Genomic DNA, 72089 nt, shown 5'->3' with positions numbered 1-72089 from the left:
TAGTAATATTTGAGAACCTCGAAGAGGTGCTTTTGGATTATTTTTTAATTCATCCAAACCAAGCATGGTTTCTCCGGCGATCAAAGGCATTGGATTTCTACCTGGTTCAATTTGCTTCATGACAGATGCTAAAATAGCTTGGGCCTCATGAATATTGCCACTACTGAGCAGATATTGGTTTAGCATGCAAAACAGGAAGGCTCTTCTCATATAAACATGAAAAGATTCAGAGCGTGGTATGTCAAAATAAAAACTTACAAATTCTTTCAAATTAACTATGTTTCCATGCACAATATTTTTCAAGTCCTTGTCCTTAAGGTTAAGGAAACGCTCAAAATCTTTGTAATAATACTTGCTTACTATTGGAAATACCGCAAGATTTAGGGAAGGGAAGCCTAGAATGGCACCAAATTCTTCCGGTAAAGGACAAATTTCATCATAACCAAGTCTAAAGCAATGAGTATCTGAATCCCAATATTCCAAGGCAGTATGAATAAAGTCTAAGTCAAGATCTACCCCCTTTATACCATATATTACCCCCAAGTGAAGAAAGCTAAGTCAAGCTCTTTTCTCTCTTTAGCAGTGAGAGACCGACACCCCTCACGAGTAAAATCGCTAAAACTATTAAACATGATTAAGAAATAAAAGCTCGGACTATTTTTAATTTGTTCGACTACATAGAAATTGTCATACTTGGGGGCTATTTATGCACAAAATTGGCGCAAACCGAATCCTGTTCGGTTTCCGAAAAATAAATCCAACGCCATGCGACAAAAATCACGCATCGCGTGATTCCTGTCGCATCGCGACAAGTTTGTCACACCGCGAAAGCTAGGTATATGTCACCCCAACCTTGCGCGCTGCGCTAATCAAGTTTTTCTTGACTTTGACTCGGTTTTATACTACTATATTACGGTTTTCAAACACTTTTGTATTATTTTGGTTATCTGAAGTTTAATTCAATTTAAGCTCGATTTTTATTTTTCATTTTTTTCTTTTTTTAGAGGAGAAAGTCGGATACCCTTCATCGATAATAAAAATGACGGAAATTTTGCGCAAAAATTAGTCATAATTTTTCACATTCCAGCACAATAAAATGCAAAAATAAAAAAAGCAAAGCTAATAATAAACATAATAATCATAGCTGTATATATATATATATATATATATATATATATATATATATATATATATATATATATATATATATATATATATATATATATATATATATATATATATATATATATATATATATATATATATATGTCTCAGTTAAATAAGAAAAGTCCTTGATGTGTCTATTTTATATAGTATTTTACCCCCGTCCCTTGGTCGTAATTAGTAGTGTTTTTGGCTCTTTAGAGCCACTTTTATTACTAATTGGTGTTTTCTAGTGTTTTCGTAGATTTGGTTGACTTTTGCAAGGATTTATGCTTTTGGAGTATTTTTCCGAGATATTTTAGAGCAATCACGAGCATTGGAGAAACACGACCAGATTTTATAGACCAGTGCTGGTTAGAGCCATCGAACCGGTGATTAAGAGCTCGGTATAGGTGATACCGGGGCATTTGGACCGAGTATTCAAGACCCAAAGAGGAAACCCAGATTGGCCCGAAGAATTGGAGCCCAATTGTAGTCCAAATAGTGGCCCAAGAGAACCGCCCGGCCAAAGAGGCTGGCGCCCGGAGGCGCGCCCGACCGGGCGGGAGAAGCTTAGGCTGGCGCCTGGTGACGCGCCCGGCCGGGCGCGAGATTAGTAGTAATGAGCCAAAAAGGCGCGCCCGATCGGGCGCGTGTTATTGTTAGGAGATGCTTAACGTCGTTTTACTTTGTTTTAGTTTAGGATTTTTGTACGGAGTATAAATACTCCTCCGTAATACGATTTTAGGATCTCTTCTTCTTCACTCTTTTTACTTTTTCTTTACTCTCTTAATTGTTCTCTTAGAATTCTCTCTCTAAACCTTTGTTCTTAATTCTACTCTTAATTCCAGATTTATTTTGGTAACAATTTCTCTTCTCTTAATCTTAGTTGTTTATTCTTTTCCTTTAATCATGTCTTATTTTATTGCTTTGATTTGTCTAGTTTTTAATGTGTGTGAGTAGTTTTATTTCTAGGGTTTATGGGGATCTAATAAATAATATGAAGAGGTAATTTATTGTTGTTAATTATCAATGCTAGATTAATTTCCTATTGATTGATTTAATACTCTGTGACTAGATTAGGCCTATCTTTTATGCATGAGTTTGACAATATTGATTCAAGATGCGAGAGATGAGAATTGATGTTTAGGTCTAGTTTCAATAGGCAGGTTAATTTATAAATGGTTAAGTCGAGATTCGAGAGATGATATTTAATACCGGTACCCGACCGGGCAAAGGCCGCCCGACCGGGCGCAAGAACCAGCTTGCAAAATAACCCAGATCGCCCGACCGAACGACCCACCGCTCGATCGGGCGCGAATGACGTCCGCTTGTTTTTCTTTCTTTCTTTTCTTCTTTCTTCCTCCATTTCTTCTTTCTCCATAAATTTCTCTCTCTAAAACTCAAATTTTCTCTAACTTCTCTCAAAGATTTCTCCTCCATTACCAACCCAAATTCAAAACTCTTTACATATTTGTGATCCTCTCTTCATCCTCTTCACTTTCATACAAAAATTTTTCAGTTTTAATTCAATAAATTTTCAAACCCATTTCTTGAACATGGAATCAAAGAGGGCTAGGTCCATTTTTGGTAGGAGCTCCAGTTCGAGGGAGGAATACGACCCGGACTTGCAACTCCCGTATTGGCCGACGATCCGGATTGTGAGCCGGGAACAAAAGGAACGGCTAGAGCATTTGGTCGGTCGTGAGGTAATTCCTTCTCAGTGGTTACACCGCCCTACCCTAGAATCATTTGGTTTGTATGATTTTGTTAAACGATTTTTGAATGACATTGGCATGAGAAAATTTGTTGACATGCACTATCCTACATACCGAGAACTTACTTGTGAATTCCTGTCCACTTTTCATGTTGTTAGTAGTAGAAATGGGCCAAATTTATTTTTTAGGTTAAATAATAGAAATATTAGTTTAACTTTTGTAGAATTTTGTAAAATTTTTGAATTAAATTCTGAATTATCTCACCAGTGGCATGCAGACTATAAAATGGGTGATTTATATTATTCTTTGACTAGTTTGCCTACCCCCGACCCCCAACATGCTAGTACCAAACCTATTCACCACCCTGTCCCAAAAATCAGGCAAAGATTTGCGGGTTTGTGTTTTTTAGGTAGGGCCGAGCCTCATAACGCTCAAACTAACAAACTAGCGGTCATAGGACATTATGTGTACGGGTACGGGAAATTGAACATTGGTAGGTTTATAGTTCACCATTTGAGTAGGCATGCCACAACCAGCACCACTTCCAAGTCCCCTATCCGTTTAGGTGGCCTTATCACTCGAATAAAGGTGAAAAAGGTCGATTTTGTAGTAGACGGACCCCACCAGCTGACCAACTGTGGACCAGATACCTACATGAATTCTAGGTATTTTGAGGATGTGGGGTGGGTTAGACCGGATAGCGAGCAGACACCCTTTTGGTGTATTCGGACTGGAAATGAGCAACCTTTGCCCATTTTTCCCCTAACCAGTCCAGACTTGACCGCCTTTCCCCTAGGGCAAATTTCTTACACTTATGATGCTTTAGTTGCCAGCGCTAAGGGGAAGGCACCACCACCACCAGTTCCACCACCCCAGCCTCAGCCCAAGGTGGCTTTCTCTCCACCTCGTATGTCCCACTCCGTCCCTCATGTTGACTCTGACCCAGTTTGGGATCTTCAGAGTATAGGTCAGGCCCTAGGACGTATCGAGCATTCACATACTGACCTTAGGAGGATGGTAGGCTCCTTAGACTAGAGGTTAGGGTATCTAGAGAGGAACCAGGGTAGAGCTCTCTACCCTATGTACGATGATTATGCTCGTCGGGGCAACATTCCCGACGACGCTATTCACCCTGACTAGTTTCAGCCACCACCCCAGGGATACGATAGGGATCCCACTGCCCGTGGTATTTACACTGACTATTCTTCTTTCTTCGGGTACGGGCAGGACATTCCTTTCGGGGGACCGACGGGGGGGAGTTTTCACGCTGATTATTTTGGTGGTAGCTCTTCTGGTGCAGGTGGTGCAGGTGGCAGTAGAGGTGCAGGTTTCGGCTCGATGGATGAGGATGATGAGGACTAGCTATGCTGGGCTAGTTTCTGAGCCAATGAGGACATTGTCTGATTCTGGCTTGGGGGAGATTTTGGTTTGGTATTTTTCTTTTTCTTTTTTCATTTATTTCTGGTGTGTTTTCTTAGGTTAGTTTTCTTGCTTTCTAGGTTAGTTTTATTGCTTTCTTATATATGAAAAATACAAAAAAAAAACATTGAAAAATAAAAAAAAAATCCAAAAATACGTTCCAATGAATTATAAATTATGCTTCCCTGTGCCCCTTACTTGAGAAAATTGTTTTGATTCTTGGTATTTGTTGATAGGCATTGTGGATTAGTTGATCATGATTTGATGTTTGATTGCCGTGAAACCTTTACATGCGTCAATTTTGTCTAACTACTTGTGAATATAGTGCTTGACTAGTTGATTTGGTTAGGAAATGTGTGATAGTTCCTGGTATGTCAATGAATTTGAGTATTGGTTTGCAACTATAAGTAATGTTTATACGATTCATTATTATGCACATTGTGGAGGAAGAAGGCATTTGTTCTTTTAGGTAGCCTCCAGATGATTGTAGATACATTTGTTCCTTTCTTGCTACCCATGTTGTTGCCTTGACCTTTTGTTGTTTATTAGCCGCATTACAAGCCTATTTTTCCCCATTGGTTACTAGTCCCAAGCTTGGCTTGGGGAAGCTATTAGTGAGTGAGGTGAGGGAGTTTGTAGTGTGCTTATTATTTGCACAATTTGGGTGGGATTTGAGAAGTTGTTTTGTTAATTATTCATGTTTATTTTTGATGAGTTTGAGAGTTATATTTTCTTGAAAAAAATAAAGCATGATGTTATGAAGAAAAAAAAAAGAGAAGTTCAAGAAAAAAAAAAACAAATGTGAAAAATAAGTGAACTTCAATAGAAAAAAAATGTTCAAATGTTCTATTTGGAGGTTGATCAAAGAAAATTTTTGAGCTTCAATGAAAAATTCAAGTTTGGAAAATAAAGTTTGCTTATTCACTCTATTTCTTCATTATTATATCTTATGAGTGAAATTGTAAGTGTTGGGTTTATTTATTATGATAGGAGTATATTTGGTTTTTGTTGGAGTTGGTCATGTAGGAGATGTATGATCACTATTTATTTTGATCATGGGTTTTATTAGGATATGGCTCCTTTAAGCATAGCTTTTCTCTCACATAATCCCAAATCTATCCTACCTTTACCCTAGCCTTACATTACAAGCTTTAAAGACCTTTTGACCTTTGTGCATAGAGTTGTATGAATGTGAAAGTGTTGTTTATCAATGCAAGTTATGATTTGGCATATTTCGAGTCGACTAGTAGGATTGAGCGTTCATTGTGTCATACACACGAGAGTGTGAGTTGGGAGGGCATTGTTCACATAAAGGGGTTGGATGGAGAGCGATCGAGTACATCTTTTACTCGCCACATAAATGAGAGTTGAGTGTGTGAGCACTAGTCTAGAATTCTATATGCTCTTGTGGTTTGCTCTGATTGGCAATTGTTAGGGAAGATTGGTAACTAGATGGATTTGATTGGTTGACTTTGAAGCATGTTTATTTGATTTACCCTGGATCGTTTGTGCTTGATTTTTACTTTAGGGGTGAAGCATATTTATTGATTCATTGATGAGATCTTAGCTTAGGGACAAGCAAAGGTTTGGCTTGGGGGAGTTTGATGTGTCTATTTTATATAGTATTTTACCCCCGTCCCTTGGTCATAATTGGTAGTGTTTTTGGCTCTTTACAACCACTTTTATTACTAATTGGTGTTTTCTAGTGTCTTCGTAGATTTGGTTGACTTTTGCAGGGATTTATGCTTTTGGAGTATTTTCCCGAGATATTTTGGAGCAATCACGAGCATTGGAGAAGCACGACCAGATTCAATAGCCCAGAGCCGGTTAGAGCCATCGAACCAGTGATTAAGGGCTCGGTATAGGTGATACCGGGGCATTTGGACCGAGTATTCAAGACCCAAAGAGGAAACCCAGATTGGCCCGAAGAATTGGAGCCCAATCGAAGTCCAAATAGTGGCCCAAATGAGCCGCCCGGCCAAAGAGGCTGGCGCCCGGAGGCGCACCCGGCCGGGCGGGAGAAGCTTAGTCTGGCGCCCGGTGACGCGCCCGGCCGGGCGCGAGATTTGTACTATGATCAAAAAGGCGCGCCCGATCGGGCGCGTGTATTTCTTAGTAGACGATTAGCGTCGTTTTAATTTGTTTTAGTTTAGGATTTTTGTACAGAGTATAAATACTCCTCCGTAATACGATTTTAGTACTTCTTCTTCTTCTCCTTTTTACTCTTTCTTTACTCTCTTTATTATTCTCTTAGAATTCTCTCTCTAAACTTTTGTTCTTAATTCTTCCATTAATTCCAGATTACTTTTTGGTAACAATTTCTTCCCCTTTAATTTCAGATATTTTATTTACTCCCTTGATTATGCTTTTATTTATTTATTTGATTAGTTTAGTCATGATGATTTGTGAGTAGTTTAATTTCTAGGGTTTATGGGGATCTAATAAATAATATGAAGGGGTAAATTATCGTTGTTGATTATCAATGCTAGATTAATTTCCTATTGATTGATTTAATGCTCTGTGACTAGATTAGGCCTACCTTTTATGCGTGAGTTTGACAATATTGATTCAAGATTCGAGAGATGAGAATTGATGTTTAGGTCTGGTTTCAATAGGCAGGTTAATTTATAAATGGTTAAGTCGAGATTCGAGAGATGAGATTTAATACCGGTAAATTAATTATGTGATTGTAATACGTAGAGAAAGCCCTTTACAATCTGGTTAATTGATGCATTGATGATTGACTATTATTGATTATTGGTATTGCATGATAATTTCTTATTGAATTGTTTTAATGTTTTACAATTGCGGCTTGTAAAAGTATAGCAATATTAAATTGATGAATCGAGCAGATGTTAATTTGATATTAAAGGCTATTTTCAATAAGAACTTAGATCTAGTAAATTGCGAGAGCCTGTTAAATCTATGTTGATTAATAAATTGCGAGAGCCTGTTAATCATGTTATTTTGCAATGTCAATGATTGATTACTATGTTTTACCCTGGAGTATTATTTATTGGTGAACCTATGCCCTAGATCCTTTTATATATTGTTTTCTCCCTATTCCTATTCTTTGTAGTTTAGTTTCATACTCAAATATAAATATTGGTTACTTAGATAATCTAGATTATAATAATTAATTAGGAGTAAAATGACTTGTTTCCCTGTGGAGATCGACCCTACTTCCCTATCTACTTTAGTTAGAGGATTTAGGTATTTACTTTTGATTAGGGGATACGACTTTACCCTGTCAAAATTTAGGCTGGCGCCCGGTGACGCGCCCGGCCGGGCGCGAAATTATTAGTAATGAGCAAAAAAGGCGCGCCCGATCGGGCGCGTGTTATTGTTAGGAGACGCTTAACGTCGTTTTAATTTGTTTTAGTTTAGGATTTTTGTACGGAGTATAAATACTCCTCCGTAATACGATTTTAGGATCTCTTCTTCTTCTCTCTTTTTACTTTTTCTTTACTCTCTTAATTGTTCTCTTAGAATTCTCTCTCTAAACCTTTGTTCTTAATTCTACTCTTAATTCCAGATTTATTATGGTAACAATTTCTCTTCTCTTAATCTTAGTTGTTTATTCTTTTCCTTTAATCATGTCTTATTTTATTGCTTTGATTTGTCTAGCTTTTAATATGTGTGAGTAGTTTTATTTCTAGGGTTTATGGGGATCTAATAAATAATATGAAGGGGTAATTTATTGTTGTTAATTATCAATGCTAGATTAATTTCCTATTGATTGATTTAATACTCTGTGACTAGATTAGGCCTATCTTTTATGCATGAGTTTGACAATATTGATTCAAGATGCGAGAGATGAGAATTGATGTTTAGGTCTAGTTTCAAAAGGTAGGTTAATTTATAAATGGTTAAGCCAAGATTCGAGAGATGAGATTTAATACCGGTAAATTAATTGTGTGATTGTAATACGTAGCGAAAGCCCTTTACAATCTGGTTAATTGATGCATTGATGATTGACTATTATTGATTATTGGTATTGCATGATAATTTCTTATTAGATTGTTTTAATGTTTTACAATTGCGGCTTGTAAAAGTATAGCAATATTAAATTGATGAATCGAGCAGATGTTAATTTGATATTAAAGGCTATTTTCAATAAGAACTTAGATCTAGTAAATTGCGAGAGCCTGTTAGATCTATGTTGATTAATAAATTGCGAGAGCCTGTTAATCGTGTTATTTATGCAATGTCAATGATTGATTACTATGTTTTACCCCGTTGTAGGGAATAATTTCAAGCCTTTAATCCCACTAGCTCGAACCCCACTGTGATCATACACTAATGTACGGTGGCGTCCAAAAGGGAAGAAGATAGAGAAAAAGAGTCGCCAACAAGTTTTTAAGGAACTTGTAAACCGTTCACGAGGTGAAGGTTACACCCCTTAACGATCCAAGAGATCGTCAACTCCATAAGGTCATGAACCAAATAAGGGTTCGGGGATGAAGGTACAAATCCAACCTAAAAGAGATTGAACCTGCCCTAATAATAGGCCTCTACTTTATTCTGATCGTATTCATGTGCGCTTTCTGATTAACATGCAATCAATAGGATTAACCCTAAACCTGTTTAATCTATGTTGGTTGAATATAAATGCACAAATAAACTATTATTGGCGATCACTTGAATTATAATCACAATTAACCCTAAACAAGATTATTAATTATCTTATTAAGCGTGATTACAAGTACCAAATTCCTTTTAAACATGCATAAAAGGTGTGATCAAGCAATAAATAATAAATATAATCAAGCAACAATGATAAATAATAAATCATGAATAATAAAATTATAATCATAATCATGTTCATGTTAATATTAAAGCATAATAATTGCAAGATCCTAGGCATGATACTAACAAGATTAATAACAAATCCTAGCATGTCACTAAGCAATAAAAATCAAATCTTTAGCCCTAACATGATACTAACATGAATAAATATTAGGAAGAACATAGGAAGCATCGTAACAACCATAATTAATATTAAATTACCCTAGACATGATACTAGGAATATCATAATAACTATGTAAGCATGATTTCTACATCATAATATCAATAAAAACCAATAAAGTACTTACTTTGATGCCTCGTACCTCTTTCTAATAACAAAATACATACGTTAGTAACTTCAAGGAAAATAATAATCAAAACAATTAAATTAAATAATTGAAATAGAGATTTGGGACCAAACCCTCAGAAATTAAAACCTTTCACGTCTAGGGCGAAGGCAACTTCGAATAAGGCTAGGTGTTTCTAGATCTTGTGAATGCGGAATTATTTATTTGAGAAAAGGAAAGAGAGAGAGAATAATCAAGAAAATCTTGATGAGAGTTGGTGAATTGAAATAAGAATTGATGAAATTAGGTTATCGAAAACGGAGTTTTAATACGATATTTATAGAGAAAATCAGCCAAAAAAGATAATTTAACAAAACAGAGTCTGATGCACGCAAAACAAGGTTGGCGCCAACCCTGGCTAGCCGGCGCCAGGCACCAGTGGCTAGCGCCTGGCGCCAAGCCTGGTTCCAGGCGCCAAGGCCTGGGGTTGGACGCCAAACTGGATTTCAACGCGTTTTCGAAAATCTGATAAATTTCCCGTACTGGAAGATAAAATAATATAATTTCTTCGAAAAATGCTATTTGATCTTGATTAAAACTCTGAAAAGTCAACAAAGTCAACTTATCAATGCTAATTGAAGTAGGAATGAAAAGAACCTTCTAGAAGATTCTAGAAGACTAAAACCATTCCTAATTGCATTAGGAATGATAAATCATATTAGGCCCTCCCCTAGATCATTGGGCCGTACATAAAGCTCAAACCGGGCCCAGTTTAGTAAATTGGCCATAACTTCCTCAATATTCATCAGAATTGGGCTTATAATATATCGTTGGAAAGGTCTTTGCAAGCCCCATCCAACTACACCACTATTGGACCCATATCATGGACCAACCAAACTGGATTGGCTGTTTTCTTAAAATAAAGTTTTCAAAATCAGGGAGAAAAGAAAAGAAATAAAACTTTCTGCAACACTAGACCTTTCCACACTTTGACTGAGTTTGGAGAAACGCAAGTTTCGAAAATGAAAGTCAAAGTAACGATAGGGACGGAGAATGATTCAGAACGTTCTGCGATCCTAAATCAATCTTATAACGCCGATACCTGCAAAACTAGCATTAGCTAAACATATAAAAGAGTTAAGAAACGCGTATCTTGCACCGTCGAGCACACGTCTCTGAAAGTAACCAATTTGCTGCCGCTTCCTTGTTTTGATGACCTCCTGCAAGCTAGAAAATGCCATCCCGCTTGAAAACCGCTACGCCCGTAACTGCTTCCAATATAAAAGACTGCTTCGCCTGAAACGATCCTCTTCCGCTTTGATAATATTCCACATCCAAGGGAATACTATCGAAGATTGCTTCTCTTGAAACAATCCTCAATTGTTTGTGACAACTCTCCACAATCTAGGGAACGCCACCTTGCTGTTTCGATGTTCACTCGTCTCTGAACAAAGAGCTTCTTTTGATATGACTCCAATTTCCGCTGTGATAGTCTTCGAAAAGATCACTGCTTTTTAATCCTTAATGCTGCTATGCCAGTATGTCGGCGCTTTGCTGCTTGTGAACCAGTATGTCGGTGCTTTTGCTGTGATGACAATCCTCTTTTCTTTGGGAATAGTTGCCAACACAACTCTTGTATGATGTATGACAATTCGATTTTGGGAAAGTTGTCAATGCCACGTAACAATCCATCCTTGGAAATGTTGTCACGATGAAGCGACAATCCGTATCTCGGAAAATTTGCCAAAAATCCAATCTTTGGAAAAGTTGCCAATGCTTCGTAACAATCTTTCATAAGAACTTTGCTACGATCGACAATCCATGTCTTGGAAATCCGCCTTGGAAATTTGCCAACGCTATGCGACAATCCCTTTAGGAAATTATTGCCACAATTGACAATCCGCGTCTTGGAACATTTGCAAAAAAGAGTCGACCGACAATCCACCTCGGGAAAATTTGCCACTTACTGAAATGAATGACAATCCACGTTGAGGAACTTTTGCCGATATTTATGATGAATAGAAACCTACAACAATCCTTTGGGAAATTTTGCTATAGGGCACTGGGTGTATGACAATCCAATTTCGGAAAACTTGCCAACGAGCCGATGAATGTATGACAATCCGAACTTGGAATAACTTGCCAAACAGAGAAGGAGCACGACAATCCACGCTTGGAAACTTTGCCAGAGATGACAATCCAATCTTGGAAAAATTGTCGTTGAAGAAGATGCACGACAATCCATTTTTGGAAATATTGTCAGTTGGGGATGACAATCCAATTTTTGGAAAACTTTGTCGTTTAATAAGAATGCACGACAATCCATATTTGGAAATATTGTCGTTTAAGTGCTTGCTTTTGAACCGATTGTAATGAGCCAGTGTTTTAGGCGCTTAAGCTAAGTGAGACGATTTTCTGTCAGGTCAATCACTTACTACGATTGTAATCGAGCCGATTACTAATCATGTCAAATTGCTTATAGGGGCTAACTGGCGTACCAAGGAACCCGAAATTGCTGCATGAGGTCGAAATCACCTTTCTGGGAGGCTTCGAGCTCTGTCGTTGCTGAGATATCTCTGGCCCCAAGAATTGGAGTAGGGTCTTCCCTATTCTGCTGCACCTGTATTTATTTTTTACTATAGAACTTTGCCAATTTCTTTAATTATCTTAGGGTTGACCTAAGGCTTAATGTTGCTTGACTCATCGACTTGACACGACTCAAGGCATAAACTTGACTCGATATGATTGACTGACTCGAGGTTGACTCGACTCAAAGAAAAATGACACGTGTGACTCGAAAAATGCAAAAAAGCAAAAATTTTCCGTCAATTTTGTGGAGGGTACTGACTTTCTCCCGAAAAAGAAAGACGTGAAAAAGAAAATCAAAAGTTTGAAGATGCATGTTGAATGAGCTTAGTCAAATGTCATTTGATACTATCTCTCAAGGTTCAAGGATTAATTCATCCTAGGCTATCTCAACTGTTGACTCCATGATGAAAGTATTTGGGTAACTTTGGCACGGAGGCTAAGCACTTCATACTTCGTGATGCAATGACAATTATGAGTGATGTTGACGAAGCATGCTTCTGCGTTAAGATTTCATGACAAAGGGTTCCTAAGGGAAATATATTTGGTCATGTGTCTGTGATGTGTGTGATAGTGACACTAAAGTTAGGCCGCAAGAGCTAAGTGTGTGGAAAAATATATTATTGAAAAGAGTCAAATGGTGGTGACTCTTAGGCTAGGTAAGCTAATGATGTAGGGATCAAGCCCCCAAGTCTAGCTCTAAATGAATAGGGATGAGCACATGGGATCCCTTGATATGATCATGGTGTAAGTGTGTGAATGTGAAAATGCATTTTTATTACGGCCGCACCTCGATGTGAGGTTGCCTACGTATCCGTTAGGAATCAGGCCGAACATAGCTCTAGCCGAACCTCGCACAAGTGTGTGTATACCTCAAAAAGGTCTTTTTAAGGGTTGTGACGTGGTTAGGCTAAAGGTTATAGAAGAAGAGGATAAAAGGCTCAAGACCCTCGATTAGCTCCCAAGGTCTGCAACCTCGCTTTTGAATCTTTATATTTTCATGCTTGAGGTTTTCTACTCTTTTTTAGCTCTTCTTTTTTGTTTTAGCATCTATTTCATTTTTATAAGTATGGACAATCCCGATCATGCGGTCTATCACTCACTTGGCATTCATGTTTCTCAGGCACGGTACCGAGCACTCGATAAAAGACGCAATCTGAGACGTGTTCTTATCGAGGATATTTTCATATCAAAGACATTGGAACACTTGCCCTTTTGTACACTTTTATTTATTTTTTTGCTTTTGCTTATTTTTACTATTTTTTGAATTTCTGAAATCACTCAAGCTTTGTTCTTTGTAAATTGCATAAGTTGCACACCATCCCATCCCAAGGTTAGATAGATGTAGGTTGAAAAAAAAAGGTCTATCGTTAGACGAGGCTCAAAGTGGTTTATGAAGAAAGGATTTGTAAATTAGAAAGGCGAAAGGAGATATGATGTGGCTACAAGGGGTGCCTCAAATCATTGGTATACCTTGTGCTTAATTTGACATGGATTTTTTTTTTTTTTTTTTTTTTTTTTTTTTTGTTTTGCAATGCAATGTGATGATCATATGCAAGGAAATAAATGCTCATTTTTATTAAAAGAAAATAAATAAAGAATCTACAAAAATTAATCTAAGGGAAAAGAAAGGTGCTTATGCTAGACTTATTGGGGAAAGGAAAAAATGAAAAAGAAATAGAAAAAAGAGGCCATGAGATCTTGTCGTTGAAGCTCGCCTCTTGTCTTGTGTCATTCGCTTCATCATAACCCAGTCTTCTCGCTAGCTAGAGGCAATGGGACCTTGTTTGCTTCTATGAGGTCTTGAATGAGATTTTGAAACCTGTAGCATTCATCAGTGGTATGACCGTTTCCTTGATGGTACTTGCAATAGGAATTTGGATTCCATCTCAAAGATCGATTTTCTGGTGTTGGATCCTCGGTAGGGCCAATGGGTTTGATTAATCCTCGATCATAGAGACGATCGAAAGCAGCATCGTAGGTCATTCCAATGGATGTGAAATCTCGCCTGGGTTTCCTTTTAGATCCTTGATTGTCCATGGCTAAGACATCATTATGGTCAAAGATACTAACATTATTACTAGAGTGGGCGTTTTCGGAAGAAGAAGGATTGTCGCTCTTCTTTCCTTTCCAGCCACCGTGGTTGCTATTGTTAGTAGCTTTTTGCTTTGCGAGGTCGTCTTCGATTTCAATTCCGATGTCATGAACGGCCTTGAAAGTATTCAAGTTGTGTTGATATTTTAAGTGCTTTGAATACTTTTCTTGGAGATTCTTGATAAACATCCTCACAGATTTCTTTTCGGTGGGGACCTCAATCATCTTGGCGGAAGTTTCCCTCCATTTATTAAAGAAAGAAGTAAAGCCTTCATTCTCTTTTTGTCTTAGCATCTCAAGTTGTCTATGATCGGTTTCAACTTGGATATTGCACTTGTATCTATCAATGAAAGCGTTCACTATCGATTCCCAGGTAGAGGTTTTCTCTTTGTCAAGGGAGAAGTACCATTGTTGGCAAACGGTTTCAAGAGATAGTGAGAACAGAGAGGGAAAAACTTTCTTATCGATACCCTTAATACTCATTATTGTTTTGAAAGCTCTTAAATGGAAGTAAGGGTTATCTGTTGCCTTGAATTTTGGGATGTCAGTGGCATTAAACTTATGTGGAACAAGTTCCTTGTCCAGCGAGACCCCTTGTGAACTCATGCCCTGGAATTTATAGTCACTAGATAGCTTGCTGAGACTCTCTTGCATGAGGTTCATCTGTTGTTGCTTTACGGGGTCATCGACCCTAAGTGCGAGAAGTTTCAGTGTCTCAGTCACAGTAGCCAATTGGTTCTTAAGATCATTGACTTCTTCTTGAGTTGCCATTATCTTCTTAGCCTTCCTCCTTTGGCGAATCGGTTTATCAAAAAACGAGACTTGAATAAAGAGGTTGTCCTTGATTAATCGCCCTTCTCTCCTCGACCAAGTACTGTGGAAAAGGAATTTGGGGATACTTATTGTTAATTATTGACTCAAACTTTATTCAACATGCAATGGATGGAGGAAATGAAGAAAAATTGGAATAAAATGTGAGAGAAGATTTAGATGGAGGGATATGAAGAATTAGAAATAGAATGTACCCCCCAACTCAAATGACGGAAAGACCGACTCATGCATGGACCTACGACATGGTCAAGGTGATATATACTCAAAGTGTGTGCTAAGATTAGTGAGTGTAGGTGACATATTAAGACTCAAGTCATGACCATGTGGCTAGACTATGTGACCAAGACTCGATTAATGATTTGACAAGGTGTTATTGACAGCGAAAATTAACCGAATTAATTAGCAAACTGGTTAATTAGACTTTAGATGATGACTCGACAAATAATTCGAACTGTCGGCCAAGCGACAGGACTGGCGTCACACTGTGGTGGTTGGCGCCAGACAATTTAGTTAACGTCTGGCGCTACACACCATAGTGTGGCGCTACAGCTCAGACTTTGGCGCCAATAGTGGAACTTCGGTCTGGGACTGTTTTCGGTATTATTAGTCAGTTGTGGTATGCCTAAAGTCGTACTAGGTCAATTCCGACTAAAAAAAAATAGACTTTATTGACTCAAATTAATTAATTAATTAATCAATTAGGCAAAGTTATTTAAGTCATTAATTTATTTAATCTCAACACAAGTCAACAAATGGTTAAGAGAAACATAGAATATATATGCACAACAAATAATGCACAATTAGTCAAGTAGGCACAATATGATGCAATGCGTTCGCAACCTAACCATGGCTCTAGTTCTCTAAAGTTCGGGATATGGTTTAGTCAATAGAGGGTCCATGGTTAATTGTCCGGATGCACCGCGCGGAAGCCTAACCGTGAAGGGTTGGCTCAAGTGGATGGGACACCGCGAGTTTTAGAAAAAACTCACTTCCATGGTTTGGTGAATTCAACATCTCGGATGTACCCTTTGTTGCCAGGAGCGTTCAATCGGGTAGATGGAGCATGAATTCCCAGAGGGTTATGTCCATATGTAGAACACATATGGGTTTCAGAAAAGTGAGAAAAAATTCAATCAGGAAGTAGGATCGAGTAAACAATACGAAAAAACGGTCTAGCGCCTGGCGCCAAGCCTGGTTCCAGGCGCCAAGTCCTGGGGTTGGACGCCAAACTGGATTTCAACGCGTTTTCGAAAATCTGATAAATTTCCCGTACTGGAAGATAAAATAATATAATTTCTTCGAAAAATGCTATTTGATCTTGATTAAAACTCTGAAAAGTCAACAAAGTCAACTTATCAATGCTAATTGAATTAGGAATGAATAGAACCTTCTAGAATATTCTAGAAGACTAAAACCATTCCTAATTGCATTAGGAATGATAAATCATATTAGGCCCTCCCCTAGATCATTGGGCCGTACATAAAGCTCAAACCGGGCCCAGTTTAGTAAATTGGCCATAACTTCCACAATATTCATCGGAATTGGGCTTATAATATATCGTTGGAAAGGTCTTTGCAAGCCCCATCCAACTACACCACTATTGGACTCATATCATGGACCAACCAAACTGGATTGGCTGTTTTCTTAAAATAAAGTTTTCAAAATCAGCGAGAAAAGAAAAGAAATAAAACTTTCCGCAACACTAGACCTTTCCACACTTTCGTTTCATTCGATTATGATTTGACGTGAAAGGTACTCATCACTGGGTTTGGTTTTGGGGAGACACAAATGGGTGTCTACACCCGTAGTATTATTTATTGGTGAACCTATGCCCTAGATCCTTTTATATATTGTTTTCTCCCTATTCCTATTCTTTGTAGTTTAGTTTCATACTCAATTATAAATATTGGTTACTTAGATAATTTAGATTATAATAATTAATTAGGAGTAAAAAGACTTGTTTCCCTGTGGAGATCGACCCTACTTCCCTATCTACTTTAGTTAGAGGACTTAGGAATTATTTTTGATTAGGGGATACGACTTTACCCTGCCAGTCCTACAAAGTCAAAATAAATACAAGTACAAGTACACCTATGACGTCGGAGGACGCAAAGGAAGAGGAACCCCGAAAGTATCAAAGAATTGTATAGTCCGTGAAGTCTGCTCCTCGCCCGCGACCTGATCTAAAGGAGCCGGAATCGAGAGAGCAGGTCCAGCCCATCCAGGCTCACCCTGTTGCTGCGCTCTCAGATGTTGAGACTGCCGAGGCAGTTGTGGTTGCTGGGACAACGGGCCGACCTCGTACGTCCCGCCACCAACTAAAGGAGATGACGTCATGCCTCCTTGGCTTGTCAGCCCCCCTAATGCACCCTCAGATGACGAGCCAAAACCCTCCAGTCTGGCAATACGGTCTGACTCCGCTCGACCGCCCTGACTCCCAACCGAGGTCCGGCGACACCTCGAGTTAGACTCCGATCTCCCCCTCATGTACGCGTTGGAGGAATAGGCTAAAACAAAAAAGCAAACCAAGTCAAGTACAAGAAAGACAAATATAAACATAAAAGGAGTCGACGAAAATACCTCCATGCCGTCATCACCGCGACGACACATAGCTCGGTGGCTCAACCTCACGAGCTGGTAGCGGAAGGCGTCCATGCCCCTCGCCATCCTCGTCAGAACCTCATGAGAAAACTGCCAAATCATAAAAGTCAGAAATAATAAAGGCATATACACAAATGAGGTAACAAAAAAAGTGACTTACTAAAGTCTAGTGCCGAGGTATCGACTCCTCTATGAAGCGCCATGACTCGGGAGCCAGAGGAATCATCTCCTCAGCAGGACCAAAAGTGCCCTGGTAGACGATGGATATTGACAGAGGCACGAACTCTCTAGTCGAAGCCTGTAAAGTAAAACCTGAATAATTAGGATTGGCTCGGGGGCTATCAAATGAACAAATGTAAAATACGAAAGATGCCTCTGTTGGCTCTAGCAAGCGAGGCGGTGGGGCCAAACGCGGCAAAAGCCTATCTCCATAACTACGGTTCATATGAATTGGCTCTGCCAATCCTAACCCGCTGGCGTCCAAGCGCCCGAGCCCTCAGCCTCGTCTAATCGAACATATGACGAGGAAAGCAAGAAGGAACAACAAGGGACTCTGAAGAATGCTGAATTGCAACTCTCTCACCTACGTATACAACAGCGGCGTATGTCCCTTAAAAATACCGACGCTGGGATTGTACTGCATGGCCAATGCAGGAAAGAAAAAATCATCCCACGACCGGTACCGAACCTCAGGCTCCTACAAAACGAACATCCATAAGCAGCAATATGGTCGATATAGCGGCCTCCCCAACTGGCAGCAATGGGAAGCCCTCGAGGCGAAGGCCTCGCTGGAGAAAAAAGAAGGGAAATACTCGTAGAACTAGACCTATAAGACAAGGTGAAGTGTCAGCAAATGCTAGCACAAAACCTAAAACAAGCTTTGGTTAAAAGAAATAAAGTATACCTCTACGAGCCCCTAGAAACTGGAAAGTGTGACTTCCCCGTCAAAACTGCGGTGGCGACAAGCGAGTCGCAATCCAAGCATGAAGTCAACATAGGCCAAGTTGGAAGTCATATGATCCGACCATACGAAGGTCACGAAGAGCATCCATATAGTAGAGTAGCACGCGACTACCCTTGTCAGGGAAGAAGGTCCCCGACAAAAGAATCAAAGCAAAGATGCGCACCTGCTGCTCTAGGGTAGTCGCACCATCATGAAAGGCCTCCATCAGCATGGTTCGGCCAATGCACCGAGCGCTGATTTGCGTCGGTCGAGCCTCGCCACGAGCTCGAATAGCTATAGGGCTAATCAACTCCTCTACCTCCGGAGAGAAACAGTAATATCGCTACCAAATGGAACTACAGCTGCCCGGAACTCTAAACCGGTGATGAGAGAGAAGACGAGAGGAGTGATAGCCATCTCACCCCAAGGAAAGTGAAAAGTGTTGGTAGTGTCCCAAAAGAACTCCACCAAAGCTCAAACCAGAGACCGGCTCGACGTGAAAGAGTATATGGCCCGCGTAGCCTGAAGTAGAGGAGTCAGACTACAAGACTCCCATAGCTCGCGCAACTCGTTGTTGTCGCGAAAGTGAAGGTCGTACAGCTGACCAATAGACCCGTTGCCTGAGCCGTGGCAACAAACACGGTCGCCAGTCATCCCGAGCCGCACTCGCTTTGAGATGTGAAACTCGGGCGCGAAGAAGACAGTGCGCTCATCCCACTCAAGGAACTCCCGTAGGCTAGTGGAAGCTCCCTCGCCTGTGTCAATAGGCTCGTCCTCCCGATGAGCCTCGCGAGAACGGGAACCAGAGCCACGACGTCGAGACATGCTAAATTATGCAAACAAACAATAATAAATCAAAGTAACTATAGTGTCTACGGTTCACCTAGTCGCATGATACTATGTTTGAACAAAAACAGAGTACGTAATACTAAAACAGAGCATGATTTAGATTCAATCAGAAATAGCATTTTCAAGAAATCAAACAATTTCTTACAATACTATGACAAAAATTGTGACAAATTAAGCATGAATAACTAGCAAGAATCAAGAACGAGCCACATTGTTCTCACGAACTCACAAGGCTCGACAATGGAAAAATGTTCGTTTCTTCAACAAATCGAGTCAAACAAGTCTCAAAACACTCCTAAGGCAATATACAAACATAAACAAAAAAATCATGGCATAAAATTCAACAAACAAGGCGAATTAAGCAACACAAGCTTATAATTTTTCGGAAATTCGTGAATAAAAACACGCAAAATTCAACAAAACCGAGGTGAGTTTGGAGAAAACTTACATAGATCAGGAACTTAGAGATCGAAAGCTTTGATTTGCAAAAAACTTGAGCGAATTCGGTTGAGAAACGAGTGAGAATGAGTGATTCAAACTCTCGAGAGAAAATCGAACAAAATGAAGCAGCCACGGTAAATGGAGAAGAAAGGGGGTTTTATTTTGAAAACCCGACTCCAACATCAAAATGCGTGATTCCTGTCGTATCACGACAGCTTCTGCGCGTGGCGACAGCAGGTTTCTGAGCGCGCAGGCTCAGCAACATAGCTTGTGGCCCCCATAATTATTTATGCGAACCTAATGCAACAGTTTGGGTTCCTTGGTACGCCAGTTAGCCCATATAAGCAAGTTGACATGATTAGTAGTCGGCTCGATTACAATTGCAGTAAGTGATCGACCTAACCATGATCGTCTTACTTAACTTAAAGCGCCTAAGCATTCGCTCATCACAAGCACCAAGGTAGTGGTTCACGAAGCAAGCACAAGCACCAAGGTAATGGTTCACAAAGCAAGCACAAGCGCCAAGGCACCGGCCCATTTACAAAATGCGCCGAGGTACTGGCACAGCAAAAAAAATTCAAGCAAAGCACTGAGGATCAACAAGCGGCGGTCTTCGATAAGTTTCCTAGGAAGGTTATCATTATAAAACTGAAGATAGCTACAAACAACGATCTTCGATGATTTCCCAAGATATAGAGGAGATTGTCTATAGTGGCGAGGTACTGCCACAACGTTGAAGATGGCTACAAGCAGTCACCTTTGACGATGTTCCCAAGGTACTGTGGAGGATTGTCACAAACAATCGAGGATAACTACAAGCAATGGTCTTCGACGATGTCGTTCACGTAGTACTATGGAGATTGTCACAACAAAAATGATACAAAGTCGGTTACTTCAAAGACGTGTACTCGACGGTGCAAGATACGCGTTTCTTAACTATTTATCTTTTTTAACTAACGCTAGTTTGCATGTATCAGCATTACAAGAATGATTTAGGATCGTAGAACGTTCTAAATCATTCTTCATCCCTATCGCTACTTTGACTTTTGTTTTTGAAACTTTCGTTTCTCCAAACTCATTCAAAGTGGGGGCTTCTGTAGACACCTAAATGTGTATCCCTGTAGACACCTAAAAATGTCTCCCCAATACCAAACCTAATAATGAACAACCTTTCACCGCCATTATTAGTCGGGTTGAGTATTTAATCTTTGGAGTGCTTAAATCCATATTCAAATCCCAATACATTTCATAAACCAACCCAATTCCTAGCCCATTTCCCCAAACCATAATTTATTTTCCTCTTTTCATGCCTTTAAACCCACAATAATTCATTTCGTGTCCTTTAAAATCATTCATTTCATGTCCTTATTATAAAAACGTTTAGTCCATTTTATTTTGGTCCATAATCTGGATAAAATGATTAAATAGTTGGATGGGGCACTAAAAGATCTTCCCAACGATATATTATAAGCCCAAATCTGAGTTATAACGAATAAGTTATGGTCAAAATACTAAACTGAGCCCAAACCGAACCTAAGCCCACCTTACCTACGACCCAATGATCATGTGGAGGGTCCAAAGGATTTAATCACATTCCTAAACCAATTAGGATTAATTGGAAGCTTCTATAAGTTTCTAAAACATCTTAATTATCCTTTTTGAAAAGATAAGATTAAAGAGTTTGAAATTGAATAAAACTTTTCTTTTTGAAAATCCTAATTCTATTCGAATTGAAAGATGTTCAAAGATAGACAGATATTATTTTCGTGCCTCATAGGTTTATCTAAATCTTAAATTTCTGGATATCCCTTGAAATTATCTTTCCAATTATATATTTTAATATCAATTCCGAGCTATAACGGAAAAGATATGAATGAAATATCAAACTCTATCCAAAACTGACACCGTCTCACTATTTCGGCCATATCTTTTATTCTACAAAGGATTTTAATCTGATTTTAATTGGGTTAGAAAGTAGACTGCAACAGCTTTGCAACGACATATTATTTATCTTATTCCGATTTTTGTATCAAAATATATGATAAAAACAAAAACCGTAAAACTGTTGTCTATCGCAAGAGTATTATTCCAATTCTTATTCTTATCTTTTCTTGATTCTTCGACCCTCTTTTTTCCTTATAAATAGAGGTCATATCTCCCTTTTTTCAATCATCAACAAGCTTGATCACAAAATCATTCTCTTCTCCCTCTATAGCCTAAACACTAGCCACCCTATTCTCTCAAAATACTTCCCCTAAGCACTCCAAGGAGTCCATACAATACCCAAAGTTCTATACTTAAACCAAGGCGTGAAAGGTATAATTGACTAAGGGTTTGGACCAAATCAACTCTACTTTTTATTTAATTTAATTTTCATTTGATTTATTTTTATTGAAGTTACTAACAGTTTATTCATGATGTAGCAATTCAAGGAAACGCGGAAAATGAAAAATTAATCACTTAATTACTCTTATTTTTATTCTTGTTGCTAGTATCATGATTAGGTTAATTTATATTTGATTTGAATAAAAATTTATTGTTAAATTGCTTCCAATATTAATGTTGATTCTATTATTATTTTTTATCACCATATTGCATGTTAAAGGGAATATGTAATTGAAAATCACGCCTAATAAGATAATTTGGACAACCGATTTAGGTTCCTTTTTAATCTTGTTATTAATTCAAGTGATCACTAATGTTTTAGAATTATGTGTTGCATTAATATTCAACCAATTTAGCATAATAATAGTTTGGAGCAAATTGAATATTTTGTTTGTATGCTTTTGAGATCGGAGGAATCCTTTTCACTATAATAATCGAGTAGAGGCCAATACGGGCGAATGTGACTCCATGACTCACTTCGTACCATCATCCCTCATCCTCCTTTCGTGGTTCCGACCCATATGGAGTTAGTAATCTCATGGATTATAAATGGGGTGTAACCTTCACGGGTTAATCGTTGTTGTCTTTGTTGTCCCTTATTTGTGGTTGCCTTAAATGATGCGTGAACAGTTTACAAGTTCCTTAAAAACTTGTTGGCGGCTCCCTACATTCCTTGTCCCTAATCGTATTATGTCAATTCATACTTCCTATAAGTGCCCAGCATATTCACAACATGTTTTAACGTAGGCGCACTTTGAACGACGCCTACAATTCCCAAAAACCAAAACCCAGTGATGAATATCTTTCACGTCATTGATTATCAAACAAGGTGAAATGTGAAAAGTCTTGTGATGCAGTTGTTTAATAAAAATACTTCTTTCTGTTTTTGAAAATATTTCTTTTCTTACTCTATTTATGGAAAACGTCCAGTCCAGTTTAATTTAGTCCATGATAAAAAATCAATTATGTCTCTATTCTTTTTCCTCATTCACAAGTTCTAAACACACCTAGCCAAGCTCGAAGTTGTCTTCGCCCTAGTCGTGAAAGATTGATAATTTCTAAGGGTTTGGTCCCAAATCTCTATTTCAATTATTTAAATTAATTGTTTGATTTAATATTTTCCTTGAAGTTACTAACGCGTGTATTTTGTAATTAAAAAGAAATACGAGGCATCGAAGTAAGTAATTTAATTGCACTTTTGATTTATAATTCATGCTTAGATTATATTAATTTCTGGTATCATGTTAGTATGTTTTTATTGCTTTTCTAGTATCATGTTTGATTGCTTCCTATTTCTAATATCATGTTAATATCATTTTAGGGTTAAAGCTTTAAAATTTTAATGTTTAGTGACATGCTAGGATTTATTATTAATCTTATTAATATCATGCCTAGGATCTTGCCAATAATATTATGTTTTGATGAGATTGAGAATATCATTATGATAATTGTTGTTATGTTGCTTGATATATTGTTGCTTGATCACGCATTTTATGCATGATTAAAAGGAATTTGTACTTGTAATTACGCTTTATAAGATAATTAATAAACTTGTTAGGGTAATATGATTATAATTCAAGTGATCACCAATAATAGATTTGTTTGTATATAAATATTCAACCAACATAGATTAAACAGGTTTAGAATTAACCTATTGGTTGTACGTTAGTGAGAAAGCGCACATGAATATGAAAAGAATATATAATAGAGGCCTATTTTTATGACAGGTTCAATCTCTTTTAAGTTGGATTTTTACCTTCATCCCCGAATATCCAGTCATGGTTCCAGACCACTATGGACTTAGCATCTCTTGGTTCGTGAAGGAGTGAACATTGTGAACGGTTTACAGGTTCCTAAAACTTGTTGGCGACTCTTTTGCTCTAGCTTCATTCCCTTTAGACGCTATCATGCTGAAGTATATGATTACAGTAGGGCTTAAGTGTAGGATGCTTAAAATACCCTACACCTAATTCTATACTTCTATTTCGAAATTGGGTTTTAAACCCGCGATGACCGTTAATACCGAGTTTTAAACCCGTTTTCATTTTGGGCTTTTGTTTAGTAGCCTGTACGCATGCAATAGGTTCTCAATTTTAAATGGAACCAAAAGTCAATATAAACCATTTTCGTGGCACCAAAAGTCAAAATTTCCAACCGATTATGTTGCTTACCTTGGAAATTTTATGCATATACTATTTATTAGGATCCTTTAGGAGTTCGTCTTGGAAAAAAATTGTCCTAATTCTTTCTATATATTTTCGTTTTAAAAAAATAAAAATAAAATGAGAATTGTTTTTTAATTTTTTATGATGTAAAATCAATTTTTAAACCTGATTTCCCACTTCTCTGTTCTAAATTAAACAGCAAAAAGTGGGAAAAGCATTTTCTGGGATTACATTTTCATCCAACTAACAGAGCCCTAGTTTACATCAAATGCATAATACAAGGTTTTACAAGTTCTTTAAAGATTCATAAGCAGATATATGCACATCATAACACTCAGTGTCCCACGAAAAGTCCTTCAACATTGCCTCTTCTATCTTTCGGCTCCACTCTACAGGATTATTTTTCTAGGAAACAAAACAAAAAGAAAATGAAATCTAAAGCTAAGCAACATGCTTGGGTTTTTTTAGGTAAAAAAGAATAAATGAAGCAGTATAGTAGGTTAGGAAACAATATGATTAAACCAGAGAACTCACAATTTCATAGAGAGCTTGCTTTAACGAGATGCTAGAGAATGTGGAAATGTACTGAGAAAAGTGAGTACTACTAAAGTCGAGCTCCACAATATGCCTGTTACAACAATGCCGGATGAAATAAGTCTTTTATAAGATAGCCAGAATGGTAAAAGCAAAGGAGAGACAAAAGGAATGACGCTACTCCGGGATTAGAGAGAGTATAACCTGAATCTTCTTTCAATTGAAGTCACCAAGATGGGGGCAGCTCCATATCTAATAGCTTTAAGCTGTATTAGACCAACAATTAAGCATATCAGAATGGCTTAGGTACATAAAAATGAAATTCCCAAAAGACAGTATGCCAAAAGTCAGACATACTTTTTCAATGGAAGAACACTTTTTTTTTAACGGAATAAAATAAATCAGATTGAACAAACTTTATTTCACCCAAGTTATTTGGCATCAACATACCGGCACTTGCAGCACTGGATCTTCATATGAGTGGCACAATATTATATCAGATCCTCCAAATATCAAGTGCGACAAAGCTTCGTCATACTTGTTTATAAATCTCACATTCTTATCCTGCAGAACATAGTAATTTAGCAAGTGATTTACAAAAAAATGGCTCCCCAACCATTCCAAAAGTTGAGAGTTCCTGAAGTAAGATTTGGAACGAAGAAGCAGACATAATATAACCAATTTCCAAACCTCTTGATCCTTGAATAATTTAATCATATGATGCAATTTCAAAAATTACAAGATATGAGTGATAAGCTAGAGTATCTTGTAAGATTACAACTCTACAAGCTATCAACACATCATTCTTTTCTCATATTCATTTTTGGTTCTTGACTTTAAGCATCAACTTTTGTTAATTGCTATGTTTTTAAATGAACACGAACACTGTTGCCTTTCAAGTCACAACTTAATATTATAGGTATATGTTATTTGAGCTAAAGTCGTGATTATAACCAGGATAAGCAAAGCAATGGTAATTTTATCAACCAAAACATGAAATAGATACAACCAAATTATGTTTATTTGAGAGATCTAGCCATCAGACCCTAACCACCCACCACTAATGAATTTTAATTATGATAGCAAAATACAACTGCCAAAATTTTCAAAATGCAATTAAAACTCCAAGAAACCTTACCTAATACTAGATCTAGACTCTAATTTCAAACTCTTCATCCAAGTAAATCCACCATGGTAAAATTTAAAAAAATTTACTGCCACCAAAATGGGTTTGATATATTTCGGATTTTTTTTCATTTGATATGATTTAAGGATGTTTTTGAACCTTTTTTACTTAATAAATTGGTGTTCTGGTTCACTTTTACTCTATTATTATGCAATTTTTGTGTATGCTATGCTTCACGGGTTGTTAGTGTTTTGTTGAGATTTTAGGTCCAAAAACGACCAATTGAAGCCTATGGATAATAAACCGAGGTTAGAAGTAAGAAGATGATGGAAAGAATCCAAGACAAATTAGCAAAACTGAAGAAACGGTGAAGAAAAGGTCATAAAAGATCAAAACTCTCAAATCATTAGTTAAAATTTAATTAGTAGCTTGGAAAATTCAATTTCAGTCATTGTAGAAGACAATATCCACCATTGGTGTTCAATTTTGAATCTTCCAGTGATTATTTCATACTCTTCTCTTCTATTTCTCCTTACTATGTTGTTAATAACTTGGTTAATTCTTGCATGCTTAGATTGTTAACTAGTTTGATTCATAGTTTAAATCTTGGTTTTAAAAAGCGAGCCTCACTCCCAGGCTATGGGAAATGGGCTTTAGCTAGGTGAGGCTCAGTCACCTACGGTAGGCGCGCGCCTCGTGCGCCTCAAAGTGCCTTTGGTAAGGCGCGCCTTTGCGCCTTAAGGAAAATAACTAAGATTTAAGTTATAAATTGAAGAATGATGGACATTTTTTCAAATTCAGACTACCTTAGCTTCAAATATATCGTTACTTAATTTATTATGAATCTTTTCAATTGGTATTAAGTACTATCAAAGTAAAAAATAATTTGAAATAAATATACAAATACATGGGCCTTGCATACAAAAGGCGCGCGCCTTCGCCTTGCGCCTCGCGCCTAGGCTGCAAGGACCATTTGCGCCTTGGTGTGCCTTGCGCTTTTTAAAACTAAGGTTTAAATTTGTTCATGAATTGCTTAAACCCTTTAATTGCTTTTATTTCCATGGATTGTGAGTAGTATATTTGTTAATTTTCATGAATTGTTTAAACCCTCGATGTAGTCACAAAGAATTTATTGCATGTGCTAACTTGGAAATTATTGGGTGTTAATTAGTTAAACTTAAGTGGTTTTATTGCTTAGTTCTTGTATATGGCAATTGCTAGAACTATTTATCTAAGTTTTCTCAACAAAGGATCGAGAGATGAACTTGAGCTAGCTCCCTTATGCTTAACTGACTTGAAATGCCATGAGAATAGGAATTTCCGGTCAAGGGAATGTTTATGTTATCGTGATTATGCTTCAAACACTTGCTTTATGCTTTGTAACCACGAGAGTAAGTTGTATTCATGATTCAAGTATTCAAGTAGTTAGATGCTGTAGATGACTTCCCCCATATTATCCCCTTATTTAACCTTAATTGTTGCATGATAATTGTGATTTGTGATGAAATTGAGTGGTATAGCCCGAGCCCTAGATTCCTCATAATATTGTTATACCCCTTAGCTTTTAGTTGATTTGAACTAGTAGAAGTTACTTAAAACCAAACCAATTTCGACTTCATTTAACTTATTTAAACGGTAGAATCTCGGTGGTTGATTCAACGCCTCTATTGGGTTGGACTCTTTCTTACCCTTGTTATTAGTTAGTAAGACCAATATAGGATTATTCTTTGGTAGGTTCGACCCTTTCTTACCCTTGTTATTAGTTAGTGAAACCAAGATAGGATTTATCTTTGGTAGGCTTTTGGGTGGCCCATAACGAAACCATTAAACCTAAGGTTAGGTACCCTCGTAATTATAATGCAGATCTCATGCCTTTTTTAGTACAACCCTATGTCCGATAACGCCACAGCCATTAACTACCTCGCTTTTAGGCTCTCTCAGCGTACTATAGCAAACACGACGTTTGCTAGGGGTGATAGTTCGAAGGTGGTGTCCACAAGAGAGCTTTACTTCCTTTAGCACTTCTTTGGATGTTGGGTCTTGGCTTATAGACCACCTTAAGAATGTTGCCACGGGATCCGATAACATCACCATAGGTGACATGATTACCATTATTGTTGCTTCTCTTAATGCTGATGAAGAGGTTTGTCCAAGGCCGACACAGTTAGACATGAAGTCTTTTAGGAAGATGAAATTGCTTAAGGATGCCGAAGGGAACCACCGCTACTTGTGGTTGGTGAGTAGGCGGCCCTGTGCCTACATCCCCCACCCGGAGAGCACGGTCATCTACGAAGAAAGCAACTGGGTCTTTGCGAAGGACTTTTCTTGGGCTCCCAGTGAAGAGGGTGAAGAGCAAGAGTAACAATAACAACAACAACAACAAGAAGAGCAACAACATCATGTAGACACCCATTTGTGTCTCCCCAAAACCAAACCCAGTGATGAATACCTTTCGCGTCGAATCATAATCGAATGAAGTGAAAGTGTGGAAAGTCTAATGTTGCGGATAGTTTTAATTTTTTTTTCTCTTCTCTCTGTTTTTGAAAACTTATTTTAAGAAAGCAGTCAATCCAGTTTGGATGGTCCATGATACGGGTCCAATAGTAGTGTAGCTGGATGGGGCTTGCAAAGACCTTTCCAACGATATATTATAAGCCCAATTCCGATGAATATTGAGGAAGCTATGGCCAAATTACTAAACTGGGCCCGGTTTTAGCTTTATATACGGCCCAATGATCTAGGGGAGGGCCAAATATGATTTATTATTCCTAATGCAATTAGGAATGGTTTTAGTCTTCTAGATTCTTCTAGAAGGTTCTTTTCATTCCTAATTCAATTAGCATTGATAAATTGACTTTTTGTTGACTTTTCAGAGTTTTAATCAAAATCAAATAGCATTTTCAAGGAAATGATATGTTTTATCCTCTAGTACGGCAAACTTATCTGATTTTCGAAAACGCGTTAAAATTAGGCTTGGCGCCTGACCCCGGGCTTTGGCGCCTGGCGCCAGTTAGCCAGGGTTTGCGCCAGCTCTGTTTTTTGTGCGTCAGACTCTGTTTTGTTTATTTTATCTTTTTGGCTGATTTTCTCTATAAATAGCGTATTAAAAACTCCGTTTTCATTCACCAATTCCCACGATCATTCATCTACATTCACTAATTCTCACGAATATTCACCTACAATCAGTTTTCATTCGCAATCATTAATTCTCTAATTCTCTCTTAATCATTCACCAACTCTCATCAAGATTTTCTTTATTATTCTCTCTCTCTTTTTCTAAACTAGCCTTTTCTCAAATGCAAAATTCCGCATTCGCAAGACTTAGATACACCTAGCATATTCGAAGTTGCCTTCGCCCTAGACGTGAAAGGTTTAATTTTTGAGGGTTTGGTCCCAAATCTCTATTTCAATTATTTAATTTAATTGTTTGATTTATTATTTTCCTTGAAGTTACTAACGTGTGTATTTTGTTATTAGAAAGAGGTACGAGGCATCAAAGTAAGTACTTTAATTGATTTATAGATATTATGATGTAAAAATCATGTTTAGATTGTTATTATAATATTCCTAGTATCATGTTTAGGGAAAAGGTTATAATATCAAATATATTAAATATGATTCCTGCGATGCTTCCTATATTCTTCCTAATATTTATTCATGTTAGTATCATGTTAGGACTAAAGATTTGATTTTTATTGCTTAGTGGCATGCTAGGATTTGTTATTAATCTTGTTAGTATCATGCCTAGGATCTTGTTATTATTATTATTATGCTTTAATATTAACATGAACATGATTATGATTATAATTGTTATTATGAATATTATTATTTTGATGATAATTATTTTATTTATGATGATTATTTTATTTATGATGATTATCTTATTTATGATGATTATTATTATTGTTATGATTATTATTATTGTTATGATTATTATGATTTTGATTATTATTATGTTGCTTGATTTTTATTGTTATTGCTTGATCACACCTTTTATTGCATGTTTAAACGGAATTTGTACTTGTAATCACGCTTAATAAGATAATTAATAATCTTGTTTAGGGTTAATTGTGATTATAATTCAAGTGATCGCCAATAATAGTTTGTTTGTGCATTAATATTCAACCAACATAGATTAATCAGGTTTAGGGTTAATCTATTGATTGCATGTTAGTCAGAAAGCGCACATGAATACGATCAGAATAAAGTAGAGGTCTATTATTAGGGCAGGTTCAATCTCTTTTAGGTTGGATTTGTACCTTCATCCCCGAACCCTTATTTGGTTCTAGACCTTATGGAGTTGACGATCTCTTGGATCGTTAAGGGGTGTAACATTCACCTCGTGAACAGTTTACAAGTTCCTAAAAAACTTGTTGGCGACTCTTTTACTCTATCTTCTTCCCTTTTGAACGCCACCGTACTTTAGTGTATGATCACAGTGGGGTTCAAGCTAGGGGTTAACGCTTGAAATTATTCCCTACACATCAACATCAACAACAATTTCATCAACGACAATTTCAGCAACAATTTGATCAACAACACGAGAACCAACAAGGGTACCAAGAAGGGTACCAAAGCCAAGGGGTGGGTGGAAACAACCCATACCTATCATTTGAGCAACAAATCGCAAACATGAATGCGGGTTTCAACCGCATGACCACCAATTTCGAGACCATGAGAAAGTCAAACAAAGACATGGGACCTCATACGACAATATGAGGACAAGCTTTGAGGGTCTCAAATCGGAAGGGAAAATTCCGCAATGTGTACCGGCATCTCTACCCCAGGGCTCGAGCTCCCATGAGTTAATTTCTTCCTCCCCTTCTCTTTGTGCTTGCAATTCTTTATCGTTGGGGACAATGTTTATGATAACGGGGGGGAGGGGGAGTGTTTTCTCATGTGTCAATGGTTCATGTTTTCTCGTGCTTATATGTAATGTATGCATGTTGTTTGTTTCCTTTCCTTTACATCCAAATCCCTTGAATCCAAATTTGCTCCCTTTGAAATCCAATACCCTAAATCCAAATCTCTTATCTTGTGAATACATCTCTTATCTCCGTATTTAGATGTATAGTTATGTTTTATTTTAATACTTAGCTTAGTTTAATGTTGTAAATTTTCTTGCCTTGCTTTGCTTTCTATTAAAAATAATAATAATAAATAAAAAATAAACGAAAAAAGCCCAAGAATGAACTCAAATGACGATTCTTATGTGATTCCCTTGTTTAACTCTTGAGTGATGAGTAGTTAGTTTTTTTTTAAAAAAAATAAGTATGTAAAAGTTTGGGTTTTTTTAACCTTGATTGCACAAGTGTATATGAAATAAAAGCCGATGAATACTGAATTGCACGTCTAGTGTAGGACATTACTTAATTCGCTTGAAATAGGATATGTTTGAGTATTTGCGATCCCGTGTGCCCTGATGTGTTTCCCACTCTTCCCAAAGCAAAGCTTTATTGGAGACTTGTTTATGTGTGTAATATATGAAATAAGTGGCATAATAAGCCACAAGTTATCAATAAAAGAAAGATTCGCTCGCAGTTTAAAGAGGCTAGAGCATTGTAAAAAAATAAATAAATAAAATCTCAAGAAAAAAGCTCCTAAAAAAAATTCCCAAAAATCTTCTTTCTCTTTAGAGGTTAATTTGTGGTTGTCACCCACACTTTCTTTTTTTATTTATGTGATGAAAAAGTCTCGAAATAGAGTGTAGTTAGGGGGTGTCTACGCACATCTTGGAAGGTGGACTTGTATATTGCAATTTTATAACGGAAAGAGAGCTTGTTAAAACCTTGAAATAGCTAGATGTACTCTAATGAGCTAGTAAGAAGCTTAAGTAAGTGCCCTAGTTCAATCTTGTTTAATTTCTTTCTTTACCCCCAACTCATGTATACATTTGATTAATTCTTCATGAATAAAGTTGCTCTTTAGCCTCACTTGTGTTTCATGTCCCGATGAGTTGAATTGGGCAAATAAAATGAGGATATATGTAGTTTGATAGTTTTGTTATGGTTTGTGTGAGTTATGAGTTAAGCTCAATGGAAACCCTCACGAGATAAAAACTCGTCCTCTACGGCGACTTAGAGGATTAAATTGCTTCACTTGCGCTAAAAGTAATTATGGTTGTCACCATATGGATTTGTGTATATGTTCTTCCTACTTGTTGCCTCTCCTTAGTTTGATGTTAGCAAGTTGTTTCCTTCTTTGGTTTGATATGTTTGTTTTCCTCGAGGATGAGCAAAAGCTTAGCATGGGGGAATTTGATAACTTGTTATTTGATATGATTTTAGGGTGTTTTTGAACCTTGAATACTTGATAAAACACTTTTTTAGTTCACTTTTATTCTATTATTATGCAATTTTTGTATATCCTATGCTTCACGGGTTGTTATTGTTTTTGTTAAGATTTTAGGTCCAAAGACGACCAATAGAAGCCTATGGATAATAAATCGAGGTTAGAAAAAAGAAGATGATGGAAAGAAGCCAAGACAAAGGAGCAAAACCAAAGAAAAGGTGAAGAAAAGGGCATAGAAGACCATGCACGGCCGTACAAGACCTTGCACGTCTATGCAGGAGCGCTCTAGCAAAATCAGACACTTCTGCCTAAGGGTTTCAGAGCTTGCACCAGCCCAAATCAATAGCTACTATCCTGCAATACAAGTTGGCACATGCGTGTGGCAGAAGAGGTTGCACGTCCATGCTAGACTTGGCACGTTCGTGCTGGATGTCCAGCCTAAAATAGTAGCTAATGATCCCGGTTCTCACCGCCATGCATAAGGTGGCACGTCCATGCGTAATAAGTTGCACATCCGTGCCAAACGTGGACGTTTGTACAGACCTGCAGTCGAGCCCAATTCTTGCTTTCTCTGTTCGTTTTATTTGGGGGTCTTATAAATACCCCTTTAGCTCATTTGTACGGATATCCAAGTTTTTAGAGCTTTTCTCTTAGTTTGTAATCTTAGAACATCAAAACTCTCAAATCATTAGTTAAATTTTAATTATTAGCTTGGAAAATTTAATTTCGAAGACAAGATTCCACCGTTATTGTTCAAGTTTGAAGCTTCTAGTAATTATTTCTTACTCTTCTCTTCTACTTCTCCTTACTTTGTTGTTAATTACTTGCTTAATTCTTGCATGCTTAGATTGTTAACTAGTTTAATTCTTAGTTTGAATTTGTTCACAAATTGCCAAAACCCTTTAATTGCTTAATTTCCATGGATTTTGAGTAGTCTATTTTCTAGGGTTCAATGTAGTCACAAAGAATTTGTTGCATGTGCTAATTTGGTAATTGTTGTGTGTTAATTACTTGAGCTTAAGTAGATTTATTGCTTAGTTCTTGTATATGGCCATTGCTAGAACTATTTATCTAAGCTTTCTCAACGAAAGATCGAAAGACGAATTTGAGCTAGCTCCCTTATGCTTAATTGACTTGAAATGCCATGAGAATAGGAATTTCCGGTCAAGGGAATGTTTATGTCATCGTGATTATTCTTTAACACTTGCATTATGCTTTGTAACCACAAGAGTAGATTGTATTCATGATTCAAGTAATCCCTCAAGCTTGAGAAAGTGGCAGGGTTCTTTAGATGACTTCCCTATATTATCCCCTTATTTTACCTTAATTGTTGCATGATAAATGTAATTTGTGATGAAGTTGAGTGGTATAACCCGAGCCCTAAAATTCTCTTAATATTGTTAATCTCCCCATAGCTTTTAGTTGATTTGAACTAGTAGAATTACTTAAAACCAAACCAATTTCGACAACATTTAGCTTATTTAAACGGTAGTATCTCAGTGGTTGATTCAACGCCTCTCCTGGGTTCGACCTTTCTTACCCTTGCTATTAGTTAGTGAAACCAATATAGGATTTATCTTGGTAGGCTCGACAACGGCTTATCACCTTTAAAATATAATATTAAGTAAAAATAAATTCAGTTTTGAGAATACGTAGCGTGGATAATATTAAGTCAATATAATTTCAGTTCAAACAATCCATTTTCATGGTTCTCATATCATAGAAAGGATAATTACCGGGTTACATGTAACTTTGGAAATTTTATATCAGGCAATCATAAAGTCTTATTGTGGATATGCATAGTGTTGAGATTTCCAAATATCTATGATGTTATAATTATGCAAGATAAGTTTAAAGAATACGCATGAAAGAATTGAAAGAGGCAAGCGGGCCACAAGCTTATACAGATTTGACCATTCTGAATAGTACCACATAATCAGGGTAATCTCAAGTCCCAAAGAATCTTTCTGAAGGAACATCAGGGGTAATGATGAAGTTTTGAAAATAAAATTAGCTATCTTTTCCTACAATCATTTAAAAAATTTACCCCTCCATCCAAATTAGGTATATAAATTATACTACCTCCGTTTCGCATTATCTGCAACAAAGGAATATTTTATATCTCACAAATAATACCCCTTTGTTGCAGATAATGCGAAACGGAGGTAGTATTTAAAATTGATTGCAACGATATAGAAGCTTTAAATTTGAAACATGAAGATGCGAGAAATTGTGAATTGAAGCAGTTGATAATTTACCTTAATTCCACTGAGAGTTTGTAGCACATTGTTGATGCTAGGTAGCTTGCTTTTCCCAATAAAAATAAACTGTGATAAAACATGGATATACTTGGTATTTTAATTGTAATAAAATTTATAAAATTTTATTAGAAACACTACCAATAGAAAACTGAATGCATCTTAAAGGGGCTTGATAGACATAATAGAGATGACGCAGAACCTGAATTCCACTCAAAGCAGTAATCTGCATTAGATTCTCCAGATCCACATCTGAAATTTCAAAGAAGATGCATCCAACCTAACAACGGACCATTGCTTAGATATATAACAAGAAAGTCAAGAACAAATATAGCAACTCCCCAATATGTATCAACCTGTTAGACAATTTGAGAAGACTAAATGTAATATCTGTTCTAGACATGTCATCACCAACCGACAAATATTCTATTCATAATGTTTCAACTGATGCTTAAAATATATTGCGTCCCTCTTTTCCTTCTAGTAAATTAAACATTGTGTTTGCTGCAAAGAACATGGTCAGCTCACGAGTGTAGGCACAACAAGCATAAAAAATAAGAGTATTCAAAAGACATACCAGTATAGATGAAGCATCCTCAATTAATCCCATGCGTCTCTGTAGTGAACCTTTACAAATGGCTTTTCCTTTCATGTCACTGACACTATAGTTTTCAGGAAGTAATACATCCCTCGAAGGATCCCAAGTGGTTTGATCAAATCCATATGGAGCAATAACTAGCTTATCCCTGTATCCACAGTGTAATGACAACATTTGTAAGTGTGTCGCTTAGGCAGTCCACTAATTTAGGTCTAAAATCATCTTGGCTAGAAAAAGACAGGGAGAAATTCTCAATATAAATAACAAAAGTAAAATAGAATTACTTATGAGTGGACAAAGTTGGTTCCAAACCATGACCTAGACTCTGGATGATTCTTTCTTTTGAATTCATGGATGACATAGCCATTACTTTATTGGAGTAAACAACTCCACCCTGTAATTATAACAAGATAACACAGTAAATTGATAATCTGCTAATGTTTCACTAGGAATTAGGCTAAGATACAGGCACAAACATAAAATAACTTCATGTATTACAGGGAAAAATTGGGTAAGGCACGTCAGTTCTACTTTGGGTTGAGCAATTCACTAGTTGGGGCCTTGGGACCTGCTGAAGGTGGACAGGTAGAAAGCGATCGTCAATTTGATTCAAAGTCTCCAGATTTTGATTAACATGGCAATTAATACTTACCAACACCAAATAGCTTTCAAATGAAGTGTAAGAAAAAAAGAATTTCTTCTATATTATTACAGGTATAACTCATGATCATAAACATGCACATACAATACTTAATGAATTAACACCATCTGTACAATACATGCTGCCAACAGATCAAAAACAAAAAGAAGCAATTGAGTATATAGGGACAGAAAAACATCAGAACAGATATTAAAGGAAGAAAACAATATAGTGCATGATGTATTTTTTTCATATTAATATAGTACTACTATTGCCTTTTGACTTTCCAATTTGGAATTTCCTTTTATGTTCTACCTACATTTACTTTCTCTTTTTGGGATTTCCTTAATATCCTTTAAATGTGACATATAACAGAAAACATAGAAGTATAAATTAATAGACTTAAATCTTGAATCAGCATTTCTGCTATTATGTTGATGATTAGAAAATGAGGTGCAACATGCAGCTTCAATGCATACCTATTGTGAAAGGCAATTATCTAGCCCAACTAAAGAAAAAGAAAATATTTTCAGACTTTCTAAATTAAGGTAAAGCTAATACTTTTATCAAGATTAAATGTCAATTAATCGAACATGTATTCTAAAAAACAGCTTAAAATCAATACTACCCTACAAAAGTACTCACAGAAAAAAGGAGGGAGAAACACATACATCACAGTACCAAAGAAAAAGTGTAGGAAAGGGAAACCAATGAAATTCATGGAACTGAATAAAGAAGTTAAAAAAAAAAAAAAAAAAAAAAAAAAAGAAAACACAATACTGTAAATTCTCATTAATAAAAAGAAAAAACCATAGTCAAATGAGATCATTATGTGACATTCCTAAACATCAAATTTTTATTTATTGTTTTCAATACAAAATAAATGATATTTACTTAAAGTTGTAGCTTGGGAAGCGTAAAATAGTACTTCCAGCATTAATTTTGGGATGGAGGTAGTAATGTGTAGTAGGGAATGATATGGTCCACGAATTTTGCACAAGGTGCTTTCACAAAATACACCAATGGTTTAATCTTTTCCCTATAAGGCTACCAAAGCCACCCAACCCAAACTAGAAAAAAAATTTTGACATAGATCTAGGTTTGAAATGAATATTTTTTTTCAACTCCCAGATTTTGAGTTTTTTCAAGTCCCATCCATTTTTTTTAGGTCTATTCACAATGGACAATATATCTATTGATTAAAAATAATATGCCAGAAAAGAGAAAAACATGGATGAAACCATCACTTCAAGATAATGTCCACAAAAGAGAGAAACATGGTTGAGAGCTATATTCTGGAGTCATAAGTAATCATTCCACTTGAAATATCATTCTATAACTTTACCTTCAACAGATTCACAAGATGCGGCTTATTATTATCTTGCAGACGATCTGGGCGATTGATTCTAGAGGGATCAAGTCCACATAGTTCAAGCTTTTCAGGCTGCTCAAGGCACTAGAGATCATATTTTCATGGTTAGAGCATATCATAGGGTAGCCTAATCAAAATGAGACATAGAATGAAGGAAAAAGCACAAAGAAAAAAAATGTATACCTGGGAAGCAAAGCTTTGGCATGTCAATAGTATCCTGGTACCTGCAAATCCCTGAACATACCAGTCATTATTCAAGAGGATCATACTCTAGAGAACCATAAGGCTTATTGAAATGCCCAAATGCCATTGCCATGTCTGAGAACCATTATTTAACATTGGTACGGTAAGTCATTATTCAAAGCATCATGAGCCACAAAAGTAACATGAGCTACCTTTAGTCAGATGGCTATCAGATACTCACAAAATTGTTATTACCCATGGGTTATCCTTGCATGAGACCATGTCTTCTTGATTTATAAAACATAGAAGGCATATCTCCTTGGCATTAAGTGCTCCAGTTTTCCAGGGAATTAAAGTGAATGTCAATTTTTGATGTTTGCAAGTGATTCTTTGTGATCATCTTCTACTCATTTACCAATGCTTATTTTTGTGATATTTGCAAGTGATATTTAAAAGTTAAAGTAATAGACTGGAAATTGGTGATGAGAGCTAAGGAAAGTAGATGATTATTATCAGTGATAATATGAGAGAAGACATACAATAAGATGAAATGAAATCAAGCATTATGGTTAATTGATTGTAATGCTAAATAGTTGGACACTACCAAGTTCCAACTACAACCTATGCTTCCAAAAGTTCATAACATTTACTAGTTTGAACACAAATTAAGGCATTAAAGAGATAGTATTGATGTGATGAGTTGGTGTAAGAGTAAGGTGAATATAGAAAGAGAGAGAGTATAAAGAGGTGGGTGGGTGTGAGGTGGGTGAGTAAGTAAAAGGAGGACAGAGACAAATCAACCATGCTCAAGGTGCCAAATTGGTTCAATTTGACCATTTTCGTGAAGGACTTTAGCTTATTTACTTCAATAATTGGCTCATTTTCACGATCTTTAATAAGTGAAATGAAATATGAGAGGGATTCATTTAGTTGGTTCTTTGCCCTAATTTGACGATTTCTCTCCCAATATTTTACTCTTGATGTTTTGGATTCATGTGTGTGTAACTTGGCTCCTTGAGCCTGCTTGATGTTGAAGCATTTGAGTTTGGAAGACTTAGGAACCTTGAAAAGAAGATTTAATCAAAGAAGAAGAGCCTAGAGCAGTGGTGTGCCTCTCGGTGTGCCCACACCAATAGAGCAAAAACTCACACGATACCTAGCAACATCCGAGCATGCATCAGCGTAGCCACACCCTACACCATATACGCAACAACTTTGTTCTCAGTGTGGTTAGTGGGCCAACAACAGCCTACCCACGTGATGCGCTAGCACCACCACCAGGGTCATCTTAAACATTTAGGGGGCCCTGTGCTATTTACACAACTTAGTAGTGTAAATTTCGTTAGCTAATTTTTTTTTACACAATAGCCAAACACCGTAAACCGTTAGCTATTTTTTTTAAGTCACAAATAATATTTGAAGTACTCTACTTCATACGAATATTCGGTAAGACACTTTAACATTCATTATACTATTACAAGAATAGAATATGATATATACATTAAATATACTAGAGGTAATTATTAAGATTTTGGGGGAAAAAATGCCTAAAAAAAATTAAGCATAATAAAAAGGACTACAGATTCACAGAGTAATACTCTTAGAAAGGAAAGAAAAAGAAAAAATAAAGTGAATGTATGCACAGGCAGCGGGATTCGATCCTGCCCCTCAAGGATCTTATAAAGTGATCTTATACCAACTATGCCATGCTCAATTACATAACTTTATTAGCGTTGGTTTCTTATTATACTAATGAAGTTTGTCAGACATTTGGGGCCCCAAAAATTGTGAGGCCCTGTGCTGTTGGGCTGTTTGCACAGCCTAATAGCCGGCCCTGACCACCACCAACCTGCACGTGCACCATATTTTCTTCTTTTCTCCTTGTTTGTATATATATATAGACTTCGATTTCAAAGCGGAGTTTTGTGGAGTTAGTTTTTAGTATATTTTCAATTTCCAAAAAGAGAAGCTTTATTAGAGAGAGAAAACCATTGTACTTCAATTTCTAGTTCAATCCAATGATCATATTCAATAATCTTTATTTCCTTTGCTTTAGTTTTTCATACCTTTGCTTTATCCCTTATTAATTTCATGCTTAATGAGTTGATTTACATACTTTACTATGTTAAGAATTTTGGTTTTAGCTTTGACTAGAGTAATTGCTAGGTTGATGATATTACTTGGTTTAATTACTTTCTCTCTAATGGAATGAAAGACGAGTATCATGGTTGACGATTACATAAGCCATTTTTGGGATGAAGACTTTGACAGTTGTTATTGTTGTCGTAAGTGTATTCTCCCTTATGATGATCATGTTTGATTTCACTTCCATGAGTGAGTAAATTCCTTGTAAAAGTAGGGGATTAGCAAATGATGTGATCGATCAAATTATTAGCATTGTTTTGGGGTGAATAGCTTAAAAATGGCATGAGAACATGATCTTACTCATCTACGGTTATCATTACTAATTTGAGCTTATTTTTGACACCTAAATACTCACTCTTCTAATGAGAACATGATTTCCTAGAATTTAGGATAAATATAAACAAATGAGAATTCTAAAGTGAGCGAATTGATAAATTAGTTTCTCATACGATAAGTGCTCATGTGATCAAACTGATCATTGATTATCACGATTTCCTGTATCATTGATTACAAAACCTGATCACTCTCTTAGCCTATCTAATTCTTATTAACTCCCAGAATGGTCTCTTACTTATTGCTGCACTTGTGTTAGAGACCCAAGTCCTTGGTTTCAGTTGTTTAATTGTGTGTGTGTGTGTAGATGACTGGCAAGGAGGATAAGTAGATAACGATAAACCTACTAACTAAGAATGCAGCAATCTTTACAACGGTAAGACAATCAGTCATAATAGTCGCCAACCGTAGCCATTTAATGATGTTTTTTTCATTACAGAATTAATTAAGTTTTTTCCTCATAGTGATGCAACTTTAAATCAAGTACAAGGGGAGATGTTAACTGTCGATAAACTAATATGGAAGGATCTGACATAAAACAGTCACGTTTTAGAAATTATTATATTCATAATCCTACGATAATTATCAGAAAAACATTCGAAATTAAAAATAAAAAAGGTAGTGTATCTTATTTATACCTGGTTAGAAAACAAATCCCAGAAGAGTGGCCCAATTATAGCAGTCTCCCAATTATGTATATGTAAAACATCAGGATACTTTGCTAATTTTGCCAAATAATCCAATGATGCACGAGAGAAGTATGTGAATCTGACGACACCTAATAAACAACCCATTAGGATATACAATAAAGGAAAAGAAAAAACCTTGCATTTTGATCTACACTTCATAAAGCCTAATACAACGAATAACTTTATAATGTTAAAAAATCATTTACATAAATGCCTATGACAAAGTAATGCAAGAAATTACATTATGTAACTGGATAAATATTATCTAGTTAAATTAATTATGTTTTATGAAGGATATATTCAACTAACAGAGAAAAGAATATACACCAACCATTACTAAATTTATTGAAGGAAAACTCCAAACTCTTATTTGATTCTTTACAAGCGTTTGGAGCGTTTGGGACTTCTCATCTCACTATTAAGTAACAACATTAGTTGTTGGAAAGCATATTTTAAGTGTGATACAATTAGGGCATGTTCTCATTGACTGAACTGAACTTATTAGAGCTGAGCTGAACTGAAATGAATATTTTTTAAGAGAAGGAAATTAGGAGCTGAACTGAACTGAACTTATTAGAGCTGAGTTGACTGAACTTATTAGAACAGAGTTGAACTGAAACTAATCGTATGAGAACAGACCCTTAATATGCTTGAAAGCAGGATTACAAAAACCTTTTTTTTGAAACATCATTCCTATAAATTCATAAATCCAACCAAAGCACCGCGATCACATTATTTTCTCTAATTAGCTGATGACTAGTTTCGCAAGAGCCTAAAACTTGTGGACAGTCATAACTGTTAAGGCCATGCTTGGATTGGGCATAATAAATTACGGGGGTAATAGTAGTCAATAGTCAAACTAGGAAAAACTAATCAATTAGAGGTGGTGTTGTACGGAGATGGGGTGTTTATAAATGAGATAAGGTAGTTGTGACATGAGAAAAAGAGAGAGGTAAAGGAGGAATCATCACCTTCATAATGAGGAAAAAAGTTACCTACCCTCCCCCTAGTGTAGTTATTACCCCCAAAATGAGGGTAATAGCTCCCCTTTTTTCACCTATCACCACACCATCACTACATAAAACTCCTTACCATCACACCATCACTATCTCCACCTCCCCTATATCCACTTTCATTTTGTTTAGTTTGACTTTTATTACCCTAGTAATACATTAATCTCAATCCAAGCATGCCTTAGGGTCATTGGAGGACAAATCATCATAGCCGTTTAGGGTCATTGGAGGACTAGTCATCATATCGTGCCTCGTGCATTACCAAGGATGTCATATTATTGAGCAATCTAATTTGACATCTAGGATTTATTTACAAATTTATTGGGGACATTTAATAGCAATCAAGATGGCCCATGCGCAACACAGAGCTTAAACTATTAACTGCCAATGTGATGACATATCTACTTTAGCCTATGGCCACCCTACTTACCAGAAGTTTACAACTTTAAATCATCAATAATTATAGGACATATTCAAACTATATCCTAAACACTAGTTACTTGGAAGAAAAGGCAAGCATGCAATACTTTACAAATTCTACAAAGTGACAAGATTGTGATTTCACATGTACGACCAATCAGCAAATTGTAATTCACCTTCATGCAATTAAAAAATAATTAAAGTTCTAAAAAATCTTTTGATAGATACCATTGACAAAATTATTTGTACAATAGCCAATGTAGCATGATTACACAAGGTAAAACTGAACATGTGCATACATGTACCTTTCAAAATCATCAGAGTAGCCATAAACCATCTCACGGTCAAAGAATGATAAATTGTACAGAGGCTGAATAAAAGTAACTCCAATCCCATTGACCACACTGTTTCAAAATTGAATTCATATGCATTCAGCATCAAATTACACATGGATGATAAAAAATTCAATAGATAGACCAAATATAATTTTCCCAGATAAAAAACTTAATAGCTAATACAGGTTCAAAAAATTTAGCTACCAAAATTCATACACTGAGGGACATATAGACAAAAGGGATAAATTCTCACCCAGTCCATATTTTGTTTCCATGTAATTGTCCATTGAAATATGAATAAAATTCCGTTTGTATTTCTTGTAATCCTTGTACCTCATTCAAATCCAAGCTTTTATACCTGTTTATAGAATGTATTCGATTGTGAGACAAGTGCCAATTAATATTGGACAAAAATCATAAAGCTCTAGATTCTCAAGCACCTTCATTATTTTCTATTTCAGTAGCAGATCCAAGACCCTCAAACAGGATAAGCACACCTAACTATTCATAACTACTCTAATCATCATCCATATAAACAAGGTAATCACGCTGCACTATTCATAGATATCCTAATCATCATATATAATTTGTACATATCAATTGGATTGAATCATAGGTGATAAAAAGGAATCTCATACCAAACATATGATTAATCAATTTATAATCTTGGTAATACTGGCTTTCTATTAAAATTAGCATTTGCCACTAAGCTAGAATGACTTAAAAAATATTATTGCATCAATATATATTTGAGGGATATGCACTTGCATATCCTCGATGTTAGTTGCATTTTCCCATGTATCTATTGGCAACACCAACCTACAAGTTTACATTGCAAACATTAAGGCACTCACAAAAAGATGGGAGAAGGATATATTTCAATCAATATGAGCAGAAACAACAGCAGAAATGCAATTGCCATTTTAATCTCTCACTTTAATGAACCATAAATTGCATAGCTTGATCATTCAACTCACATATTCATTATCAAAATACCAATGCCACCATACACCATTGATATAAACATATCAAGATATCCAATTTAACCTAACAACCATAGAAAATTAAGTCAACTGTAGTAACCCATAGACAACTGAGCAGGAAGGCATTGATAACCACCAGGGAACATATTCTGAGTTCCCTAGCTTCAGCATCAGAAGGTAAGACATGTGATTGACATTTCTATCCCCTCTTAAGAAAATAATCAAATATGCACAAAAAACCTAATATCCGGGTTGAATCTTGAGGCTATGGTTCAATCAATCAATCCCCAATTTGAAAGCCGAGTTGCAAGGAAATGTTATTCTTATTGTCCCAAAACAATAGGCCTCATTTGACATGTCTAGTATGAAATTGTTAAGTTAGACCCTAAATTTCTATCACCATATTATAACAAAATGTTAAATTGTGTAAAGATAATCTTAATCCAAATCTTGACAAACTTAGGGTTAATGTTAGTGCTCTTTAACAGTATAAAACTATTATCAAATCTAAAGAATTAAAGATCAGACATTAGTAGAATGCAAAAAGATAAAAGCAATCTTAGTATACTACATGTGTATTGTCAATAACATAGCTAAAACATGAAATAAGAGATCCATGATTACTTTGGTAAAATAACCTCAACCAAATTGCCCTTCCTTTGCAAAGCACGTGATATGCCAGTAACATAAGGTCCTAAAGATCCAACAGAAATCACTGGCTCCATTTCGGTGCAAACGTGTATAATATAAAAGCCATTCCTGAACAAAAAGTAAAATGCTGATTAGTTTAAGGGACAGCCCCAACAACAAAAGATATTAAAGGAATATACATGCAACGAGAGTTTCATAAAGCCTTGTAAAGTCTAAATCTCAATTATTATAGATTAGGGCATCAAGTTTCCTTTTTGTTAATTTCTAATTATAAGGATATCAATCCTTTAAATTTTTTAGTTTTTCATTTTAAAATTTTTTTTCTAGTTTATTTACAAAAGATTGTTCCTGCAATTGTAGAAACTTAAAATTGTTTAATTTAATTTCTAATTGCTTTAAGAATCTCAAAAACACAATTGATCTTTGTGTTTTAGAAATGAATTTGTATTTATGAAGCGTAAACTTGATAAATTGCACATCAACAACTTACAAGGTATTCATTTTCTTAAATTCCATGGTTATTCAGTTTTCATTCAGTCAAGTGCTTATTTTTGTTTCTTTTGTATCGAGTGGGTCACTACTGTACTTATCCATGAATTTTAGAATCATTTCATAATAGTACTTCATTTCCACAAATTATTAAAATGTTGTTTGTATATATGGTTTGTTTTTCATTTATAACGAGTAAATGACACCTTTTCCAAAGTAATTTCATGTAGAAAATTTTATACTAAAAAAGGGGTGTGGTGTCTTAAAAAAAAAAGGGTATGGTCTGTTGAAACTTTAAAGCCTATCTGATTTTCACATGCCTGGAAGGAAATTACTACTAATAGCCTTTTTCTTGTCAACAGAAAGAGAAAATAAATATTATAATCTACAAGTGACATAACGAAGGGCACAACAAGATGTATTTCACAAAGGGGAAAAGAAAATAATAGAGGAACAGTGACCTTAAATTTGACAAAGAAGCAAGTTTTTTACAAAAGTTTGGCAACATAACGACTTGCCAGTAATGACAAGCATATAAAAATCAGATTTTCTACATACCAAAGGTTTTGATGAAATAACAATCCAAACCTTGGTGAGGCTAAAAGGAATTAAGGAAGAATAAAAGGAAAGGGAAATTCTCAATGGTACTCTTGAGGTTTCTATTTTTCTCAATGGTAAACACTAAAAAAACAAATTATCAGTGGTAATCTTTAATTAGTAAAACTATTCAAGGGTAACATTAGTTAAGCATTTTGAGGAAATATTAACCATGGTTAATGTTTTACAAGAAAAATGCCAAAAATACCAAAAAAAAAAAAAAAAAAAAAAATACCAAAAAAAAAAAAAAAAAAAAAAAAAAAAAAAAAAACACCCACTTCTTCCCTACCACCCCCTGCCCGCCCAGCCCCGACCCCTTATCCCGACGGCCGGCGCCGGCCGCGACCACCCAAATCCCCTCCCCGACGCCGGGTTGAACACTCTCCCCTTGCCGTGCAACCCCTAAGCCACCCAATCCCCCGTCTTCATCGGCGCCATTTTCAAAACCCTCCTTCCATCTCCTCAACCCAACCTGAATTTCACCGAAACCCCAGAAATACTAAGCCAAAACCCCCCAAATTCGAGCAAATTCGAGGCCAACCCCATTTTCGAGCAACAATCAATGAAAAAACCCCTAGAATACCCTGAATCGGGCAAATAACGACTAAAAAATCAAATCAAAAGCTAAAAATTTCGCCCCCCAAAACCCTATAAATTTCAACCAAAAATCGTGGGTTGCCATGTCGGGATTTCTATTAGTGGTTGATGGGATTTGTTCTAGATTTTCGTCGGAGGTTTTGTAACTAGTTTCACGAACCCTAGGTCGAGATCGACGAGGTTGTTATGGGATCTGTTGGTGGTGTAGTTTGATTTGGGTGAGTTGGAAATCGAGGGAAGAAGAGGGAATTGGGGGGAGGAGATGGTGGTTAGGCTGGGAATCGAGGGAAGGAGAGGGAATCGAGGAAGGAGACGCTCGTCGCACCGGCGCCAAGAGAAGGATGGAGAAGGGTCGCCGCCCACGGCCGCCGCTGGCAGGGGAGGAGGGCTAGCAATGGGTCAGTGGGTTGTGGTTGGGGTGGCAAGGGTTTTTTTTTTATCTAATTAATAGGGTTATATTAGTCATTATGCCTTTAATTAACTAGGGTTAGGCTAATAATTCTGAATTAATGTCATAAATGTTACCACTGAATTAGTTTTACAAATTGAAGATTACCATTGATAATTTTTTTTTTTTAGTGTTTACCATTCAGAAAAAAAAGAAACCTTGAGAATACCATTGAGAATTTCCCAAAAGGAAAACACGGAGTGAAAAAGGTAAAGAGGTAAGCGGGTTCGTAGAATACACACATACAAGGGCATTCTTTGTTTTCTAATGAGAATTAAGGTGGTATGATTTCGCTACGTCAAAGAGACATCACAAATTCTAGGTATTTTATCTAGAGTCAAATCAGACCTAACCTAAACCATTCATAAAACAAACCAATAATTAATCAACTAGAGCCGCTATATTGGATAAATAAGTGCTCACTTAGTCAATAAATTTTGTCCCAAAACTTAGACCATTTTTAATCTCAACTCTCCAATTAAACTGTTACAAGTTAAGGAGTTAAGACCTTTATATAGGCTTATTAATTCTATGTCAGCTAGGTTTTTAAATTACAATGGAACACAATCTTTTTTTGTCACATGTAAAATCATATTCTTAAAGAATAGAAAACCCATACAACTTCCCTAAAAATCACCTACTTGAAATAAAATCTTAAGTTTCTTAAAATTTGGGCTCACATTTATTTGATAAAATAAACTTAAAAAATTAAAAAAAAATATTTAAAAAAAAATAAAAATAAAAAAAAAATAAATTAAAAAAAAAAAAAAACCTTGATATCCATATCAAACTCTTCTTGAATTATGATTCTTCCATGAATCATATTTGGGTATGAAAACAAACATGAGACAAATATATTATCCTCCTTAATGCCATTTTTCTCTTGCTCTCTTTGTAGTAAGTTCTATTCATGAACAAAAAAGAAAATGACCACTTGTGGGTCTATAGTCATTCACCCAACTATCATCACCCCTCTCGGGGCACATAATCACCTCTTCGTACTCCAACTCTTACCTTTTTCTTTAACGGCCATAATATAATTGTTCACACAATCACGAGCTTAATGACCTCTTACTTGGCACTTAATACACTTGACCACGTCACGCTTCTAGTAAAAGGATTTTTCTTTGGTTCATACACGTTATTAGGTTGATCCACCTCATTGTTCTTATCAAAAGCCATAAATTACATACTATCTCCTTTACTAGTTGATGTACTATGCTTATCGGAAGTCTTCTTATCCTCGTTTTGATTAGAATCCTGACACTCCTCTATTAGAAATTTCAATACACCTTTAGACTCAAAAGAGCAAATCAAGAACTTGGAGAAAATCATCCTTATTCAATAGTGTGAATCCAATCTAACAGTGTACCAAGTACTACTCATTACACCAAAAAAAACTTTTGGGAATTCTATGTTGAAAACTTGTAATGGGATGCCATCACATTTTAGAAACTAAAGAATTGGGTCAAATTCTGTGATAGACTACTAGCATTTAGCAGCTAAAGCAGTTGCACCCATCTTCCGCATGTAAAATGTAATACCTGTAAATAATGGGAACACCTTCTGTACTTGGTCTTCTTTTACTGTATTAAGTGATTATTTCAATATTCAAGAAATTAATTTCATTTCCTTGATCTTAACTACAGATACGGTGAAGAATCAACAAATTCCTCTTTTGATTGTAAACACTTGCAACTTCCAGAACTTCCCTTTAACTTTCAATTTTTTTAATGCTACAACTTACACTCTCAAAAAAACACTCCTATCAGCAATCTTTAAAACAAAATAAACTAAATAGCTACAGGAATTCACAATTTTCAATTAAAATTTCACCTTTTAGTTTGCTCTGACAATCGACGCAGTTCTGCCAAAAGCTCAGCATCCCTCTTCTGCAAAAGAGGAATGAAGTCATCCTGTAAACTGACCTTAGAATCCATGACCATCCTTCGTAAATCACATGCATCTCCTCTCTCAATCATGCCTGTGAGGACCATTGAATCTATCCGAAGAAGTAATTCCCAGAGAATTGATGAATCATCTGTTATATGGAAAAATAAATAAATAAAATATTAAAACTTCAGATGAACCACAAGCAAACAATTCCCTGAAAATGTACCATACTTTAAAATACAAGGTTACAACGAATCAGTATGACAAAAATGACATATGCATCAAGAAGTGGATATAAAAGCATTCAAAATATGTAACCTATTATCCCAAGGACAAAGTCAGTAGACATGCCATCCATATTAACACATTCTCCTTTCCCTTTCTTCTAACCATACAATGTAAAAAGGGTCTGAATGTCTACTAAGCATCTGTATATAACATGATAGCTGGCTGATTGGCTGGGATATTAGCTCTCAAAAGAAACAAATGTCACTTTTGCTACCAATTACTTCAAGAAAATTGGTACGTTTTTTATATTTATGAGTTAATATAAGAATGTGTATGTGAAGTGGAAGAGGAATGGTATATTAACCTATTTATTGCACAAATCAGACTGAAGTTAATCTTATTGTGTAAAGCTGCTCCAGGGGGTTGTATGGTTAAAGGGAAAGGGGACCCAGCCCACAATTTAGCCCTGCTGGTAAGTATTAAATTGGTATTTTCCCTTGAAGAAATTCACATTAACACCCAACCATAAGCTTAGGGAAGATGAGAATCAAACCCCCAGTCCCCAAACTTACGATTGGGAGGTGGGAAGTTCAACCATTGAGCTCCCATTTGATTCTTATTTGTGAATGAAAGGGAAACACAATCCCTTTTTTTTTTCCTCAACCCAGCTCTCAATTTGTTAGTCAGCACTCAGCAGCTACAATCTTATAAACTAAAAATTTGCAAACTGAAACCATATATACACCCAAGAAAAGCCAAAATAAACCTGATCCTCATGGCTTTGGCAACTGTGATACTGCGTAGAAAAAATAATAACACTAGTCCTCATGTGAAATCAAAAATAAAAAATAAATTTAAAAAAAAAAAAGTTATGTAGCCCAAAGGGTCTATACTAAAGAAGCACAGACACAACAGCAAAGTCATGTTTATGAAATCCATAGATAATCCAAGGTCTAACCTTTAGTTTTGAGTGTAGTTAATAACAACAATTCAAAAGTTTATTTTACGATATTTATTGTATTCCTAATAAAGAATTAAAAAAGACACAATATAACACAAAATAAAAAGACCTCCGGGAAGGAAGTAAAAAAGAAAAAGAAAAAGAAAAACTGCATCAAGTTCATAATTATCCTTCAAAGTAAAATCTATAACAATATCACCTCTTCCAGTACTTTTATGCTTCCCAGCCTCAAGAATCTCTATTCTTTGATGCAAAGTTTGAATTTCCTTTTTCACCCTACTCAACTCCTCCAACGCTGCTGTACGCTGTTTGTTAAAGTACAATATGTCTGCATTTTCATTAGCAAACCACAATCTCATAGGCAACTGCTCCTTTACTATATTTATTGAAGTATACATTGATTTCAAATCTGATTCTATGAGAGCAGGGCTCTTACTCTGCTGAGCTTCTGTGAAGAGTTGCCATACATCACTAGTTTGCAGTTCTGATTGGCTAGTAGACGGCTGTTCAATATTCGTTGTAAAGATAAAATAAGTAATAAATATTAAATACTCCCTCCGTTTTTAAATACTTGCTCCACTTTCCTTTTTTGGTCATTTTTAAATACTTGCTCCATTTCCTTATTTGGAAAACTTTTACAATATTTAATTCATTTATCTCACCTAGTGGACCCAACATAAATCATATTTTATTAATTTCATATTTTCTCTCGTCCAATTCTCTACACTACTTTTGACTTTTACAAATTTATTCTTCCATTTACCCCACTACCTCCATATTTTACTACTTTCTTCACATTCTCCTAAAACTCCGCGCATGGAGAAATGGAGAAAGTATTTAAAAACAGAGGGAGTAGCAATCTACATTCTGTTGGACAAATGAAAGTATCAAGTCAACTAGTGAATACCAAACATCCATACCTGAGATAATTCCATGCTGTCATGATCTTCCGAACTGTCAAACGAAAAATTAAATACAAACATAATCTATAGTATTCAACAATGAATTTTTTCTATCTACTACTCGATTTCCCAATTATTATTTTTCTATACCTTACTAGCTTGACTAGGCATCATCCACAAACTTACAACTTCATGTCTTCAACCATGAAAGGACTAATGATGTCATTTTACTCCACACTTCCTCGTAATCATTTCTTGTAAAATCTTGTTCTTAATAATCATTCAACTTCAATGGTTGATTACTATATATCACATAATTCTATCATAATCCATAGTCCACACAACTTTTTAATCTTTCCCATGTCAAATTCTCTCACACATCCATAGATTTTTTTTCTATTAAATGTTTTTTCAACTTTTACAAATAAAATACACAAAAATCCAAATTATCATTACATTTTATCTTTCTCATATAATATTCCCCCAACTTTCAAAAATATTATGTACTCCCTTAATCTCTTCAATTACCGTGAAATATGAGAAACAAGCCCATCATTTAGGGACGAAGGGAGTACTACACACTCCTAATCACTTTATCGGTAACTTATTTTTCGTAAGGTTGAACAATTGAGAAGCAAATGAATTTGCATGAGAATGAGGTATCTGATCATATACGGAGGAGGAAGATTTTTGTGAATAACTATACGAAATAACCACATTTGGTTCATGTAGCCAACATACTTATGGGATAAGGCTTTGATGGATTGATTGATTGTTGACAGCCAACTTTCACCAATTGTATTGAATCATAGATTATGTGCCTAACAAAATACCTAATATAAATTATCACTTTTTTTAATACTTAGTATTTATTAAAATTGTTTAACAACCAATTAACGCATAAGACATTTGTCTAGACTATTTCTGACGAATAAAAAAAATCTATACTATATTAAAAGGCGTTTCTTCTTTAAAAAAAATAAAAAAAAAATAAAAAAAAAAAAAAGGCGTTTCTAAAACACGCAATAGCTGAATTAATCCTTTAAAATTAAGGGTCTGTTCACACTTACTTAAGAAGTGATTGGAGCTAAACCAGTGATACAGGGAACGCGGGACGTTGAGGCGAATCGCGGAACGAACGCGACCCAAATCGCTAGGGTTCGCGACTCAGTTCGTAGTCGTGGCGTTCCCTTTTTCTTCTTCAGCAAGGTCGACTTGGGTCGCTGGGGTTCGCGATCTGGATCGCTAAAGGAGGCGACTCTTGCAGCAGCTAAGCGGTTATTCTTCTTGTGCAACGTTCAATGGTTTCTTCCCGATATTTCCAATGCATTTTCTCTCTCTTCTGATTTTATTTCTTATTAGGAGTAGTTTTTTCTCTCTCCTCTCTCCTCTCTCCTCTCTCCTCTCTCCTCTGTTTTACACAGTAGTACATAGGGTGGCGGCTAGGGTTCTATTCCAAATGGGCTTAAGTCTTTGGGCTTTTTATTATACAAGTATATATTATGTACTTTATTTTCTTAAGCAATTCACTAACATAAATTCAAGCTAGGACTGATACAACTACGTTTTATATTATTTTCCAAATCAAAATCTTATTAATAAAAATCACCCGTATATTTTATTAATTTATTTATTCCGTACCCAATCGTACCGGATTCATCATGGGTAGCGTACCGCGTATCCGTTTCCATACCACATTTCGTATCGAACCACGTACCTTGTAACATTGAGCTAAACTGAACTGAATTGATTGGAGCTGAACTAAATGGAGCTGAAATGAATTTTTTATGAATTGGAGCTGAACTGAAGTGAAATTAAATTAAGTATATGTGAACAGGCCTTAAAACATAAATGAAACTGTGAAACTCTATTGACCCGGGGCATCCACATGGCCTATAAATAAACTACTTTTAGGATAATTTCAACAGTACTTGCCACAATAACTCCAAATTAATCAACAATTGAGTTGAATTTTTGAAATTCTATAGCCAAATAATATAAAAAATATCTACTGCCAGGTGAAATCTATTATAAAAAAATAAAAATAAAAAATGACAAAGCTCATTGACCAAAAAAACATAAAGCAGTTTATAATTTTGTAATACAAAAGCACAAATATGAACAATAGTAAAAATAAAAAATTTAAAATAAAACAAAAAAAAAAAGCACAAATTTTAAGAAATGGTCAAAAAAAATTGCATCTAAATTGGACATTAAATTTACCTCAAACGAATAATTGGAGTTCTAACAGACTTTCTGGAGCATTTGAAAGTGGTTTTTGCGAAATGTAGAGGCAGATGAATAAGCGGATTCGCTAAAACCACCATTTAATAGTGAATAATAATAAGAACAAAAAATATCACAGAATTTTTAATTTTTTTTTACAATTTTGATAGAGTTAGAATGATCTTGTTTGAATGTAGAGTGTGTCGGAAAGAAAGAATATCTGCTTCCCGTCAAAAAAAAAAAAAGGAGTGATTTCCCTCTTGTTTTTTTATATTTGTTTTTTTTTTTTTTCCAGTGCATTTAGGAAGTGATTTCCCTCTCTTAAAAAAAAAAAGGAGTGATTTCCTTAAAAATTGCTTTAAGTAACCAAAATTCCACAATTAGGCACTGTTTGATTCACCTTAATTTTGCTGAACTGAAATTATTTTTACTGAACTGAACTTATTTTTATTGAACTGAACTTAATTTAACTGAACTGAAATTATAATTACTGAACTTAATTTTTTTTACTGAACTGAAATTATTTTTATTGATTTTCTATTATAATTCTTCTTTAAGAAAACTGAATTTTAATAAACTGAATTTATATTTACTGAACTGAAATTATTTTTATTGAACTGAAATTAATTTTACTAAACTGGACATATTTTTACTGAATGAAATTAACAGGGCCTTACTTTTTTTTTTTATGAAAATTCCGTACATATCATTGTCCAATTTGATCTATCGAAAATTGACCCAACCAGAAAACTCGACCTGAATCGGGAATAATTTGAACCAGACGTGTACTCGAAGAATGGGGTGAAACTATTAACTTGTAACCCCGATCCAAACACGACCTGATATTAACCGACAACCAATTTGATTCGATACATTTTGACCTAAACCTGAACCTTCACCCCGACCTAATAGTAATCGACAATCAATTTAACTCGACCCGACAAGATCCAAACACAAACTAGTACCCAATACAATTTGGACTCGATAATGATTATAACCCAACTCAACCAATTATTATTGAACCAACCTGTGGTGAACCATAACTAGGCTTTATTGAATCATCAATTCATCATTGTTAATCCAACATGCCATTGACCAGACTAACATGAAACTAGCTAGACATCAACGTGACCTGCTTTCACCCAAATAACCCAAAACAATTAAATCAAATAATGATAAAACAGTAGAATTGTACAATTTGTTTAGACAATATACCAATATGTTGGCTTAACAGCATATTGGTACAATTTGTTCGGATTATATACCTCTTTGTTCTCTATAATACATGGTTAATAAAAGCTTCATAATTTCTAATCGAATTATGGAGTACATAAATATATAGGTTCAACTTGACCACACTAATATTGATCTGACTTGAACTTAACGTAAAACCAAGAATGATCCAATTTGAAGATAAGACATGATAATTAATTATCTGACCCAACTCTAACCTAAACCCGAATATACCAACTATTAACTTGCTAAAATCCGACTCAACACAACCCGAACCTGAAATCGAACCAGACCCAAATTTGACTCGAATCGAACCCGACCTAAACTCGAAAGGGTGAATGACCCGAAATAACTTGAACCGAGATTGACCCGACCAGAATCTTAACCTGATAAGACGGCTTAATGACCTCATAACCTTAAATTTGACCATTAAGGGTTTAATGACCTCATAACCTTAATCGATTAATTTTTACATATGCAAACACACAATTCGAGATATTTTTTGGCACACAAATTGAGTTTTGCATATCTATAATATTTTAAAAACTCAATGGAATATAAATTCCTTTCTTTTGAAATACCTGTGTTTGTCCTGTTTAAAACTTTAAATAGGAATATCTAAGACATTACCGCCACCGTGAAAACAGCTAAGGCAACTATCAAAGACACACAGCGGAAGACTAATTTCAAAACCATTCAAAACAAGTCAACTTGAAAAGTCAATCAACGAAACTAAAGTCAAACGAAATAAAATAAAATCAACTACAACTAGGAACCATTATAGGCCCTTATTAAAAACCAAACCAAATTCCAAAACCTTTGCATTAGTCATGCATAATAATAATATCATAAATAATTAAAGCAATAACACATCATATACTCATAGAAACTAGCATGATTCGCTCTTCACTCATGCCCATTCATGAATATGCTTCATCACATGAAAAGCTTCTCTCTACTTATTTCCACTACTCTCCATTAAAAATGGGTCATCATAGGGCCAAGATAAAGACAAGGCCAACAAACACACAAAACACACAATTAGCAAAGTTGAGTACATAAGCGTAATTAACACACTAGCATAAAATTCCCTATCAACACACAACTTACCTTGTTGCACCTGTTTTTCAAGCATACAACATTCATAAAACTTCTCACTAGACACTACATAATTTATTTAATGTTGACTACGCATCGAATGGGTTTCCCCACTAACCTCTCCCAATAAATTGAGGTTACTGACACGAGAGCTAACCGTGCCAGCATCAATAACCACTCGTAAGTGGCGGAATAATAATAATAATAATAATAATAATAATAATAATAATAATAATAATAATAATAATAATAATAATAATAATAATAATAATAATAATAATAAGAATAATAATAATAATAAGAATAATAATAATAATAATAATAATAATAATAATAATAATAATAATAAAAAAGAATGTATAGCGTCATGTATTCCAGTAGAAGTTATGATCAAATACAAAGTAACATAACTCCTCCCATATGTTCATACTCAAGGTGTATTGATAAGTGGTTTATTTGACCACTTATAGTTTTGATTTAAACCCGATTTTATAATCTTTTCCCCTCTTTCTCACCCGTTTTTGAATGAAAATGTTATATCTCGGCTTCTCCCCTTCTTTACTTGTGTTTGTCCATGTTTTGCAGGTACTATATCTCAATTTGACAAGCACTCAAAGCATGGAGTAACTTTCAAGGATCGAAGACAAAGAAGGGAGAGCCCGCTCCAGTGGGAGCGGGCATGCACCTCTCCTGGAGCGGGCGCTCCTCAACTTCAGCAACATTTTGCCCAAATCCAGAGTGTGTGAGGAGCGGGCGTGCACCTGACCAGGAGTGGGCGCTCCTCCCTTTGAACTTAAAAACTGCCTATGTTGTGGAACAGGGGAACGGGCATGCTGCAGAATAGAGCGGGCGCTCCAAGCCTAGGAGCGGGCGCTCCAAGCCTAGGAGCGGGCGCTTCTCATTGTGGAGCAGGCGCTCCTCGCTTGGAATCCGTTTTCTTTTGACGGATTTCCCTATGTTTTTCGGGGAGTATAAATACCTCCCCTTTAGCTCATTTGTAAGATACAGAACAATAGCCTAGTTTTCAGATATCTCTCTTAGTTTGAAACATTCCTTTTAATTAATTTAGCTTAGTTTTCATCAAATTAATCATTGTAATAGACTAATAGTTGGTTTCAAGAATCATCCTCAAGAATTGGCACTTTGTATTCAACATTTCCAAGCTTCAATTAGTAACTTCCTCCTACTTTTCTCCATTCAATTTCTGATTTTATTTGTTCTTACATGATATTTAAATCTTCTTAGTTCTTGATAATTTGTTATTGGATGATAGCTATTTCAATTGTTAATCACTTTTCCCCAATTATTGAAGAAGTTAGAACCCTAATACTTGTTTGCATGTTGATTAACATGAGTTGTGAGTAGTCTTCTTGCTAGGGGTTGGGTGAAGCTCACCTTTTGTGTTAATTATGCAAATGTGGGAGAAGCATTGATGTTTGTATTGCAATTAAATTGATTATATATGAGATTGCTTGTTAGTTCTTCATGATAGGATTAGCTACCCTTGACTTAGGAGCTTGATAGCATGATATGCTTAGTTTGACATGGGAATGTAAATTGAGTATGTCATTACTTATTGCAATTTGATTATGTATCATCTATTGCTAGACTAATGAGGAATCTATGTTTAGTAGTGTGAGTTGTTTTCTAATTGTATGAGGTCGATTTTACATATTGTCCTTGCTATACCTCGTCTATTTTACTCCCTGTTTGCCTAATTGCCTTGGTTGAGTGGATCTCATTCCCTAGTGTCTTTAATCCATCGATTTAGAATCATAGTTTGTTTGTCTACTTGACGAACCCCAATTGACTATAGACTTCGAATTAGCTTAAGTGTTAAGATCTTTAGCAACCATATCACGTTCCTTGTGGACCGAACTCTTACTTATCATTATGCTTGGTTTATAGGGTGTTTGTTAATAAATGTGTTTGATTGAGTGTGGAATGTGAGACCGTTCTAACGCCCATCAAAATGGCGCCGTTTCCGAGGAGCGGTGTTGTTGATTGCTAATTGATTACTTGAGTCTAATTCACCATAAAACAACAAAAATTCAAAAAGAGTGTGTTTCTTTTTGGCTACACTTGTAACCTCGTTACTAATTGCAACTGTTGAGAGTGTATGCGCAGAAATCATAACAGGATTTTGGTTAGGGCTGGCAAAAACTAACCCGTCCCGAACCCGACCCGAAAAGAGCGGGTTAGGGTTGAGTTTTTCGACCCGAAAACTTAAATGGGTCAACATGAAACCGAACTCGAAATTAAATGGGTTAGGTTAAGGTTGAAAATCTCAACCCGAAAATGACCCACTTAACCCGAAATAAATTTCAGGTCAAAATCAGGTCGGGTCAACCCGAACCCGACCTGATAACCCGAACATTTTTAGAGTAAAAAAAAAAAACTGATTAAAATTCAGCCCAAGCCCAATATATGTAACTAGTAAGTAGTATCTAAAACCCTAAAATCCTAAATGCCTCCTCCTCACACAATCAGCCGTTTAGGCTCTCTCTCTCTCTCTCTCTTCAACTCTCAAGTGTCTCAAATCTTCAAACCTCAGATCCAAATCAACCATTCTCGGTTTTTATAGTCCTTAGATCTCCCTCTCCTTCATAATTTAAGTGCTTAAATATTTACCACTTAGCTTCAACCTTCAAGGTATAGTAATTGCTATTTTGAATTTTGCTTTTATACAATTTTTTGTTGTTGTTTAAATACGAATCTTGCATGTTTGTTGTTGTTGTTTTTCTTTGCTATTCAAAGCCTAATTTTGATGTTGTTTGTTGTTTTAATTGTTATTCAAACCATAATTTATATGATATTGTATTTTTTGTTATTTGTTGTTTGTGTTTGTTATATTATTGTATTGTAGGGATTGAGTCCTTTATTATTGATGTTTCCTTTTATTGATTTTGGCAGATTTGGATCCTCACACGCCAGTACGCCACAAACATAGCCCTTGCTTCAACTTGCTTCAAGTCTCCTTGTACATTATTTGAGAACTATGTTGTATAAAGTCTTATAAAAAATTAAAAACAACATTGATTCTGGTTTGTAATTTATTTAGTATACTATATTTTTGTATCTAATCTTTAATTTAAAAATTAGGTTAAATTCGGGTTGACCCGAACCCGGCCACTATCAGGTCATTTTCAGGTCAAAATGACCTGATTTAAACCTAAATAAAAAAAATCGGGTCAATTCAGGTTATTTTCGGGTTGACCCAAAACCCAAAAATATCAGGTTCAGGTTGGGGTTCTCAACCCGAAAACTTAAATGAATCAGGTTCGGGTTAAGGGGTAGCTGACCCGAAATAAGCTGACCCGAACACGAACCCGACCCGACCTGATCCATTTGCCAGCCCTAATTTTGGTGCCTTACGATTCTGAGATTGATCAAACCTATAGGAGGAGAAGGAGAGCCGGTTCTAGGCCATTAACTACTTCCCCAGCTAAGGAGGTCAATTTTGAGGAAAGACAAGAGCAAATGGCTGGCGAGGAACAACCGGTCCAAAGACCTTTGAAGGAGTTGGGAACTCCGGGAGCTTATAGAGCTTCAAGTGGCATTGCTACGCCCGTTACTCAAGATAATGATTTTGAAATATGCACCGCAATGATAAGTTTGATTGAAAGGAGCCAATTTAGTGGAGCAAAACATGAGAGCCCTCTTGCATATTTGAACGAATTTGAAAAATATTGCAACATGATCAAGGTAAATGGGGTAACTCAAGAATTTGTGAGACTAAAGCTATTTCCTTTCTCCTTGATAGCAAGGGCTCTTGAATGGCTTGAGAAATAAGTAAGGCAAAACTCCTTGAGAACTTGGGACAAGGTCACCACGACTTTTTTAGGGAGATTCTACTCTCAAAAGAAGATGACCGAGACAAGGGCTTTGATACAAGGTATCCGTCAACGGGCTAGTGAAACCATTTATGAGGCTTGGGAGAGGTATAAAGAATATCAAAGGGAGTTTCCCCATCATGGCATTCTGACATACCAAGTGCTTCAAATCTTCTATGGGGGCTTAAGCCCACAAGGAAAGACCGGCCTAAATGTGGGAGCGGATGGCTCGATTATGAACAAGACGGAGGAGCAAGTCATAGAGATAATTGAGGATGTGGTGAGGCACCACATGGATTGGCAAGAAGGAGAGAGAGAGTCTCTAAACAACGGAGGAAATGCGGTTTACTCCGTTGATCACCTTAACGCCATCAACAATTTGACGTCCCAAATCGCTAACTTTGGCAAGGAGATGACGTCCATCAAGGCAAAACTAGAGACCTCTAGTTCAACACAAGAGCATCCCTCCCAATCTAAGGGGAGAGGTATGAATTCTAACTCTTCTCCTTCTACTTCTAATAACATGCCACATGGGTGTTTGTTTTGTGAAAATTGTGGGTCATATGACTATGATACCTCTTCTTGTAATTATGATTCAATTCCCAACCTCAACCCCAATATGAAGATGGTAATGATAATGAAAATGAACAAGTCAATGCCTTGTCTGATGATAATAGACCTAGGAATGACAATCAAAGATACTTACCACCTAATCAAAGCGAATAAGGGGAAAATTCCTATAACTAAAGAGGAAATGATTATGATTACCATAACCAAAGCCAATGGGGAAATTGGAACCAAAGGGACCAAAATCCCCAAGGTAACTACAACCGACAAGGTGGTTATGGTAACCATAACCATAATAACCAAGGGAACTATGGGAATCAAGGGCAATATCACCAAGGGGGAAACTCTAATAATCGGAATAATTGGAACAACAATAATAATAGAGGTTCTTCTAATCAAAATGCTTCCAATTCAATTGTGAGAGGTAATAGAGCTCCCCAAGATAACTACTATGCACAAGCACCACCTAGTAGGTCTAGCTTGGAGGAGATGATGGAATTTCAAACCAAAATGTTCAATACTTTCATGGCCTCTAGTGATAAGAAATTTAGTGAAGTCATGACCCATAATAAAATGCTTGAAATACAAATTTCTCAATTGGCCAATGCTTTGAAGGAAGAGACTAGCACTTCCAAACTTCCACCCCAAGGACTAGATCCTAAGAGGCCCGTAAATGCTATATCAACTAGGAGTGGTAAAATGTTGGAAGAGAGTGTTCCTAAGAGAAGCAATGAGAGAATGAACATGAGTGAGCTTCCTCTTGAGAGTGATTTTTAACAAGAGAGAGAGCAAAACCATGAGAATGAAAAAGAGAAAGAATGTGAGAAAGAAAAAGAATTTGAGAAAGAGAAAGATTTTGAAAAAGAGAAAGATTTTGAAAAAGAGAGTGAAGAGAAAAGAGAAAAAGGGAGAGAAACAAAACAATTGCAAAAGCTACCATATCCTCACAAATTTGTTAGAAACAAATTAGATGTGCAATTTGGAAAGTTTCTTGAAACATTGAAACAAATTCACCTTTCAATTCCTTTTACCGATGCTATCAAGAAAATGCCTAACTATGCTAGGGTTTTGAAAGATATTTTGAGTGGAAGGAGAAAGTGTGAATTGGCGAAAACGGTGAATCTCACCGAGAATTGTAGTGCAATCATCATGAATAAAATGCCACCGAATTTGAAAGACCTCGGTAACTTTTCTATCCCTTGTGCTATATATAATATGCAAATTAATAATGCTTTATGTGATCTTTGGACTAGTGTTAGCCTTATGCCATATTTGGTATATCAAAGACTTGAGATAGGGGAACTTCTACCCACCAACATTACCTTACAATTGGCCGATCGTTCCATCAAATTTCCAAAAGGTAAGGTAGAGGATGTTCCTCTAAGGGTGGGAAAATTTGTAATCCCGATGGATTTTGTTGTGTTAGAGATGGATGAAGATGTGAACATTCCAATAATTCTAGGAAGACCTTTTCTTGCTACTTCGGGTGCTTTAATAATTGTTAAAAGTGCTAAAATTTCACTAAAAGTAGGAGATGAGGTGATAGAATTTGATTTGAATGAGAGCATGAAATATCCAAGCTCTAGTCTTGATAATTGTATGATGATTGATACTATTCACTAGTAGAAAAAATGCTATTTGTAATTGGCGAAATTGACTTTTTGTAACTGGCATTGTTGGTTGCGAATGCCACCGTTACAACTAGTTAAAATTATTCGTAACCGGCTAATGTTAGTTACAAATAATGTACTATTCGTAACTGGCTTAACCTAACGCCAGTTACAAAAAAGTCTATTTTCCAAGTTAGAAAACATACTATTCGTAATTGGCATTAAGTTACGCCGGTTACAATTAGGGTATTATTATTAACCGGCAAATCTTAATGCCGGTTACAAATAACAGTTTATTTTATTTTAAAAAATAAAATAAAATGGCAGTAGTGGCAGATGCCCCTACTGCCATTACCCAAGCTATATTTTTTTTTAATGTGAAACACCATAAATTATTAACCAACTTTTTTACAGTAATAAATATAATGATCATTAGTTTAAACCACGTAATAAGGTCCAATTTAATCGACATCGATCTACATCATCAATTATAAAATACAGAAAATTATGTACTTGTAATTATAAATATGTCACCAACTTTCAACTACGTAGGACATGTATGTCATCCTAAAAAAACAGAGTGATAAGAGGTGATTTGAACTAAACAAAATTGAACATCATTGTGATCTCTAACACAGAACAATCTGAAAATTGCTTGTAAAAATCACCCTCTCATAAGTTGTTCACCCTTTTGAAGGTGCTTGTATAATAAGCTCTGAATAATATTGAACCCTGCATCCAAAACCAACCAGCCAAATTGTTATCACAAAGACCAATGTTAAACAATTCCAAATTTATTATCTTTAAGATAATTGCTTGCAAAGGTAGACGATAGAGCCGTTGTAATACAAAAACTGACAACTCAAACTGAAGAAAAAAAAACAGAGAACACTAAGCTAATGGCCTTCTATGTTTTAATTTTCAAACAAAACTTGACAAGCCTACACCTAGAATTTGAAGATCAATATCTGAAAGACAAATGACATAGAAGAACTACAACCACTCTTAAATGATAGACAAACAAACAAATTTAATACAAGTAATACATAATAATGCATCATTAATTAATTGAAAAATGAATCACATTATCAAATAATTGTAGTTGATGGCACTAGAAAGTATAGAGCAGTTATAAATTTTTTGCCAAAAAAAAAGAACACTAATTATTTGACATATGAGTTTTATGATGGTAAAGCTAAATTCAACAATTAACTAACTATTCTCATGCTTCCTCCATTCACAAATACTAGCCAATTTTAATCTGTATCATAATTTCTTACCTTAAGTTTTAACATACAACAGCACAACAACCCCAAAAAATAACGAACACAACTTTTAATTAAATCAAAGTTATTAATGAAACAAGAAACAAATAAATCACCCTAAACTACTCCCCAATTCTACCGTCTCACCAATTTCACAAATATATATGATAAGCTGAACTGATGAATGGCGAGCTACTTTTCATAGGACGCCTCAATCTCCTCCTCTAATGACTAGAACCTACGAGATAAATTAAACATAGAATCAGTACATCATGCTTTCAACAAGAATGGAAACATGTTAGCCTCAAGTACTCAACAAGATCCCTCCACAAAATAAGCAAGCCATAAGGTAGCCTTTTGATTAAAACAATGGAAATTAAACAAGCTAACAAATTAAATTAGTTTCAAGCAACTACATGACATCATTTGACTTTTAGTCAATAGATTTAAGTCTTAATAATTACAAAATAAATATAAAGAAAAAAGACATTGATAGTCACGACTCAGGAGACAAGGAAATCCTTGATTTCATCATATATTGGTTCCAATAATTCCTCTCAAGAACCTTGACACCTATGCATGCATACAAATAAAGATGAAAACAGAGGGAATTTAGGCATTAATAAGTCCCAAAATTACCAAGAGATTTAAAACAACTCGTCAAATTGTTCCCCATAGATAAAGGCTTGTGGTATAAAGGGAAAGAAGAACTGAAAGGCTTTTTCAAAAACCAAATTAAGCTGAATGCTCCCAAGAATATGCTTTCTATTTTGCCTCTATATGCCAATAACAAAAATATGGGGTTTTTTTTTTTAATAATTGGGTTCACAACCATTGATATCTTAATGAGAGATAAGATTCCTAATTAGATTATAGAAATTGAAATGGAAAACAATTAGGATGAACACAATTATTGTTCCTTCTTCATGAATCAGGATAAAGGTAAAGAAAGAAATAAACCTTTTTGGGGTTTGGAATAAAGCATAGTGGGAGATGACTGATCATCTCTTGGTAAGCACACTCATCCCTCTTAGAGAGAAGAATTACTCCATCTAAAACAAGAACTTTCCCATAGGTTGATGACTGTAACAAAGACACAATTAAATTAAGGCAAAATTGGCCTCAACACTCTAAACTTTGGCTTGGGTGCACTCAGCACCCTGAACTAAGAAAAATAACCAAAACACCCAGAAGTATTAGCATGGGTGCACTTAGCACCATACAAGAAAATTTCTGGCCAAAAGTGGCCGGATTCCGGCGACTTTTTTTTTTTATTTTCTTATTATTATCATTATCATTATCATTATCATTATCATTATCATTATCATTATCATTATCATTATCATTATTATTATTACAAAAATACCTCGATTTGCGTGTTGTTATTTTTTGACGAAAATTGTTCAGGTATGGTTTTGGGGGTCATTTTTACCCTTAATGGATCCAAATTTAGCTCAGGTTTTGCAAAAAAAAAAAACGGAAATACCTCATTTTGCGTGTCGAGAAATATCTAAGTAGCTAAGTCACGCAAATCGAGATATTTCTTGACACGTAAAACGGGGTATTTTCTTTGCAACTCCCGAGCTGAATTCGGACCCAATAAGAGTAAAAATGACCCCGAAACCAATACGCAAATTGAGATATTCCTCGACACGCAAAACGAGGTATTTCCATTATTTTTTTGCGAATTCCGAGCTTAATTTGGATCCATTAAGGGTAAAAATGACCCTGAAACCTTACCAAAATAATTTTCGTCACAAGAAATAATAATACGCAAATCGAGATATTCCTCGACACGCAAAACGAGATATTTCCATTACTTTTTTGCGAATTCCGAGCTTAATTTGGATCCATTAAGGGTAAAAATGACCCTGAAACCTTACCAAAACAATTTTCGTCACAAGAAATAACAATACGCAAATCGAGATATTCCTCGACACGCAAAACGAGATATTTCCATTACTTTTTTGCGAATTCCGAGCTTAATTTGGATCCATTAAGGGTAAAAATGACCCCCAAAACCTTACCCGAACAATTTCCGTCACAAAAAATAACAATACACAAATCAAGATATTCCTCGACACGCAAAACGAGGTATTTCCATTATTTTTTGCGAATCCGAGCTTAATTTGGACCCATTAAGGGTAAAAATTACCCCCGAAACCTTACCCGAACAATTTCCGTAAAAAAATAAATAACAACACGCAAATCGAGGTATTTTTGTAATAATAATAATAATAATAATAATAATAATAATAATAATAATAATAATAATAATAATAATAATAATAATAATAATAATAATAATAATAATAATAATAATAATAATAATAATAATAATAATAATAATAATAATAATAATAATAATAATAATAATAATAATAATAATAATAATAATAATAATAATAATAATAATAATAATAATAATAATAATAATAATAATAATAATAATAATAATAATAATAATAATAATAATAATAATAATAATAATAATAATAATAATAATAATAATAATAATAATAATAATAATAATAATAATAATAATAATAATAATAATAATAATAATAATAATAATAATAATAATAATAATAATAATAATAATAATAATAATAATAATAATAATAATAATAATAATAATAATAATAATAATAATAATAATAATAATAATAATAATAATAATAATAATAATAATAATAATAATAATAATAATAATAATAATAATAATAATAATAATAATAATAATAATAATAATAATAATAATAATAATAATAATAATAATAATAATAATAATAATAATAATAATAATAATAATAATAATAATAATAATAATAATAATAATAATAATAATAATAATAATAATAATAATAATAATAATAATAATAATAATAATAATAATAATAATAATAATAATAATAATAATAATAATAATAATAATAATAATAATAATAATAATAATAATAATAATAATAATAATAATAATAATAATAATAATAATAATAATAATAATAATAATAATAATAATAATAATAATAATAATAATAATAATAATAATAATAATAATAATAATAATAATAATAATAATAATAATAATAATAATAATAATAATAATAATAATAATAATAATAATAATAATAATAATAATAATAATAATAATAATAATAATAATAATAATAATAATAATAATAATAATAATAATAATAATAATAATAATAATAATAATAATAATAATAATAATAATAATAATAATAATAATAATAATAATAATAATAATAATAATAATAATAATAATAATAATAATAATAATAATAATAATAATAATAATAATAATAATAATAATAATAATAATAATAATAATAATAATAATAATAATAATAATAATAATAATAATAATAATAATAATAATAATAATAATAATAATAATAATAATAATAATAATAATAATAATAATAATAATAATAATAATAATAATAATAATAATAATAATAATAAGAAGAAAAAAAACATTTTTTTATTAAAAAAAAAAAGTCGCCGGAATCCGGCCACTTTTGGCCGGAAATTTTCTTGTATGGTGCTAAGTGCACCCATGCTAATACTTCGGGGTGTTTTGGCTATTTTTCTTAGTTCAGGGTGCTGAGTGCGCCCAAGCCAAAGTTTAGAGTGTTGAGGCCAATTTTGCCTTAAATTAATAAAATAATTTAACTTGCAAATTCTATAATCTAAAAGCTCATATTAAGTCATATATATTTTTAGAATACCTGAAACTTTTCTCCACTTTCAAAAAATGTGCTTCACCTGTTTCAGATTTAAGAGCTCATCATCAGCAACGCCTCAAATTTTCTTATTAATCATCATATTAACTCTCCAATAGAAAAACAATTTTCCATAAAATTTCAAACATAAAAAGGAAAATCCAAAATAAAACTCAAACATAACAAAATTTACTTCCTTATTACTGGATAATGAATCTCACCACAACAATTAACATACTCAACCAGAAATTCATCCAATTCGACTATCTAACCAGTAAGGTAAGGAGAACATAGGAAGCTCATAAATTTCTCCAAAAAAAAAAAAAAAAAAAAACAAAAAACAAAAAAAAGTAAACAAGAAAAGTGTGAGTACTGTGTCAAATTTCATCTAGTTGAAGCAAACAAGCGATTACATGAAGCAAGCATGCAATTATAGAATATAAACCCAGAAAAATAAATGATTGAATTTAAAGACAAATTAATATTGGAAAACAGTTAAACATTCATTAAAAATCCTAAAACGCAATTAATTACCCTGATTAGAATTTTTACAGAAAATGAGAGCTTTGATGAGGTTTGAGACCGTCACCCTCACAGAGCAATCTTTCAAGATTCACACTCAGCTCGTAAACTTGGATCTCTTCAAAGCTATGATCTGAACAAAAAAAAAGCAACTAAGATCTAAAATATGCAGAAATAATCAACATTAAAAGATGGGTATTTGAAGAAATTCGTACCCAAGAAAAATAAACCAAAACCCTAAAAATTAAAGGAAAAATGAGAGCATTTCTTTAGCAACAAAGCCAAAGAATGGAGCAATTTCTTCACCAACGAAGCCAAACCCTAGAAAACGATTGATAGGGTAAAAGGCAGCCAGAAGAGAGAGAACGAAAAGAGTAGGGGAGAGAAAATTTGTTAGCGACGGTGTTGTGGATGAGGTTGCGGCTACGACAATGGTTGTGGTTGTTGATGTTGTGGTTGCCTTCATCTTTGAGGAGAGATTGAGAAGAGAGAGAAGAGGAAAATGAATAGAGGAAAGAAAACGAGAAAAAGGAGAGAGATCTAAGGTTTGATGTAGTGAGGTACTATGCTAGCATTAGTAACTAACGTTATTAAAGCCCGTTACAAATAATAAGGTCAATAAAGTTTAACTTATTATTTGTAACTGGCTTTTTTAATGCTTATTACTAATAGTTGGTAAGCCTATCATTGAATTACTATTTGTAACTGACCTTAGTTATGTCAGTTACTAACACTAATTTATTTGTAACCTGCATTATCTGTGTTAATTACTAATACGTCAATTGTAACTACCATATTATATGCCAGTTACTAGTAGGGTGTTACAAATAGCATTTTTTCTACTAGAGATTGATTCTATTGTGACTTCTATGCATGAGCACTTGCTCAAAACTAACGATGACCTTGAGAAAGTCCTTTTGAATAAGGAAAAGATAAGTGAGCGAAGGCAAGGTGATGACATTGTATGAAGGAATGCTTGAAAGAAGTACGGAAGAAAGCATTGAGCAAGTATGCATGGGAATCACTAATGATGATGCTTTGGAAATAACTACCTCAAGAGAAGGTAAGGGTGTTCTAATGGTAGAGTTAAAACCTCTACCATCACACCTAAGGTATGAGTTTTTGGGTCCTAATTCAACTTTTCTGGTAATTGTGAATTCTTCTTTGAACGAGTGCCAAACTCAAATGTTATGTGGTGTTTTAAGAAACCACCAAGGTCCTTTAGGCTATACCATTGATAACCTCAAGGGTATTAGTCCCGATTTATGTATGCACCACATAACACTTGAGGAGGGTGCTAAGCCTTCCATTGAGAGGCAAAGGAAACTCAATCCTCAAATGGGGGAGGTGGTGAAGAAAGAAATCACCAAACACCTTGATGTCGGCATCATCTTCCCCATTTCGAGTTCTAGATGGGTTTCCCCCGTGATATGTCCGATTTATATAGTGTTTTACCCCCGTCCCTTGGTCATAATTAGTAGTGTTTTTGGCTCTTTAGAGCCACTTTTATTACTAATTGGTGTTTTCTAGTGTTTTCGTAGATCTGGTTGACTTTTGCAGGGATTTGCACTTTTGGAGCATTTTCCTGAGATATTATGGAGCAATTACGAGCATTGGAGAAGCACGACCTGTTTCTATAGCCCAGGGCCGGTTAAAGCCATCGAACCGGTGATTAAGGGCTCAGTATATGTGATACCGGGGAATTTAGACCAAGTATTCAAGACCCGAAGAGGAAATCCATATTGGCCCGAAGAATTGAAGCCCAATCGAAGTCCAAATAGTGGCCCAAGAGTGCCGCCCGGCCAAAGAGGTTGGCGCCCAGAGGGGCGAGGGAAGCAAGGCTGGCGCCCGAAGTCGCGCCCGGCCGGGCGCAAGAAGTGTATCTGAAGGAAAAAGGCGCGCCCGATCGGGCGGTGCCTCTCCCGATCGGGCGTGTGTTATTATTAGGGGTTAATTATCGACGTTTAAGTTTGTTTTAGTTTAGGATTCTTGCTTAGTATAAATACTTTTCCGTTAAGCGAGTTTAGTATCTTCTTTTACTCTTTCTTAATTCTTTCTTAGATTTTCTCTCTCTACTTAGCTTTTAGATTAGTTTCTCTCTCATATACTTTGTTCTTAACTCTATTCTTAATTCCAGATTTCTTTGGTAACGATTTCTCTTCTCTTAATCTTAGTTGTTTATTTTATTCCTTTGATTATGTCGTGTTTTATTACTTTGATTTGTTTAGATTTAATTATGTGTAAGTAGTTTTATTTCTAGGGTTTATGGGGATCCATAAATAATATGAAGGAGTAATTTATTGTTGTTAATTGTCAATGCTAAATTAATTTCCTATTGATTGATTTAATGCTCTGTGACTAGATTTGCGCAAATCTTTTATGCATGAGTTTGACAATATTGATTCGAGATTCAAAAGATGAGAATTGATGTTTAGGTTTAGTTTTAATAGGCAGGTTAATTTATAAATGGTTCGAGATTCGAAAGATGCGATTTAATACCGGTAAATTAATTGCGTGATTGTAATACGTAGCGAAAGCCCTTTATAATCTGATTAATTTATGCATTGATAATTGATTATTATGTTTTACCCTGGAATATTATTTATTGGTGAACCTATGCCCTAGGCCTTTTAATTCATTGTTTTCTCCTTATTCTTAATCTTTGTAGTCTAGTTCCTTTTGATTATAATATTTTGGTTACTTCATAATCTAGATTATATTAGTTAATTAGGAATAAAATGACTCGTTTCTCTGTGGATTCGACCCTACTTGCCTATCTATTATCAGTTAGTGGTTTTAGGAATTACTTTTGATTAGGCGATACGACTTTAGCCTGTCAAAATTTGGCGCCGTTGCCGGGGAAACAGTTTTATTTTTTATTTCTGATCATTTTTGTAGTCTAGGTTATTTTCTTTTTTGTCTCAGAGAACGTTAGTTCTTTGAGGCAGGTCTCATATTTGCTTTTAGTTTTTTTTTTTTTGTTTATGCCCAGGTGTTCCAGATCAGGGTACATCCCATTCGATCCTGAGATCGAACGATCCTTCCATAGACAGAAGAATTTCTACAAGCAAATTCTGGCGGATTATGGTGATAATAATAATCACCGAGATCCTCTAACTAATTCTGGCGGATTTCCGTTCGTTAATATTAATCCCGTTTTAATCCCGATCAGATTCTGAACTCATCCGATTTTGACGAACAAGTAGTGTTTTTCATGTGGAAACAACGTTTTAAGAAAGCCTCACTACCTTTGGTGGTGTTCACCACCCTATCGTGGCCAAATTCAGCCTCTAAATATGATTTTCGGGCATTTTTTTTATTTTAACGAAGTTTTTTTATACTTAAAATATTATCCTTGAGTTTGATTGATAAAATTAATTATGTTTAAAGTTAATTAAGTATAAATATATGTTTTTATTGAAGTTTAAGTGTTGGAAATAGTTTCTAAGTACTACTTTTGATGTTTTATAAAGAGAGTTTAATCACCCATTAAAAAGGGAGATTATTAGGGGTTTTTAAATAATTTTAAGATTTTTATTAAACTTTAAACTTCTGTAATTTCATGTATAATGATGTATTTTAAGGTTTTTATGAAGGAAATATAAAGAACTATATATAAGCCTATAATTTTAACTAAAGGTAAGGTTTTAAAGTGCTGTTTAATTGGATTTTGAAGGTTTTAAAGTAAGTTAGTATTGCTGTAAATTTGGTTGTTTGGGTATTGATTGAAATCTTATTGTTTGGTTTAGGAGAGGACTTTATAGAAGGTGATTTCTAGTTAGTAAAGTGGCATACCAATTCGTTTGTTCAAGGTACGTACAAGTTACGAAACCTTGCTTGTAGGTGCATGTTTAAGGACGGATCGAGAACTTAGTATCATGTATAGCATTGACTGAGTTAAATTGTTTGGTTATACATTGTGAATTTCAAATGATGTGCACTATTTTATATTGCAAGTATTATTTGTGCTCTAATTATGCAAGGTGCGCTTAAAGGCAAAGGTATGTGATTGGTGTAAAGAATAATTTATTACTCATTCATGATTATGCAAACAGGATGAGTAAAGGAAGAATTCAAGTCTTATAATACAAGGTTAAGGTTTTGGGGTGCCTTATGCACTCAAGGTGTTTATACACCGAGGTAGTAAAGGAATAAATAATAAATGTCGCTTGTCACTAATAAATCAAGAATTGAAATTGGAAAGTTGTTTTACTTGATTGAATTGATATTGGATTGATTGTATTGTTTGCATATGAGTCATCACCAAGTCTAAACCTGTAAATCACGTAAAGTGCAAGATGGATGAGCAATAAAACTCTGGATTGGTGCACTTCTGGAGTAATGACAATGAGGGGTTGGGGTACACGGGGTATTAGCCGTGTACTTTTATCGAGGCCGTCTGATCTACGAGTCTCCTATTTCAAATATTATTTTCTAAAACTAGGAGTTAGGTGAGATCTCATACTAACTACGGTCACGGAGTCGCGCCCGTGGTCGTTGGATGTTTATTGATGTTTCCGAAAGGAGGCATGGGGTTTTTCTTTTATTGATGTTCCAAATGGGACATGGGTTGGACAACCTTGTCTATTGCTAAATCCAATGAAATAAATAAATGAGTTAATATTAACTAGTGAAGTCTTAATAAATTTGATGGTTGAGTCATGTGCTGAGTCTATAATTTAATGATGCTTATGATTGATTATTAGTAGCTTGTTAGGGATTTCTTATTTTATTTCGCAGCTTGTATGTACTCAACTTTGCTGATTGCGTACTTTGTGTGTCTTTCTTTGGTCATGGCCTTCGCCTTTCAATGACCCTGTGACGATCCAATTTTTACACTTGTAATATTGGGAAGCAGATTAACCACAGGTTCTTACATACGCAGCATTCGCATCAGGGTTGTGGGATTTTGAGTAGAGAGTTGGTTATTATTCGCAGTTTATTTCTTTTCATAAGTTTGAATTTATTTAAACTCTGGTTTTTATTTATTTACTACTTTTGTGGGGTTTTGAATAAGGGCCTTAATGGTTCCAAGTTGTATGATTTAAGTTGGTTTTGGTTATTGGTTTTGAAACTTATTTATAACTGAATTAGTTTTTCCGCTGCTATTTTCTGATAAAGCTTTAACGTTTGAACACGTGGCGGTAGCACGCCAGTAATTCTCTTGGAATTGTTCAGGTTATTCATAGGTTTTTAAGAGAGAATTATTGGGGTGTTACACGTGAACGGTTTACAAGTTCCTTAAAAACTTGTTGGCGGCTCCCTACTTTATTTGTCCCTAATCGTTGTCCCTAATCGTAATGTCGATTCCCACTTCCTATGAGTGCCAAGCATATTCACACATGCATTAACGTAGGTGCACTTCGAGCAACGCCTACAATTTGGCGACTCCACTGGGGAGGATTCTTGGTTATTTATCGATTTGAGTGATCGATATTTAATTAAGATTAGTGGATGAGACTTGAAAGATTCTTGAATTGTATTCCTGCGATTTAATTGGCATTTGCACATATGCATATGCAATTTCAGGTCACCTATTTTGCCACAATAGTACGTGCTCTACGTATGTGGCTAGCCCGGGGGATTTAAGCTCTATCAACTCGAAAACGCTCATGGCAATAAGGGTTCATCCGAGTTTTTAAATCCACCCAAACCATGGAGTCGAGTTCGATTTCATCACGAACTCGCAGAGCCGCCCGTTGGCATACACCCTCAAGGGAGGCTGCCTTGCTAACGCGTCCAAACTCTTAACCATGGTACCCTTTGACACCCAAAAGCTTGACCATAGTCGATCATAGAACTTGACTTTAGGTTGCGAACTTCATTGCATCATGCGTGACTATATGCTTATGTGTGCATTTTTTTTATTGACCTTTTTTAATTTTTTTTTCTCTTATCAAACCCCTTTTTTTTATTATTAGAGTCGAGCCATAGATTTTTTTTTTTAATTTTTGAGTCACCCGGATTTTAATTCCCGTATACTGCACAAGAGTCAACTTGTTTTGGTCATATCCGGAGTTCTAGAAAGAGTTATGTGTCGTGCCACCTA

General features: G+C 35.1%; 1 protein-coding gene and 1 long non-coding RNA gene across 2 annotated transcripts; both read right to left on the bottom strand.

Moving 5' to 3' along the window:
* Positions 1-24402: 24402 nt before the first annotated feature.
* On the bottom strand, positions 24403-52311 carry LOC145584658 (putative starch synthase 4, chloroplastic/amyloplastic). Its single transcript, XM_081641476.1, has 19 exons — positions 52161-52311; positions 49956-49989; positions 49472-49538; positions 49235-49363; positions 47790-47994; positions 43796-43930; positions 42442-42546; positions 42159-42257; positions 40370-40499; positions 37254-37304; positions 37044-37154; positions 35343-35452; positions 35038-35206; positions 34663-34740; positions 34461-34529; positions 25236-25349; positions 24990-25051; positions 24786-24879; positions 24403-24656 (listed from the first exon to the last, which is right to left on the bottom strand). The coding sequence occupies exons 1-19, from the start codon at positions 52262-52264 to the stop codon at positions 24537-24539; spliced, it is 1986 nt and encodes a 661-aa protein (XP_081497602.1). The 5' UTR covers positions 52265-52311; the 3' UTR covers positions 24403-24536.
* An 8604-nt stretch (positions 52312-60915) lies between these two features.
* Positions 60916-66579, bottom strand: LOC145584651 (uncharacterized). The gene is made up of 6 exons (XR_014100388.1): positions 66256-66579; positions 66053-66173; positions 65525-65561; positions 62730-62852; positions 61917-62007; positions 60916-61236 (listed from the first exon to the last, which is right to left on the bottom strand). It is a non-coding gene; the product is annotated as an uncharacterized LOC145584651 (long non-coding RNA).
* Between the last annotated feature and the right edge of the window lie 5510 nt (positions 66580-72089).

This window comes from Chenopodium album, chromosome 2 (assembly GCF_948465745.1).
Source record: "Chenopodium album chromosome 2, dcCheAlbu1.1, whole genome shotgun sequence".
In the NCBI taxonomy this organism is placed as follows: Eukaryota; Viridiplantae; Streptophyta; class Magnoliopsida; order Caryophyllales; family Amaranthaceae; genus Chenopodium; species Chenopodium album.
This window is presented reverse-complemented; position numbering and strand designations above follow the sequence as displayed.

What these genes read in the sequence shown, in the direction of transcription:
- LOC145584658 (XM_081641476.1), bottom strand. Translation starts at nt 52,264, where the DNA reads ATGGTGGTTTTAGCGAATCCGCTTATTCATCTGCCTCTACATTTCGCA. An exon ending in TACTCTGATGATTTTGAAAG is followed by an intron (nt 40,500 to 42,158) that starts GTACATGTATGC and finishes AGGTGTCGTCAG; the next exon opens with ATTCACATACTTCTCTCGTG. An exon ending in TCAATTGAAAGAAGATTCAG is followed by an intron (nt 24,880 to 24,989) that starts GTTATACTCTCT and finishes TTGTTGTAACAG; the next exon opens with GCATATTGTGGAGCTCGACT.